Source organism: Silene latifolia, chromosome 4 (assembly GCF_048544455.1).
Source record: "Silene latifolia isolate original U9 population chromosome 4, ASM4854445v1, whole genome shotgun sequence".
In the NCBI taxonomy this organism is placed as follows: domain Eukaryota; kingdom Viridiplantae; phylum Streptophyta; class Magnoliopsida; order Caryophyllales; family Caryophyllaceae; genus Silene; species Silene latifolia.
In genome coordinates, this window is record NC_133529.1 from 35,068,794 (window position 1) to 35,140,882 (window position 72,089).

The 72,089-nt window shown below is 39.5% G+C and overlaps 2 protein-coding genes and 1 non-coding gene across 6 annotated transcripts; all 3 read left to right on the forward strand.

Annotated features, from left to right (window-relative positions):
* Positions 1-29,235: 29,235 nt before the first annotated feature.
* On the forward strand, positions 29,236-41,669 carry LOC141653417 (SPX domain-containing membrane protein At4g22990-like). 4 transcript variants are annotated; one of them, XM_074461176.1, is made up of 12 exons: positions 29,249-29,572; positions 30,243-30,291; positions 30,394-30,456; positions 31,531-31,651; positions 31,734-32,045; positions 32,179-32,283; positions 32,437-32,894; positions 33,054-33,349; positions 33,722-33,924; positions 39,337-39,527; positions 40,162-40,295; positions 41,216-41,669. In XM_074461176.1, exons 3-12 carry the CDS (start codon positions 30,404-30,406, stop codon positions 41,452-41,454), a joined length of 2,112 nt encoding a protein of 703 aa, XP_074317277.1. In that variant the 5' UTR covers positions 29,249-29,572; positions 30,243-30,291; positions 30,394-30,403; the 3' UTR covers positions 41,455-41,669. The 4 variants fall into 4 exon arrangements, with proteins under 4 accessions (XP_074317276.1, XP_074317277.1, XP_074317280.1 ...); XM_074461178.1 differs by having other exon boundaries at positions 29,365-29,572; positions 30,398-30,456; XM_074461175.1 differs by lacking the exon at positions 30,243-30,291 and having other exon boundaries at positions 29,236-29,572.
* A 676-nt stretch (positions 41,670-42,345) lies between these two features.
* TRNAL-AAG (transfer RNA leucine (anticodon AAG)) lies at positions 42,346-42,426 on the forward strand. Its single transcript has one exon. It is a non-coding gene; the product is annotated as a tRNA-Leu (tRNA).
* A 19,496-nt stretch (positions 42,427-61,922) lies between these two features.
* LOC141653418 (molybdenum cofactor sulfurase-like) lies at positions 61,923-64,109 on the forward strand. Its single transcript, XM_074461180.1, has one exon. It carries the CDS (start codon positions 62,243-62,245, stop codon positions 64,040-64,042), a length of 1,800 nt encoding a protein of 599 aa, XP_074317281.1. The 5' UTR covers positions 61,923-62,242; the 3' UTR covers positions 64,043-64,109.
* Positions 64,110-72,089: the final 7,980 nt, after the last annotated feature.

Sequence of the window (72,089 nt, forward strand, 5' to 3'; positions counted from 1 at the left end):
CTACTCCTCTTAAGACAAATGTTACGTCCTCGTAACTCACTAATACTAAACCCTTAGCTATATTATCTCATTATCCTCATCACCACCATATGTCAAAGATAACTGCCTATAACCTCATTTCCATAATCACTCCTATTTCTCAAGGCTCTCTTACTTCAACAGTTCTCATACTTCAAATCAATCTGCACACCCCTAACCTATACCATAAGGCTCGTAGCAAAATCACCATACTAACTCTCCATTATCACTGCAAACCAACATACCTTGCTATGTAAAGCACTTATCTTCCAGAAGCATAACTCCCGATCCACACTCGTTACTTATACTCACACTAGATCCTCAAGTTCTTTCCTTCATTACCGCAAAACTCATACATAGCTTAATATGACACTAATTCCCCCAACACCCTACACTCACTGTCCCAACAAAAGATTATGAACTACCGCCGCTTTAGGATCATTACAACACATGTTCCACGAATCATGTTCCATTACCATGTCTACTAAAGCCTTATCTAGAACAAGATCAAAATTATCAGAATAACCTCTCACAACCGTGTCCCATCAATAGAACATCACTATACCATGACAACAACGAAAACATATTCAACTCTATTTCATATCATACTCTACCTCATTCTTAACTCAACCTGGTAAAGAAAACATCAATAAGCAAGACAACTGTCTACATGTTCAACCAAAACTCACAAAGAACAACAAAGAAACAAAACAACAATCTATGTATAATCTGGTATGCACTTTCGAAAACTCGTATCATGATCATCCCGCCTACTCCACCACAACCGGTGACGGCATCACAACACCGCCACCAACAGCCCACACCACAATGCGAAAATACCCGCATCACAATACTAAATACCGTGCCCGGATCACCACCGGAGGCACCACAACCACATCGATAGACATCACAACTACATACAATTCCATAAATACCGACTGGAAATAACCTTTCGGACAAGAAAACTTACTCAAATCCACTTTACTCAATCACAACGCAACATATTATATGAATTAAACAGATAAGCATCTCATGAACATCATGTCTACCATTTCACGGAATACACATGTGTTATTAATACACATAAAATTATAACTAGCCATGTCAAATTAATCAAATTATTACCTTTTTGGATATCATTCAATTAAACTACCGTGTCCAACATATATATTACAGAACATTCATAAAACAGCTTTATAATTATCACACCATACCACTTCTTGTGAGGTCAGAACCTCACACAAACATTTACACATATCATAGACCCGTAATCACAACCAACTAGTCAATCCTGACCACGTAAGTTACCACTCAGCAAAGGTTACCTGTTGTCCGAGCTTAACTCGCATGCCCCTCATCACATTCTTCCATTCGCATCACCTGCACCTTCTGCCATACATAACCATACAGCTAACACTCATTATGAGAAACCACCTCCTAAGACTATGTCTTATACTTCCTGACAACCCTACTTTTATCAATTCAGTCTTTACAAAATCAGCCTCTTTAGAATTGCCACTTTTCTAATATACCCTTACCCTTAACCACTAGTCAAAGACCATAACACTACCACTTTGTCCAGGACATCAAACCTCTTCACTCATCTCTAAACATCATGATTTCTTTTCTATCTTTGGTTAACATCCCAAACAACGAACATCGAATCCATGAACAAAATTACCTCAACATTCTTCCCAATATTTTCCTTAATTGAATCATCATCCATTTCTCCACCAAAATCTCATATCATGTAGATATTCTACTAACTTCTTACTTTCCTTAATTTCTCGAAACTCATTATTAAACATGTTGTCCTGAAGCTCCCATATAACCATTAACTAACATCCTCATGATAATATCACACATTTCGATGATTCCTTACCTTTATATCACATAACTCCGGTGAATATTTTCCTCAGCTTACTTTTATCCTTCTTTTCTCTTTACACTCAATAATACCAATTAATAGTTCAACTCCTTATTCCTTCTAGCTAACTCTTTAGAAATCCAGTTACCCCTTCGTTGCTCCAAAACTCAAATTCCATTACTTTCTACCGACATCATCCCACTCTTTCTTACCATGGATCTTCTCTTATTATGCTATCACTCACACTTGCCACTAATCTATCCATAGAATCAACGTTTAATGTTCAAACAATTGCATCTCCTTTTTTACATCTCTAGAAATCATAATTCATTTAATACCGTTAATTACCCAAGGAAATCACGCAGTAGTTTCGTCTCTCGATAACACAAATTTCCAAACTCAGTCACTACCTGCAAATCCACGTCGCGACATGTCCCATTAAGTTCGCTATATACCACTATTTCCAAACGACCTTTCATTACATATGTTCTTACTCAACACTATTTCTAGCCATCTCCCTCCATAATTTATTATACATCTCAGGTTGCTACTATCCACATCCTTTCTTTCAATCTTTTCATTCTCACGTTCCTTAAACATACATCATGCCTTGCCCACATTCACTTACATTTTCATTACTCAACATACAATCATGTCACTCATCTCGTCTCACACAACATGCTCTATGCCTCAATTAAGTCTTACTAATCCCAACACATATAAATCATGTCCTCCCCACCGAACTCATACTCATCATAGGTGCCACTCTTTACACCACAAAATTGGGTAACTTACGTGTCAAGACCAACATACATGTAAAACAATGCATAAAGAAGCAAAATAACGCCTTTGAATTAAACATAATATGCAACGAAGTCAAAAGATAAACATATGACCCAAAATAGGGTCACTAGATCGAATCTGAGGCCACTCGATCGAGTAAGGGACTTACTCGATCGAGTAGGTGAAGATCAAAAGCACGTAAAACAAATTACCAGGGCTACTCGATCGAGTATCTAAGGTACTCGATCGAGTGCCCCCTTACTCGATCGAGTACCAAGGATACTCGATCGAGTACCCCAATTCTCAGCCTTTGTCCAGTTTTCGTAAAACAGTCATAACTCACTCATTTCTTGGTCGTTTTGGACGTGTGACCTATCGTTAGAATCGTAAAAGAACAAGCTATCACCTCCAATTGGAATCACATTAAAATCATTTACGCATCTCAAGTTATAACAGTTTAAAGACAACTTTCTTTTGTAATCGGACGACATAATTATTTTATTTTTACTTCCAAACAACTTAAACAACAACCAAGTTAAACGAAAACAACCCAAAACTCATAAAACCAGTATTCATAATCATATGTTACTATTTTCAAAAGCCAAACAACAACATTCATCATGCACTTAGCTTATCTAACTTGCCAATTATGACTTACCCACATGTTTTTATTCTATCACTTTTCGTAAACAAAATCACAAATACATGACATCAAGTCCCCTATTCAAATGTTACTACCACGATGATTCATCTTTTCCACTAATTCATCCATCATACCACATATTTATCCACCATATACGTTCAACATATTCACCAAAGACATGTTCAATTCATACTCCTAACCTTTCGTACTTTTACTCAACACGACAACAACAACATGTATACTTACACATCGCTTTATATATATATATATATATATAGACAAAACACTTTTCCTTGCGTAATTATAACATGTCAAATTACATGTATCAATAATTATACTTTCATGCTTTACAATCAACCAACATACAATTCACGTCATTATCATCTTTCATTCATCCATTCATACAATATACTACTACATAAATACACACAGCACACAATAAGCACATAACGATCCCGACACATATCCCATGGTGACCGGTTCAAAATTGTAGGGCGAGTTCGCGACTTTAGGACGTCTCCCAAGTCTTTGCATTAGCTCCTACAACCTTTACCCAGGGTTCATTTTAATTGACTCCCTAGATTCATTAGATTCATTGGTTACAGGTTTCAGGATCGTCGCTCTGATACCATTTGTAACACCCCATACTCCAAGTGCCTTACCAGGACCACTCGGGTATGAGGATGTCACCATCTCGATTTCCGAGGCATGATAATCATAAGACAATGAAGAAACATACTTTATTAAATAAGTTTAAGTGATTACATTACAAAGCCAACTGTAAGCAAAATACAACTGTCCTCAAACTATAAACCAACTGAAAGGAACTGTTCTAATAAACACAGCGGAAGGCTAAAGACTCTGATATGTGATGACTCCATCCCCAGCTAGACCTCACGCGTATCCAAGATATACCAAAGCAATCGCTCACCACCCCGAATGGATCACCACAGTTTTTAAAACATTTAAACGGGTCAAGATTAATAACACAACTTATATATATATATATATATCAATAATAAGACAAACAGATACCGAATCACACACACACACACACACCACCAACCAATCCCCATCATCTCAATGCCGATCGTCCTTTGGACGACCTACCGCGATGGGGGACCGCAGCCGTTCCCACCTAAGCCCCGCTCATTATACCGAGCGATAACCATGTCCCATTAATGTGCACATCCCCTTCCGTGGCGGGTTCCACGAAGGGCGAAACTAGGGCGTGAGATCACTCCCGCAAGTGACCCCACTCAGCCGAGAACGCATCTCGAGAACCATCAACAAACACAACCACAATCACAATCACAATCACAATCACAATCACAATCATCGTATCAAACAACTAACTACAGCACATCACCAATATCCCATTATGGGACTAATACTGAGTAGGAAATCCTACCTGGAAAGCACAACACGCAGACGGTATCTACAGCTGTATCAAAACGGCTCCTCTACGAATTCTCCTCCTACCATACAACACATAGATGCTACCATTCAAATACTACTCATAAAAACCCCCAATTCCTAAATTAGGGTTTCATCAATCTTAACAAAACATTATAGAAATTATATTAAAAACTTACCCTCGACGCAAGGAATCCAACGACACGAACTACGATACGAACTGACCGTCTGAACTCCGGGAATTGTCAAGAACGCGATTGGGAAGAAGACTAGTTGCTTTCTCTCTTAAACAGGTTTTAGGTTTTGTAAAAAGTGATTTAGAACAATGACGATTATGTTTAAATACCTTAATCGCATAATTAACAAAACCCGAGAAAACTCCCCGTAAAACCGGACACTCGATCGAGTACCCAAGGTACTCGATCGAGTACCCCCTTACTCGATCGAGTGCCTAAGGCTACTTGATAGAGTACCCCCTTACTCTATCGAGTACCTAAGGCTACTTGATAGAGTACCCCCTTACTCTATCGAGTACCTAAGGCTACTTGATAGTACCCCTACTCTATCGAGTACCTAAGGCTACTTGATAGAGTACCCCCTTACTCTATCGAGTACCTAAGGCTACTTGATAGAGTACCCTACAGGTCAGAAACTTTTCTAAAACGCAACTTACCCTTACTCGATAGAGTACCCCAAGACTTTATAAATACGGAGTATTACAGAGAATCCACTTCTTCTTCTTGACCCATATTGGCCAAATCAGGATACTGAGCGTCCAATGCTGTCTCATCCCGGTCCGGATCCCAATTAGCCCGGTCAGATTCCGGATCCCTCATAGCATCAACCCGGCCTTTCCCGAAGAAGTCTTGAGCAAAGATCACCACCGCGCCTCCACAATTCCTTTTCAGCAGCAAGCTCCTCATTTTTTCTCAACTGATCTTGCATTGCCTGCTTCTCAGCCTCCAATTCTTGCCTGACAACCTTCTCAGCATTTTTTGCGGCCACCTCACAAACTATAGCAGCCCTAGTTGCCTCTCTAGCTGTCCCCAGTTGGGATTGAAGTACTACCTCATTACTCCTGGATGTATGCAGGTCACGGTTAAGGTTATCCAGTTTTTCCTCCAAACTAGTAACCCTGGCCGGGCATCCCCGAGTGACAAGCAAGAGCCAACCCGCATCCAATCCCTACATATATATAAAATCAATCAGCCAAGTACAAGGCAAAACAAAAAGCACATGAACAATTAAAAACATCCCTTTACAACTAACCTCCTTAGCCTGGGAAGCAAGTTCAGCAGCCTTTGTTACAAGAGAAGTCAGAATAGAAACCACTCTGGTAGACGACTCAAGAGTACTAGCAGACAAGAGCTGGCCGCTCATTTTTGCAGAAAACTCATTTATCTGTGCCCGAGCATCATCCATGTCATCAATCCTAGCAGGCACTTGCCTTATGCTCCTGATTGGCTGAGCCTGGATAGGCTCTTTCTCTCCCTCCTCCTCTTCAAGGATAACATCTTCCCTCTTCCTTTTTGGAGCCTGGACGACCTCTGGTGACACTAGCCTGGGTGGATCTTGAGAAGGTGGACATCGAAACAGAATATCAAGCGTTTTGTCACTCCCACTAGCCTCCTGGCTCTTGGACTGTTCAGCAATCCTAGCCACCCCAGCCTTCAAATCCTTTGCAGAAAAGCTGGCCAACCTAGCAGAAGACCTAAATACTGAATACATAAAGAATATACGTAAGTATCAGATGAGAAATGACAAGAAGATAACAGTTAACATAAAGACATACAGAAGACGTACAGGAAAGAGCAGTAGAGCTAGGCTTGCCTTTGGGTACTTTGACCCCAGTCAGCTTGGTCTTCATATACCGGGGCAACAATTCCCTGCCCAAACTAGCTGGCCAGGTCCTCTCTTCCTCAGGAATAGCAAGGAAAGCCTCTATCCTCGGGAAAACTTGACTTCCTCATCAAGAGGATCAAAGCTCCAATCGGGAGAGCGCAAAACCGTCAAAATTACACAGGTGAAAATCAAAATCTATTAATTTCATGTAATATATATTGCAAAATAAGAGTACAAGGAACTTACCACTCTCCAAGGGAGGATATCTCAGATAATCAAAGCCTGATCCCAAAGTCTCAGTCCGAATAAACAGGAAAGTCTTTGCCCAACTTTTATCATCTCCAGAGTCCAGGTTAGTAATTAATGGAGACATTTTCGATTTAATTCTCAAATTAAAACGACCATTAACTGGATTTTTCATATGATAAATTGCCTTGATATCGTTAAGGGTAATTGTGAGATTGTGTTTAGCACACAAATTTTCAACAGAATGGATAAGTTTCCAAACCATTGGCATAATCTGAAAAGGTGATACTTCCATTGCACGAATGGTATCAATCATTAAAGGAGTAAAAGGTAACTTACAGCCTGCTTTGAACGCCCATTCAAAAATACAAAACCAACCAGGTGACACCCGATTAGCTCGATGGACAAGATTCGAGGATCCATACCTTATCGACTCAGAATTATTTTCTTCTCCCTTAATATCTTGTCATAATTTATTTTCAACAAGTTCTCTTCAGGAAAGTAAGGATCCAAAGATTGAAGGGCGGTGAACACGTAATCCTGGTACTTAAAAGCCACAAAGACGAGCAGGAGGATCAACTTCCATTACCTCTTCCTCCTGGACATCTGTGGGTTCGGGCTCAGCAGCAGCAATCTGATATGCAGCAGTTTTCTGGGATGAAGAACGTTTTTTGGCTCCCATATCTTTTATTGTTTGATTTATTGTGATGAAGTTAAATTATCAAAAAATTATAAATTAGCGAACAAGATTCTTTGGGAAATAGGGGAGAATTTCAGGAAGAAAATTTAGCAAAGAAAGTGGAGGAAATTTGGTGAAGAATAATCTCGCCCCAAATACCGTATTTATAGAAGATGTATAACGGTATGGAAACCCTAGAAATTGCAAAATCACAAAGATGACATCACTTAGCCGTTGCAGTGTTCAACGGTAACTAGGAGTCTAAGAGTCACTGAATAAATATGATTCTTCTTATTGTTTAACCCGGTAAAGTTGACATCTCACCCCTGGCCGATCCAAGCATGGGTAAAATGTCAAGGGGCAAGCTGTTAGGCCCAGATTTAGCTGGTCCGACTCCAACCTGGCCCGACTTTATTAGTCGATTGAAGTAACCCGAGACCGGACAAGTCTAACTACTGTTCGAGATATTAAAAGAATATTATAGTAAGAAGGCTACCAAATCCTGGAAGAGAAGCCCGATAGTAAGTGGAGAATAACCTGGCGGATCATTAAAACAGCTGGATTGAGAAAGATAAACAAGAAATGCAATTGTTGGATATGAATAAATCGTGTCCTATACTTAAGGAAGACCAAGTCCAACCAAAAGATCCTATCATCTATGAATCAAGACGGAAAGAACAGAAAGGGCTAAAGATTCGTTAAAAGAAGAAGAAGTGAAGCGGATTAATAGAGAATATGCCCTATTAATCCGGTAACAACTCCTACATTTGGGGAAGTGGTTGATCATTGTAACGTTGATCATTGTAACGTTGAGAATAGCAATGAGAACTATATATAGCTTTTGTAAATAGACAAGGAGGATCATTGGAAGACTCTTTAATTGATCTACACTTTTTCTATCTCTTATTACTCTAAAAATATCCGATCATATATACTAATCTGTATTCAGTTCTTCCATATAATATAAACAATATTCTCTATACTTAAGTCTTTTTCTTATCCCTTAATCTCTACCAAATATATAGAACTAGATACCCTAATTACTTCCTAATCATGCCGGATCCGTTCAGGAAAATCCTGCTAAAACAATACTAATTAAAGGTCATAATGTAAAACAGGAAATTACACCACAATCTACTGTTTCAATATGTCGATGATCAACACTCAAAATAGCACATTTGTTATTTAAATAGTGTAAAAACTCTAAAAATGCTAAAAAAAAATGTTCAATATGTCGTTATCAAAGAAAACCTAAGTTTCTGCATTTTTTTTTTGTCATGTTCAACTTGATCTTTACAGGATGTAAAAATGATGAAGTTCAGAAAGTAGCGGTTAGTTTTCTGTTAGTTAGATGGACTTTTCAAGAGAGAGATGAAAGCTTTGCATTTTAGACCGTTTTATGTGTGAACCGAAGGGATTAAATAGTGGGCTAAAGGTTGTTTCGAGTGGGAATAAGGTTATTGCGATGAGTTGGTTGACTAAAGTTTTTCCTTACTAGATCTTTTGGAATAGGCGCAGCAGACGCTGCGTCTGTTCCTTCGCTCAGTTCTGGCTGTGAAGCCGTGATTGCAAGCCGTTAATGTCGATTGGTGATTTAAAGGATTAATTTAATTATTTACTCGGATGAAAGTGATTAATAGGTTATTACATATGAATGATGGTCATGAAAACAGTAAAACATGAATGAGACGGATGCAAGCGGATTAACTACATGATGGAATAATGATAGAAGTGAAAAATATTAATGAGTCCTCTATTGAAATCAATTAACTAACATTAGATACGATGGATTAATGACGAATATGTGACTTAATATGACAAAAGCGGATTAAACTATATCAAGGACGAATTCGAAACCCAATATGAACGAATTGAATCTCTACAACCCGGAATTGAGTTATAATGACGAAAACCCGCAAATATGAATTATAAGGGATTTAAGTCGGATTGGATGAACTAAACATGAGAATGATGATGAACAATATACACATGTGATTTATTATGATACGATGAAGAATTAACGAACAAACAAACAAAGGAAAGAATTTTGGACACGAATTACAGAGGACAATCGAAGAAGAAAGGAAGCGAGAATCGCGGCCTCACGAAGAGGCGCAGCAGGAATCGCGCTCCTTCAAGAGGCGCAGCGATTCTTTGCGTCCTTTTCTCGACGGTTATTTATCGGAAATCCGCAAAAAACAGTTTTAACGAAGGGTTTTAGAAATCGGTTTTAAATGGTACTTTCGACGTAAACCTTACAATTGGTGATGATACAATAATTAAAATACAATAAATAAATAAGGATTATACACCCTCAGACTTACATGTTGACGAAACGAGAAGGACTAAGATATCGATTAGTGATGCTCGACGCGAATGCAAAGAGAGTGCCCTCGTAAGAGGAAAACGATTAATTAATTAAGTTGATTGAGTGTAGTTGGTCAAATTGGTCGGTCATGCAACGGAGAGGCTGGTACCCGGAAAGATCCGAGCTTACGTGGTCGAAAGTTCAAGCACGTAGGCGCCAATAAGTAAGAACAAAGTCTAGAATGCAAAGGGAGAAGAGAAGGGCGGACACTCGCGTGAGAAATATGAGGAGCGAAGGCTCCTATTTATACTAATCACGTGAAGGAATTAGGGTTTCGGAGACTCTTTGGAAGTGAATCTCGGAAAGATATGAAAAAGATACGAGAAACATGCAAAAAGGGCTGGGAAGAGGCGCAGCAGCCCACTGCGTCTCTTGGAAGAGGCGCAGCGCCCTTTGCGTCTATTCCCGTGGGAGGTTTCCTCTGAAGAAAGATTTCCGCGTTTGAGTTATGGTAGGACGGAAATAATTCGATTATCTTATGAATATTACGGGATATTATTTGCCAAAAGATAAAATTTGTGAAATATGGAATAGAAATATCCGGAACATTCCAAAACATTCTGACTCGGGATTTTGATTATCGAAAATGGAGACGGTTTTTGACCCGGACTCGAATGTACTCTAATTTTTGCCAAAACGACCGTATCGGGACGTAGATGACAACCATGAGGTAGACATTAATATTTGAGCAATCACTTAATGATAATCTTACGAATTGTCACAAATCGTTCCGCGTATCAAACATGCGGCCCAATCATCACCGGGTGGTTTGCGGGAGGTGCAGAAATGAGGTATCTACAGAGCCCCCACTTTGACTGAGGCTTGGACAAGGAGAAAGTCAAAGTATAGCCATCAGGTCAATCGAAGATTACAACCTGACGACTATGGCGACGCGAGGCGGTTCAAGGGGTCTGAACCAAGGACCTGTCGTCGGGAACATTTTAGAGTATGTCGACTATCGGGGAGGGTCGTTTAAAGTCCATTAGACTACGTAAGGGGGCTCGCTAGCCATAAGAAGAGACCATACCTGAGACTTCTTCCTCGAGATGCTTCCGGAGTTGCGTAGGAGCTAAGGTTGAGCATGGGAGCTAAGGGTAAGACCTAAAGGGTATATAAGGATTGTGCTAGGGTGTGGGACCCTAAAGGAAAGCATTGACGGGAAGGAGGTCTAAAGTAAGTTCAACTTAAAGGGTAAACCGGAGGTTGGGTATAGGAACTCTATCGGTTTGGGGAACTTGAAGGCTTATGAACCTAAAAGGATTGGGATCCTATAGTTAAAAGTCCTAATTTCGGGTTTATGAACCTAAGAAAGAAGGCTTTGGGTTTGGGAACTTCTGGAGAACGACACCCTCGTCGTACTCCGCGGGGAAACACGAAATATTGAAAGTAGCAGGACACGGCTGGGAACTGCTGGAGGGAAAGATCTGCTTGGGTAGATGTCAATCCTCACGTCTTGAGAGAGACAGTGCGTCCGCTTACTCTCGCTGGAGACATAGTTGGGATTATTCTTCTTGTCATGAGAGGGAAAGTATATCCGCTTACTCTCGCTTGAGACATAATGAACGTGTGTCGAATTTTTGTAAATAATTAAATGCTCGTTGCGACAAGCAAAATGAGTCTTGGAAGGAATAAATAGCCTGCTGCTGGCTTGGAAATGCGAGCCGAAACGAAAGAAAATCGTCGAACGGGCCGAAAGAGTAAAATAGCATCTGGGAAGAGGCGCACCAAAGATGGGCCCACAAATAACGAACTTATAACGAATTTTTGAAAATTCGTATGGAGGGAACAAGAGGAAGAGGCGCAGCAAGAGCTGCGTCTCTTGGGAGAGGCGCAGCGCCTGCTGCGTCTATTCCCCAATTTGGCTTTCATGCGTAAAAACGCGAAAATCAGAGGGATTGTTTCATTTGCATTCGAAACACAAATCACTCATTTCTCTCTCAAATCTTCACCATTTCCGCCAAGTTTTGATTCAAAAGCTTGCTTTAAACATGACTAATCGAGGTATGTATCTTAATCTTGCATTAATCCTCTACATTTGTTGAATTTTGAGCCGCGAACTTTAGGGTTTTCGACCCTTTTGATCGAAAATTTGGGGCTTTTCCCCAAATGGATTTGCCTTGCCAAATTGATGTTAGAAATGGATAGTAGGTGATGTTAGGAACATAACCATGTATTTGTTTCGAATTTTCATCAAGTTTTGAGCCTTTGAGTGAAATTTTGAGACGGTTTTACAGCTAAATCGTAAATTGCTTCGAAAATAGCCTTAGGATTGTCCATTTGTGACGAAATTTGATATTTGGGATCCTTGGGTGATGGGTAAAATTTCTACCGTCTCGGAATTTTGGTTTGTGACAACTTTTTCAGGACACCTTTCTAGGGCATAATCGCCGTTATAGCGAAATGCTGCCGAATTTTCGACTTGAACCCGGAACTAGGCTTCGAATTAGACTTGACTTGACCCAATTTATCACATAAGTGATCGGGTTGGTGGGAATATGGCCAAAGATGGCAAGGAAAGAGCGATTTCAGGGCTTTGAAAGCTCGAAAACTCCTTAACAAAGGCTCGTCGTCATGTGACGCGGCCTGAATTTGCTTTAACGTTGCAGGTGATGAGGCTTCTACTTCTGGGAGAGCTCCCATGGAGATAGACGCCGCTACCGTTGAGGGGGCTTTGGAGCAGGCCTTCACCGCTGCGGTGATGGCTGCTGAGTTTCACGAGGAGGAGGCCGTCGAGGAGGAGGAGGTCCCGAGACGAGCCAACGTCGGGCGAGGAGGTCGTCACCGAGGAGCCTGCGTGGCCGAGACCGGGAGAGTAGGCACCTCGTGTGGGCTGCAGAGGGTCACCTGTCCTACAGGACGGTGAAGAGCTTGGTAAATAGGAATTCACTACCCACTGCTCCCCCTCTTTCATTCTTTTGTCCAAATTTCTTTCAAATTTTAGTCAAAACTAAAGATAGCTTTGTTTCAAATCATGATAGGAGGCCGGGAACATCAGGTCGTTCTCGGGGTATATGACGGCGATGGAGCACTACGAGCGGCTGTCGGCGGAGGAGAGGGCCATGATCGAGCGTGGAGCGTTCGGTCCTCTGGTTCAGGTCTGGAGAGATATCGTGAAGAGGAAGCTGCGGGCTAACCTTAGCCTGGTCCGCGCTTTCTTGGACCGATTCTGGGATACGACTTCCACCTTTCACATGCCTTTTGGTGAGGTGGGAGTCACTTTGGAGGATTACGGCATGATTTCTCCGGTGCCGTGTGGGGACCGAGGAGATGGTGTGGCCGGAGAGCGCCATGAGGGCGGACTCGGCCGAGGCGAGGAGGTTGATTGGCTGGAACTTGTCGCCGAAGGCTATTCGATCTTAGGGTTTGGTACCGATTCTTACGTTCGAGACTACTTTGCGGGGGAAGACCGTGACGGTGACGATTGACGGGAGGGAGACGGCTCCTCCTCCTGTAGACACCGAGAGGAGGGCTCGTCCGTGGCTTTGGTGGTTCTGTCTTCGATTTACCTCGGAGACAAGGGCGAGAGGCTGTCGACGAAGCTTCTTCCCTTCCTTTCGACTCCGAGTTCCCTAGGGCTTTGGGGGGGTCCTTTCTTGGTTTCGCGGTCCTCATCCGCTTCATGAGGGCCATGGTTCGTCCGGAGTTGATGGAGAAGGGGGACTTCTCCGGTCTTTGTCGGACGGAATACTTGTTGGAGGTATGAACCTTCCTTTAGACCAAAGTAAATTCCTTTCTTTATCAAATCACGAACGATCGTCATTGATTAATCTGCTTTACAGGCGTGGGTATACTCTTACTTCCCGAGTCTCGCGCCCAAGAGGACGGAGCCGCTGGAGAGGGCCTATCCGTGGTGAGGATTGGGTGATGTCTTGGGACGAAGAGCAAGCGTTCTTCTCACAACGTCTCCGGGCGGGATGTGAACGCTCTTCACCGTGAAAGCGTGAGTATCCCATTCGTATTCATTTATACTTCTTATACTTTGCTTTTAATTGATCATAGGACTGATCTTTGCCTTACCTTGTCACAGTGGGTGCCCAGACCTTGGGCGGAGTACGTTGGAGCGCCTCCTTTCGTGGCTGAAGTCCTTCGACCTAGGAGCCCGAGTCGACTGTTGTTGAGGACGTCGATGGGTCCTGTGTGGTACTTGGGCGAGCGTTTGGCTCGTCAGTGCTCTCGGGACGCGTTGACGGTTCCCGTCGATCCTCCCAGGACGATGTTTAGGGAGCCTTCTGAGGCTGAGAGGGAGGCGGACTTGGCGGTGCCGATGGCGACGACCTTCTTCTCCTCGGGCGAGGACTACTCGGCGTTCCTTTACGGGAGGTGGCGTGACCGGCCGGTAGTGGTGAGTATCTTTTACTTTTCCTTGACTTGATTTTGAGAATTACGATGAAAGATCATCGGTTAATGAGAGCTATTTGTCCTTGCAGGAGGTCGAGGCGGCGGGCATCGAGCCCCCAGAGTACCCTGAGACCCTCGAGTACACTGACGCGACCGGGAGGACGACGATCTCCGAGCCGCGTGACTTTGACGTAGGCCGTGACGGATCTTTGGCCTAGACGACGGGCAAAGATTCGATTCGGAGGGTGAGTTTCTAACTTGTATAACTTTCGTGTAGGAACACATTTGATTGAGCTTGTTCAATTTTCGAGAGTTTCTTTTGAAAATGCAGTCGCGTCGTCCGGTTCGTGGCACTATGGAGGGTGGCCAACCGGCTGCGAGCACCGCCATCGAGGCACTCGTCGGTGGTCGAGGTCGTCGGTATGAACCTTGCACCCATTTCTCTTTTTTGATTTTTGATTTCCAATTTTGCTTGAACCGATTGACATGAGCCAATTTATTGTTTTTCTGGGGTGACCGCGAATTTGGAGCGAGAGTGACCCGATCTCGGGAGGAGACAGCTCGCGTGTTGAGGGAGCTCGAGGTTCGGGATGCCGAGATCGCCGCTCTTGTGGCGAGAGTTGCCGAGTTGGAGGGCGCCAGCGAGTAGTTTTGTGTAGTTCGTAGACTTGTACATTTGGACGCCCGATTTTGAACATTTTTGGACTTTGTTTGGGGCGCAAGCCCGGCTTGCTTGGACTTTTGGACTTTGTCGGGCGCAAGCCCCCAGTTTGCTTGTACATTTGCTCTGTTTGGTGTATATACGACGGCCTGAGTGCCTTTGCTGCTGGGTTGTGTTGCTTGTATCTGCAGGTTAGTTCTTGAACAGGTTTGGTAGATAACGGTTTACGCCGTCATGCTGCCAAAATTTACATAGAAATCACGCCAAGCATACATTTTTATATACACATGGCCTTAATTAGCGCAAAATGAGACTCAAAAGAACACAAGAATGCAAAAATTTTTAGGAGATGACCGGACGGTAGGGAGGGTTACCCCAAAAAAAAAAAAAAAAAAAAAAAAAAGAAAAAAGAGAAATCTATAAGTTAGAAAATGTAGAAATGAAATGCTGAAATTCGTTAAAAATTATTTCCTGAAAAATGAAGGAAAATTATTTCCTAAAAAAAAGACAATGAAAATTATATCCTAAAGAAATGAATTAAGTGTGATGAAATGGCGAAGGTGTCGATGTCACCTTGAAATGCGTGCCCGCGAATTTAGGAAACCTGAAACATGGTGATCTTCCCGTATTTACCAAAATCAAACCCCGTAGGAATAGGAAATCATTCGTTATAGAATTAGGAAAGTTCCCACGCGGAAATCACAGAAGTGAGACTGGGGAAGAGGCGCAGCATCAGCTGCGTCCCTTTGAAGAGGCGCGCAGCGCCGCGCTGTTCAAGTCGGTCCGTTCGGCGGATTTTTGAAACAAGAATTAGTATAAATAGAAGCGTCGACGGAGCTTTATTTCACATAAATCTTTTGTCTCTTCTTCGTCTATTCACATAAAAACTCCCAAAATAAATCTTCAAGAGAAAAAAAAATTGTCATCATGAATACTTTGGAGATCCGCTTGAAGGAATGGACCAATGAATTTTCAAATATGGAGAAGCATGACATGGGTGCTTATAATCTTGGGTCTTTATTGAGTTTGAAACTCATTAAGGTTGTAAAACCATTCTTGGATGCTTGCCTTGACTATTGGGACCCGAATTATCATGTTTTCGCGTTCCCAGGAGGTGAAATTTGCCCATTTCTTGAAGCAATTGCTGCTATTGGTGGGTGGGACCCCGAACATTTACCTGCCATTCCTTCCACTTCACAAGGGTATAAGAGCAAATTCAGAGACTTGCTTGGATTGACCAGACTTGAGGTGGATCGTCTAGTTACCCCGAAAGGTGTGAGAATGTTGGACTTTGTGGACCGATTCATCAACAGGGCCGATCCTACTGTTTCTCATGTTGCTAGGAGGAGGGCATTTGGCTTTTGTTTGTTGCACGTGTATGTCTTCCAAGGGTATGTTGATGAAGACTTGAGAGGTTATCCCCGTCTTTTGGGCCTTATTGAGCAAATGGAGCTGCGCAGGAGCCCAGCTTGCTTATGCTTAGGAGAGATTATTTTGGGCTTGGATAATAGGAAATCCAACCGCGATCTGCCGTTCTTGGGGAGTCCCGTCATTTTGCAGGTAAAAGACACCTTTTTTTTTCGTTTTTTTTTTTTTTTCGATGTCTAATGCCTGCTTTTTGGTAGGTTTGGCTTATGGAACGGCTCCGATTGATCGAGCCCCCAGTTCATGCACTTTCCTATCATTCCCGTTCGATTGCGATGAGGACGCGGTTGTACATGGTGGACTTCACTCGGGTCTGTGATTATTGGAAGAATAAGTCAAGAGTGATGATGGTCCGTTGATTAGGTGGGTTGTACCGTGGTGGCACCTCAAGTCTCATCCTTTGGAGTGTCTTCTTTGGATCCCACTAGGTCCGTGCGCATTCCCGGATTGGAGTTTATGGTATGCATCTTTCCGGAAAGACTGATGAGGCAAGTTGGGCTGGCGCACGATCCCTAGGCTTGATACCGTTCATGATCGCTATGGCACTTACTACAGAAAGCCGAAGAGAGTGGGCTATTAAATGGGCCCAGAGAAACATGTGGTTCTTGAGCTTCTCCGCCAATGCTTTGTGGGTGTCGGATTCTTATCTGAGGTGGCGAAAGGCTACAACTCCGGAAGAGCGAGAGATCGAGAAAATGCGAGCCGTGACTACAAGGTGCGCGAGGAGAGAAAGAGAAGGAGAAGCATCTGACAGAGGGAGAAGAAGAAGCCGGGTTTCAAGTCATTCATCCTTCAAAGAAATCAAAGACTACTCCATTCGCAGAGATGGTGGTTGGCAAGAATGGAAGAGTCAGGCCTCGAGAAAGACCGTTGGTGATTAGGTCTGAAGTGGTGCAAGAGCGCCCAGCTCGAGGTCGTGACAAGAAATATGACAAGAATGACAAGGGCAAGGGGAAGATGGAGGAATAGCCCGAGTCTTTATTTATTATTTGATTATTATTATTATTGTTGTTGTAATAAAAAGGAGGGATTTTTAGAATCCTAGCCTATTCTATTTTTATTATGTAACGTACTATTATTATTTAGGAAGTGAATGAAATAAAGAGGTTAAATGGTTATGAAACCGTTGGGATTTTCTACTTATTATTCTTGTCGAATTTCAAATGCAATGCAAATGTCCTTCTATTTACATTTTAGATATAATGGGTTGAATCCCGTGAAGGATTGCCTACGTATTCACTTAAAGCGAAATCAAACCCTTGCGCGTAGTTCGAGTAAATGTAAAAGAATAATTGTTCGAAGCAAGAGCTTGTAATGAACATAGAAAATAAGCATGAGCTTCTGCTTACTCTGGAGGTGCGAATTTAGTTTATTTGATGATACGAGGATAACAATTTTGTCAAAATGCAAGAGCGTAGTGACATTTAGCTTATTTCAGCTTGGCGAGGGGCCGTTTATTTAGTGCCACAAGAGCGACACATGGGTTTACGCGAGGCGCGTTTTTGTTCCTATTCTAGGCATAGTACCGTTTCAGTTGGTCAAGGTTTGTGGGGTTTGAAAACTCATTCCCATCTAGGTCTGTGATTCTAACCGCACCCCCTGGGAGTATGGATTTGACTAGAAATGGTCCGGCCCAATTAGGTTTGAATTTTCCCCTTGGGTCGACAGGTAAAAGAGCTCTAACCGATTTGAGTACTAAGTCTCCTTCTTTGATGTTTCTTGGCCTAACCCTTTTGTTGAAAGCTCGTTTGATACGTGCTTGATATGTTTGGACATTATGTAAGGCGCGCGAGCCTCACGTTCATCCAGGAGGATGAGTTCTTCATATCTATCCCTCTTCCAATCGGCCTCCGGATTTGACTTTCTAGTAGAATACGCAGGGATGGTATTTCTAGCTCGACTGGTTGTACAGCTTCCATGCCGTAGGTCAAATAGAAAGGAGTAGCCCCAGTGGGCGTCCTGACAGATGTACGGTATCCCCATAAAGCAAAGGGTATTTTGCTTGGCCAATCTCTGTAGTTGTCAATCATTTTCTTGAGAATTGTGACAACATTCTTGTTCGCCGCCTCTACCGCGCCGTTAGTCTGTGGTCTATAGGGCGAAGAGTGGTGATGCTTAATCTTGTATTTGGCTAGCAATTGCTCGGTTTCAGCTTGGAAGTGTGACCCGTTATCGCTAATGATCTCATGTGGGCAACCATATCGACAGATGATGTTGTTTTGTATGAACTTTGCCACATTTTTGGCCGTAAGACCAGTGTAGGAAGCCGCTTCTACCCATTTGGTAAAATAGTCAATTGCCACTAGAATGAAACAGTGACCTCCTGTTCTGGCTGGGGTTATCTTTCCGATTATGTCAATTCCCCATGCGGAAAATGGCCAAGGAGATGTCATCGTGTAGAGCAACGAAGGAGGGACATGCTGTACATTCCCGAAGATTTGACAGTTGTGGCAATGTCTTACGTATTTGATGCAATCGGATTCCATTGTGGTCCAATAATATCCCAAACGTGTGATTTTCTTTGCCATCATGGGCCCACTCATGTGAGGACCGCATTCTCCGTCGTGGACTTCTTCCATCACCTTTCGTGCCTGTGAATGATCAAGGCAACGTAGGACTACACCAAGAGGTGTTCTTTTGTATAATTCTCCTTGCATCAGAATGTATTGGGAAGCTAATAGGCGTATAGCACGTTGTCCCCTCTTGTCCATATCCGGCGGATAGGTACCATTAAGCTTAAAATTCAGAATTGCTTGGAACCAGGGTTCCGTGCGATTTCTCTTCGTCGGTGATTTGGTGAACATAAGTTTCGGCTCGACCGTCGTTCGATGCACAAAGGCATTTCCATCATGTGATCTGGCATATTTATCAAAGATACAAGTTTCGCAAGAGCGTCTGCAAATTGATTTTCCTCCCGAGGTAGGTGTAGGTAGGTTACGTGATCAAAGAATTGAGCGACTTGGTCTATCATAGCCTGATAGGGTGCGAGGCTTTCGCTTCGGATTTTCTAAGATCCTGTAACTTGGTTGATGATCAGTGATGAATCCCCATGTACTCGGAGGTTTTTAATGCCTAAGCTTACTGCCGCTTGTAGTCCAATGAGACAAGCTTCATATTCTGCAGCGTTGTTTGTCACCTCGAAGTCGAGTTTGACAGCAATTGGTGTATGCTCACCTTCAGGAGAAATGAGCAACACTCATATTCCGAATCCTCTTAAGTTGGATGCTCCATCAAAGTACAGATCCCAGGAATCTACATCTGTTTGAAGTATATCCTCGTCGGGAAATGACCAAGTATCTATGGTTTGTGCGTCGTTGATAGGATTTTCTGCGAAGAATTCGGCGACGGCGCGACCTTTTATAACTTTCAGTGGCACATATTTAAGGTCGAATTCTGAGAGCATCGTAGTCCATCTTGCGACGTCCGTTGAGGACGGGTTTCTCAAGAGGTATTTGACTGGATCCATTTTGGAGTATATCTTGACGGAGTAGCTAAGCATGTAGTGACGTAGCTTCTTTGTTGCCCACACAAGAGCGAGGCATGTCTTTTCGAGTTGTGAGTATTTGCACTCATATTCCAAGAACTTCTTACTTAGATAGTAAATGGCTCTTTCTTCACTTCCTCTGATTTGAGCCAAAGATAGCACCCATGGCGGTTTCGATTCTTGTGAGATATAAACCAAGAGGTTGATCTTGTGTGGCGGCATGAGCACTTCTTTGGTTTAGCCAATATTTCTTTGATTCGGTCAAACGCTTTTGACAATCATCATCCCACATGGTGTGGTCTGTTTTCTTGAGTTTCTTGAAGATAGGCTCACAAATCATCGTAAGTTTCGATATGAATCGACTTATGTATTGTACTTTTCCCAGAATCCTCTGACTTCTTTTTCTGTTTGGGGTTGTGGCATTTCGATCAGAGCCTTGATCTTGGACGGATCTATTTCTATACCACGTTGGCTAACCACGTATCCTAGGAGTTTGCCAGATGTTACCCCAAATGTGCATTTCTGAGGATTGAGCCTCATGTTGTACTTTCGTAGTCTTGCGAAGAACTTGCGAAGGTTCGTAATATGTCCCTCTCTTTCCTTAGATTTGACGATCATGTCATCTACGTATACCTCAACTTCTTTGTGCATCATGTCATGTAGAAGTGTAGTTGCGGTGCGTTGGTATGTAGCTCTGGCGTTGATCAATCCGAACGACATTACCGTATAGCAATAGGTTCCCCATTGGGTGACAAATGCGGTCTTATGCATATCTTCCATGGCCATCTTGATTTGGTTATAACCCGCATATCCATCCATGAAGGATAGTAACGCGTGGTCGGCAAAGATTGTCCACTAATATGTCAATGTGCGGTAGAGGGAAGTCATCTTTCGGACTCGCTTTATTCAAGTCCCTAAAGTCAACACAAACACGGATTCTCCCATCCTTTTTGGGTACGGGTACTATGTTAGCTACCCAGTCAGAATATTCGGAAACTTTGATGAACCCGGCTTTGAATTGCTTGTCGACTTCTTCCTTAATCTTTAGAGCCCATTTTGTTCTCATTCGTCGAAGCTTCTGTTTCACAGGTTTGAAACCTAGCTTAATCGGAATCCTATGTTCGGCAATATCCCTATCGATCCCTGGCATGTCTTTGTAGGACCAAGCGAAAACGTCTTTGAATTCATTTAGGAGGTCTATGAAATCGGCCCTTTCGGTAGAGCTCAAGGTAGTCCTTATCCTAAGTTCTTTGGGTTCTAGTTCAGTTCCTACATTGATGGGTTCGGTGTCCTCTATTACTGGTCCCCCTTCCCCTTCCTGTAATATTTCTTTGGCTACGTAAGGAGGTATTTCGATTGAGTCTGGGTCTTGGTCATCCTCAGTATCATCGTAAACAGAATTGCACTCAAGATAACACAAAGAGTAAGCAGAACCTGATTTATTCATATTAAGATTTGAGTAAAGTTGAAACAAAGAGGCCAACTGATCCATGGTCAGTGGCGGCAAAGGGACAGTAATTGGGGCATTTCCCGAACTACTGTGACTACTCGAGACTAAGCTAAGAGAAACGAAGGGAGTGGGGATGACGACAGGAGTGGACTCTCTAATGACTTCTCTAGACTCCGACTCTGACTCCGACTCCGACTCGAACTCATCGTCTTCTGGTTCTCCTTTGAACATCTCTCCTTCTCCAGTGGTGAGCTTGAAGAGTCTTCCTTGATTGTTGGTCCATTTGATCGATTTTCTCCATCCTTTTCGTTTGTTTTGTGTCGGTTTCGTAATCAACGCGGTGGGGTTGAAGCGATCGTCTTGCAAAGATATCATAGTAATGATCTCATCCTGCGCGGCCCTAACGAATCGATCTTCTCCAAACAATAGGCTAACAGCTTGTTCGTCTAAGCAAGGTGCTTGACGGGTTTTGACGGTAGGAACCGTTTCCGGAGGAATGAAGTAGCAATCGTGAAAGATCTCGATTCCGACTAACTTCCTCTCAAGATAATGCCAAGGTTCGGGAAATCCATGAAAGAGCTCCGAACTTCCTTCTTGAACAAAGTACCCATTTAAAGTGGGGAGATATGGCCTCATTTGGATTCCCACGTGCTTGCGGTTTTGGACTTGGGCAAGCATTTCGAGAACTTCTTCTTTTGTGGGTTTGTACCCAGTCCAAGTGGTATCCTTGTTGAGTTGCCTTCTTTGTATGGTGTGAAGGTATTCTTCCGAATTGGGTTCAAAGGCATTCCAGGGAAGTATCCCTGGGATTTGAGTATGTGGTTGACCACCAAGTTGGAGTAGGGATTATAGTATAAGGGTGCCAATTCGCTTTCTATGACGCTTACACTTTGGAAGCCCCCAAGTTCGTATACGGGATCCGCAAGGACTTGATTGTTTGATTGCTTCTCGATTATTGCCTTGATGGGTGACGAAGTGATCGTCACTACTTTGCCATTTAGTGGGATCTTGATCTTTTGATGAAGGGTGGATGTTACCGCTTTGGAAGCGTGAATCCAAGGCCTTCCCAGAAGTATATTGAATGAAGCTTCGATGTCCACTATTTGGAAGTTAACCTTTCGTTCGATTGGTCCCGTGGCTATGGTTAGGTTAGCAAGTCCTACCACTTTTCGTCGTGTACCATCATATGCACGTACACCTTGATTGGTGGGAGTCCAATCCGACTCTTTCATGCCTAGCTTGTATGCCGTTTTGAGGGGTATGACGTTGACCGCGGAGCCATCATCTACCAAGGTCATTGGCACATTCTTCTTTAGACAAATGACAGTGATGTATAGAGCAAGGTTGTGACTAGCGCCAAAAGGTGGCAAGTCTTCGTCCGAGAAAGTAATAGGATTACTTAGCTTAGGTGATTCTTGGAAGACCAAGTTGACTACATCTTCAGGAGTGGAGTTATGTGCTACATTTAGCTTGGCCAAAGCTTGCAGTAAAGCTTGGCGATGTGGGAATGAGCTTGCTACTAGTTGCCAGACTGAAAGATCAGCCTTTGTTTTTTGTAATTGCTTGAGCAAATGATCAGTGGGGTCATCTTCGTTGTCATTTGGTGTGATGACGTTGGTTGGACCGTTTTGAGTAGTGTTTTGATATGGGCGACCCGAACGAGTTAGGTGATCCACATCTTGGTCTTCACCATTTTGGACTATTTCTTTGACTAGGGAGTTTTCAATGAGATACTCGTCCTCATCATCATCGGCCCAAACCCCATTGACTGCAGCTAGTTCTCTCATTCTCATGATATCACCTTCTAGTCGTATGATTTGGTCAACTAGGTTATCAACCACGGTGACTACTTCTTGCATAGTGGCATTTTGAGAGAAGATCAATGGTACACGTTCTTTGGGTATTGCGTTGGGATTGCGTAAGGTTGTTATCATGTTTTCTAGTTCCCAAACTTGTCTATCTACACTTCTTGCCCATGTGATGAAGTCGGAAATGGTAGGGGAGATGGTAGAGTAGAGCCTTTCTTTCTCAATTGCATGAATTTCATTTTCCGTGGGAGAAATGAGGTGTGAGCAATCTAAGGTAGATTCATCACTTGTAATCACTAGAACTCCAAGAGGATTCTGAGTGTTGTTGGGTTTACCTCCTGGTGGTATTGGGAGTCGACCATCTTCAATCATATCTTGAAGCACGTGTTTCAACTTGAAGCATTTTTCTGTGTCGTGCCCTTTGCCCCTATGGTATTCACAGTATGAATTTTCATCCCAAAACTTGGACTTCCTTTCGGGTTCGGGAGTAGGTCCAATGGGTTGGAGTTTACCTTACTTCATTAACCTTTTTAGAGCATTGGAGTAAGTATCCCCGAGGTATGTGAATTTCCTTGGTGAGGTAGTTTTCTTGGATGGCTCGAGAAGGTTAACTTCGTCGGTCTTGCTAGTAGAGCCGTATGAACGACTCGTGGACCCTTGATATCCTCGACCTACCGTTTTGGACAAGAGTCCTTTACGGATGTCATCTTCAATCCTCGTCCCCAATACGGTAAGTCTTTGAAAGTCTTGATGTTTTGATATCTCAAATGATTGGCATAGATGGGTTTGAGATTATCCACAAACTTTTCCACAAGAGTAGCCTCATCCGGGCGTTCAACTAGTTGGGTGCTAGTCTTTCTCCACCTACTTAGGAAGTCGGTGAATCCTTCTTTGTCATTTTGGGTAAGAACCTCTAGAGTACGCATGTTGACTTGGATCTCGGCATTATCCGCATATTGTTTAGAGAACTCGATTGCGGCGTCTTCCCAAGTAGCGACCTTCTTGTGATCTAAAGTGTAGAACCATTGCTTCGGGATGGTGTCAAGAGATGAAGGAAAGATCCTTAAGAACATCTCGGGTTTGATGCCTTTGATAGACATGTAATCCTTGAAGGCACGGATGTGGTTCAAAGGGTTCTCGTGTCCCTTGAACTTAGGGATATCCGTCATGTTAAAGTTAGTTGGCAATTTGGAATTGACGGCTTCATATTTGCGATTGTTCTCCCTATAAATGTCATCACCCTTAAGGTACATCAATTGATCCTCTAGGTATTGGAGTCTTTTCTCAGCTGTAGTTATTCCCATGAGAGGATTCTCATCCCTAGATTCATCATCGGAATTACGTAGTACTTCACTTTCATGAGGAGGCAACCTTCCCTCAACGGAAAAGATACGGCCTTCGATAAGCTCAAGGCGGTCATATGTTTGTTCTTGGGTAATTTGCATTTAGGCTAGCGCGGCGAGGATTCGATCATTACCGTCTTGAAGGTGGTGGAGATTCGTTTCATCACTTGATCCGGGCATCTTGGAAACTGGATAAGAGATCGGCGACGAATCAAAACACGATCGACCATTCTATCACACTTGCTAAAAGAGGAAAAGTTTTGACTCGTGAAGTGGGTGTGTGCCACTTGTGTTGAGTGAGTTTTGAAGAAAGACAAGGTCTTTGAAAATATGTGTCCTAGTCAACTGTAGTGTAGTTGTAGGAGTGTACTCGAGGTGAGGCTTTGAAATGGGCTTGTGGCCCGAATTTTGACACGACAAACGGACAGAGTTTTGACCGGATTTTGCGCTAATTGGAAGCCCTATTTCGAAATTCTTGTTTGAAAAGGGTTTTGATTTTTGAAAATTCGTCATGGTTTTGTTTAGAAATGGTGATCACATAAGGTTTACACATTTATACAAGCATTATAACGGGATGTTGAGTGCATTTAAAAGGGATTTGGTTTAAAGGGTAGGTTGCCATACCGAACCATCAAACCCGAAGTCTGTGGAGAGGCTCGTGCCAAACAAGAGTAAGGCCGATTCCTAGTCCATTTCCTCAAGTAGTGAAGGCCCTTGATACAAACAAGAGTAAGCATCATGGTATGGATGACGTCAATCGCTATCCATCCTTAGGCCCAAATAAGAATTAGGACCGTTTAGACGGGACGATTGGTCGAATGGGTTGGGTTGGGCCTAGGAAGGCCGAATTAACGATCTAGGAAGACCGAGTTATGAGAACCGACAATTGTCTTGTACAAACTATTCCCTAACCTTGTTCAAGTTTCACCCTTGGCTACACGTAAGTGTATTATCCCATGAGTCGCCAAACCGTGGACGGGGCCGCCCCGGGGCGCTTGGTGAGAACGAAACAAGCGTTTGCATTTTTGTATGGAGTCGCCACCAATTTTTATGGGAAATTGGAACCGTTCGAGTACCTCGTGTCATGTCAAGACACAAAGTAGTGACATGAACACTAAGCAATCGTTACCCTTAGCATTCTATGTCTAGAATGACTCTCGTGGATGCCAATGAACACGGGTGCTCACGGAGATCTGGAGTAAGGGGTGAGGGTACGTATTAGGAAGCTCTTTTGATCGAACACCTAATCCCGCTCGCCTCGATAGCGGCCTCTACTAATGATTAGGGAAGTTATTCGTACTTGATATATCGTCGGCTATATGCATGCAATGCAACATCCAAGTTTTAATCCTAACATGTGAGAATTAACTAAGTCGGTTGACACGTAATTAGCAAACAATTGGGTCGAAGTGGGATTTAATGCTCATTACATGTGAAAACATACAAATGATAAAAGAAATACAATAATTATGAATTACAATAATGAAAATTACATTAATTACATTGGGATAGGTGATTTATGTCGAAAATACCTTTAAAACGGATGATTTGAGAAAAAGAATAAAAGAACTAAATACGAACAGAACAGAAGTGATATTACGGTTAATAGTGAATTAATACGTAAACTAAATAAACTATGTCAAGGCAGAAACGGAGTTCAGGGACAGAACTCAGCCAGGAACAGGCGCAGCAGAGCTGCGTCTTTTGGAATAGGCAGCAGACAGACGCGTCCTGTTCCTTGGCTCGGCCTGGCTGTGAAGCCGTGATTGCAAGCCGTTAATGTCGATTGGTGATTTAAAGGATTAATTTAATTATTTACTCGGATGAAAGTGATTAATAGGTTATTACATATGAATGATGGTCATGAAAACAGTAAAACATGAATGAGACGGATGCAAGCGGATTAACTACATGATGGAATAATGATAGAAGTGAAAAATATTAATGAGTCCTCTATTGAAATCAATTAACTAACATTAGATACGATGGAGTAATGACGAATATGCGACGAATATGACAAAAGACGGATTAAACTATATCAAGGACGAATTCCAGAAACCCAATATGAACGAATTGAATCTCTACAACCTTAATTGAGTTATAATGACGAAAACCCGCAAATATGAATTATAAGGGATTTAAGTCGGATTGGATGAACTAAACATGAGAATGATGATGAACAATATACACATGTGATTTATTATGATACGATGAAGAATTAACGAACAAACAAACAAAGGAAAGAATTTTGGACATGAATTACAGAGGACAATCGAAGAAGAAAGGAAGCGAGGCTGCGGCGGCCTCACGAAGAGGCGCAGCAGGAACTGCGCTCCTTCGAAGAGGCGCAGCAGTTGCTGCGTCCTTTCTCGACGGTTATTTACTGGAAATCCGCAAAAACAGGTTTTAACGAAGGGTTTTAGAAATCGGTTTTAAATGGTACTTTCAACGTAAACCTTACAATTGGTGATGATACAATAATTAAAATACAATAAATAAATAAGGATTATACACCCTCAGACTTACATGTTGACGAAACGAGAAGGACTAAGACATCGATTAGTGATGCTCGACGCAAATGCAAAGAGAGTGCCCTCGTAAGAGGAAAACGATTAATTAATTAAGTTGATTGAGTGTAGTTGGTCAAATTGGTCGGTCATGCAACGGAGAGGCTGGTACCCGGAAAGATCCGAGCTTACGTGGTCGAAAGTTCAAGCACGTAGGCGCCAATAAGTAAGAACAAAGTCTAGAATGCAAAGGGAGAAGAGAAGGGCGGACACTCGCGTGAGAAATATGAGGAGCGAAGGCTCCTATTTATACTAATCACGTGAAGGAATTAGGGTTTCGGAGACTCTTTGGAAGTGAATCTCGGAAAGATATGAAAAAGATACGAGAAACATGCAGAAAAGGGCTGGGAAGAGGCGCAGCAGCCCATCTGCGTCTCTTGGAAGAGCGCGGCACTCTTGCGTCTATTCCCGTGAGGTTTTCTCTCTTTCAAGAAAGATTTCAGCGTTTGAGTTATGGTAGGACGGAAATAATTCGATTATCTTATGAATATTACGGGATATTATTTGCCAAAAGATAAAATTTGTGAAATATGGAATAAAAATATCCGGAACATTCCAGAACATTCTGACTCGGGATTTAACAGTTATCAGAAAATGGAGACGGTTTTTGACCCGGACTCCGAATGTACTCTAATTACTGCCAAAACGACCGTATCGGGACGTAGATGACAACCATGAGGTAGACATTAATATTTGAGCAATCACTTAATGATAATCTTACGAATTGTCACAAATCGTTCCGCGTATCAAACATGCGGCCCAATCATCACCGGGTGGTTTGCGGGAGGTGCAGAAATGAGGTATCTACATTGTTATTCTAAAAAAGGAGATTTGTTGCATCATTGAGTTGATTATGCAAAGTAGATATTATTGTTTTCCTTGACCAATTGAAAAACAAACAGGTATTAATGAACAAAATCTAAATACTCTCAGTCCAAGGTATCATATATATAAACTTTATATTGGTTTTATTTTCCTAAAAAAATACATTGTCGAGAGCAAGGGTTAGTTTCCATTGGATGGTGGATTTTTCTAGAAGTAGGGGTTTGGTTTTTCACTTGGTTGGATAAATTTGAGATAAATTTCGGAGACAGGGATCGATCTTTCAAGGGATGAGATTGTTTTAGATCATTTGTGTGAATAGGGAATAAAAATAGAGGTCTGCGTGAAAGATTTTGTTTCAAATGAGAAGATGAGGGCCAACCGGCCAAGACTATTGATATAGAGAGAGAGAGAGAGAGAGAGAGAGAGAGGTCATATTGGTTTTATTTTCCTAAAAAAAATACATTGTTGAGAGCAAGGGTTAGTTTCCATTGGATGGTGGATTTTTCTAGAAGTAGGGGTTTAGTTTTTCACTTGGTTGGATAAATTTGAGATAAGTTTCGGAGACAAAGATCGATCTTTCAATGGATGAGATTGTTTTAGATAATGTGTGTGAATAGGGAATAAAAATAGAGGTCTGCGTGAAAGATTTTGTTTGAAATGAGAAGATGGAAGCCAATAAGCCAAGACTATTCTAGAGAGAGAGAGAGAGAGGCATAAGCGGCCTAGCCATGTAGTATTGTGTCGAATTTGGTTCACATTCAAACGTCTTCTATAGTTTGAAGCGGAGATATAACATTATAACATTCTAACTACCTCTAAATGATTTTACATAATTACAATTTGATCCAGGACTGATTAAATTATGGTTGTTATTCGAAAGAAGGAGATTTGTTGCATCATTGAGTTGATTATGTAGAGTAGATATTATTTTTTTTCCTGACCAATTGAAAAACAAATGTATTAATGAACAAATTCTAAAAACTATTAGTCCAAGTATCATATATATAAACTTCATATTGGTTTTATTTTCCTAAAAAAAGTATTTTATTAATTAAACACTCTTTTATTCTTATGTCAATATTATGTTAACTTAATTATTTGTGGTAAATACGCAAGATACATAAAATCTTAAACATGAACGATGTACTATATCTCTATATTCCATTTTATTGTGAAATTTATCCGTGCAACGCACGGACAAAAAAACTAGTACAGTATATAGTAAACAATAGAATCATAAAGGATATGTTTATCTCGTTAAGTCTTCGACTTTCATGTGCTCATTGAACTTTTCTCCTATATAATACAAATAAAAAAAGGATTGTCTTTTAACTTGTAATTGAATATAATTTATGTTCGATTTTGGACTAAACTTCTCCTTACGAAGATGACCTCTAGACAACACCAACTAGTTGTCATATTAGGGTATGATAATTTTACCTTGATACGTGTGTTTGAAATCGTAGTCTCGTGCACAACTAGACTAACTTCCATCATTTAAAGTCTTCATTTATTTAATTCGAAATCAAAACCAACGAAAACTCAGTTTCCACATTTTCCATATATATTTACCAGTCAATTTAAAATTCTTGTAACAAAATATCTTGAAAATCGCCAACCATAAACACCTACATCCCCGATAATCCGCTATACTATTATATACTCCGTATTATTATAATTCTCCGCTATTTTTGTTTCGTTTCTTCATGTTCATCTAAACCCATCATCATCATCATTACTTCGTTGTTAATCATTACTTTCGTTAATTTGCACATTAATTATTTCCAGGTTAATCAACTTTAACTTCAGGTACTTCATTAATTCACTTCATTATTTAACTCATTGATTATTTCCAGGTTGATCTTCTTAATCAATTCATGATTTACTTTATTTTAATATTTCCTTCATTTTTACATTAATTGATGAATTTATTATCTCATGATTCGAGTATTAAAAGTTCAATTCATTTTTTTTAGTGTATTTATTAGAGTAAATTATTGTACTGAATTGCTATTATTCTAGTACGAAGTAATAATTAAGTAGAATTGCAGAAACGTTGATTTAATCTTGCTGAATTCGTTTTAATGCTTAATTATGATGAAGATTCGCATATATTCATCGCATATTCCTGGTGATCGGTCAAATTTTAATTTAATTTAATTTATTTTGTTTGAGTATGTTAGATACAGTATACTACTATATCATATGGATATGAATTGGCGAAATTTTGTGAATTTTTACTCGAGTATGGAATAGTTTATAGTTAAATAATGAATTTCCGTAATAATTTAAGTTTTGATTGATGATTGTCAACTATTTGAAAATGAGGTGTAATCTTGTGAGAATTGTTCTACTCATTGTAGTGCAACTATGCTTTTGACAGCTTCAATGTAAAACATGTTATAATTAGCCGTGAGACGAGGATCTGGTGTATAGTTTACTTATTTACTCTTCTATTTTATTTTATGAGACGGTGTAGGTTCTATTTGCTAGTTTATTCGACATTTCTGGAGGGTTTCTAGACTCTGGTAATTTGTTCAGTTATCTAGTACTTTCTGCGCTTTCAGTCGTTTTTGTGTCAATGTTCGGATTTTTGTTTCATTTCTTAATTTCATTTGTTCCCTGGCCAGATAGTTCAAGATGGTTGCCTTTGGGAAAAAGTTGAAAGAAAGGCAAATTCAAGAATGGCAAGGGTATGTTGTGTGCATTTCATTTGTTTTTTTTATGTTCATGGGGTGTTTGAAATGTTCCTTTCATGTGTATGGAAGTTGCTGGTTATATTTCAGGTTAAATTACAAAGTGTTCTCAATACTTTCTTAAATTAGAATTGCACGCAAGGTGTTGCCCTAATGGCGAATTTGTCATCATGCGATGATCAGGAACTCTCCTTTGCATGAAAATATGATCGGTTGTATGACTACTTGTGTCTGCATGTGTATCAAGCAATTAGTCTGGGAAAATCCGAGATTGTAGCCTTAGGGATATTAAAATGAATTGTTGCCAAGTGTCTCATAATAACATTCAATGATTTTATCTCATGAGAAGACAAGAGAAGAATAAGGCTTCTCTTAAATCATAGAAAGTATGTAGTCTCTCTACTCTCTCATGTCATGTCTGGTGTGTTTGGCCAGATCCGTACGCGAGTAATACAACATTATCCCTATGTCCTAAAGGCTCTCGGCCTATCGTCTTGTTGAAGTAGGAGTGTAGACTAAGGAGAGGTTGTTCCAGTTGACATTGAAAATTGTATTCAGCGACGTCTACTTCGTAAATGAGAAATAAAGAAAATAACTTGAGGATGCTTTTGATTAGTAGTTTTGGCTGGGATGTTAGGGGTTTCAATCCTGCTTCTTAATCTTTTTTTTTTGGTGACGAGGGAACACGCAGCCGCTACCTTCGGTGCGCACTGGGTAAACCCTCGGGTGTACGTGATAGCCTGCAAACCACGTATACGGGTAAGCCACCCGAGGGTGACAGCTCGAAGTCTATTAGGCATGGACTCAGGCCAAGAATGCTCCACAAGATTTTGCTCTTGGGGAGGCTTGAATCTAGGTCTCCTGGGAATTTCACCCAAGTTTTAACCACTAGACTCCACCCTTGCGGGTTGCTTCTTAATCTTCAAATACCAATTAGCATGATTTATGATGATAAACTATGTGATATCTTCCATGTTTCCATTCACTTGGCACCGTATGGTGCGCATTCTGCACAGATAATGATCACATGAGGCTTGATGCTTACTATGTGTAATCACATTGTCGGTTCAGGTATTATATCAACTATAAACTAATGAAGAAACGAGTCAAACAGTATGCTCAACAGATAGAGAGTAGATCATTAGATCGCCGACAAGTTTTGAAAGACTTCTCAAGGATGCTGGACAATGAGGTAAAAAACAATGTTCTTCATTTCCATACATCGTATTCCTTTCTGCACCTTTATATTAATGTTTCCGCTTGTTCTTGTTTAGATCGAAAAAACTGTTTTGTTCCTTTTGGAACAACAAGGGCTACTTGCTGGAAGGTTAGCCAAACTTGGAGAGGAGCACAATTCTCCCGAAAGTCAGCCAGACATAGGCAGAATATCTCAATTACGGGATGAATACAGAGCAGCTGGACAAGATCTTTTAAAGCTTTTGTACTTTGTTGAGATCAATGCTATTGGTCTTCGTAAAATTCTCAAAAAGTTTGATAAACGGTTTGGTTATCGGTTCACTGATTATTATGTTAAAACTCGTGCCAACCACCCTTATTCCCAGCTGCAGCAAGTGTTCAAGCACGTGGTAGGTTACCCCATCTAAGATGTACGGTTGTCTCTTTTTTTTTTGTCTAACAAGTAGACTAGCTTCACCGTGGTAGATGGACTGTGTATGTCTTCCAATCATTTTCTTCATTCACTGTAGTGTTTTACTGCAGGGAATAGGGGCAGTTGTGGGAGCCATAACTCGTAATCTTGGAGAGTTACAGGAGCGCCAAGGAAGCTACTTATCAATTTATGATCAGCCTTCTCTCGCCCTTCAGGTTCTTGTTTCAATCTATGTCAATTTTCATGCTGTTTTTTTACTGGATTAAGTATGTTTACATGATTATTAATTCACTTCGAATCTTTCTTCTCTGGAGTAATTACATGATTGCTTTTACTGCATTGCTAATTACTTTTGATAATAACTGCAGGACCCCATCGTCGATTCGATGAAATCTGCTGTAGACAGGCTGACCTACTCAACAAATTTCCTATCATTTCTGGCGCAACATGCGCTCATCATGCATGAGGATGTATTGCCTAGTCCAATTGAAGAGCAAATTGACGATAAAAGATATAACTTCATGTCTCTCATTTTGAACTTGGCAAACACTTTTTTGTATATGGTCAATACATACATTATTGTACCAACTGCTGATGATTACTCCATGAGTCTTGGTGCTGCTGCAACTGTTTGTGGTATTGTTATTGGAGCAATGGCTGTTGCGCAAGTGTTTTCTTCAGTTTACTTCAGTGCCTGGTCAAACAGATCATACTTCAGACCTCTCGTATTCAGCAGCATTGTTCTTTTCTTGGGTAACATGTTGTATGCACTTGCATATGATTTCAACTCAATATGGATTCTTTTGATTGGTCGGCTATTTTGTGGGTAAGTTGAGATCTCTTCGGTTACTTTGGTTGGTCAAAAGTCAAAACACATTTGGTTCAATTTATGGGATACATAATTCTTGTTTTTGTCGCGTTTGTATGTAGAGTAATTTGTGAATACTCAATTACTTAGCATCCGAGATATTTTCCTATTGTGCAGATTAGGGTCTGCCAGAGCCGTTAACCGGAGGTATATTAGTGATTGTGTACCTTTAAAGATTCGTATGCAAGCTTCAGCTGGTTTTGTCAGTGCTAGTGCGCTTGGAATGGCGTGTGGTCCTGCTCTTGCTGGTTTACTCCAAGTAAAGTTTAGGCTTTTCAACCTAACTTTCAACCAGGATACTTTGCCTGGCTGGGTTATGGCTATTGCGTGGCTGTTTTATTTAGTTTGGCTATGGATTTCGTTCAGAGAACCAGCGTTTGAGGAAGATATTGTGGAAAAAGAAGTTAAAGCAGGTATGTGTTGTGTTATTGATCGCGAAGTGGTGTAGAATCAAACACTCTGTGGACAACTGTGATTTTCATTGTTTGGAGTTTTGGACTTTTTTGTGTTGTATGATAAGTGATGATCTCTTTTGTTTGCGAACAGTGAAATTTGGCATAGTGATTGGAGCCTTAGATCTTGTGTCACTTTCATCGTGAGATAATCTAAGTTGTTCCCAATGTTGTTACCTATCTAACCGTACTTGTGGATGTTGAAGAGTTTTATATGTGAAAATGTTTCCGTGCTTTCTGTATTACTATTGGTTTCTCCATTGTATTTGTCTGTCTGCGTTATATACTAAGTTTGAACAGCTAGCAACGATTTTGTTTTGTCTTTTGTCGCAGAAACAACACAAAATGATACGATGGAGAAAGGTCTTAAGCAACCATTGCTCTTAACATCAGGAGGAGACGAGATAAGTGTAGTAGCAAAGGAAGAAGATGATGATGATGTAGACTGTGATGAGAGTGAAGAAGCCGTAGAAGATTCCCGCAAACCTGCCAACTCAATAGGGGCAGCTTACAGATTACTCACTCCTTCTGTCAAGGTAAGTAATCCAATGGGCAATGGGTACATTTTCTACGTAGCATAACTTACCGAATTATATATTCTAGAAAACGCTTGAGCGCAAGCGTCACCCCTGCCCCCTGACTGCATTAGTGCATGACTATTGTTATGCGACCTAAAGTACGTAAGATAACCATATGCTGTTGTAAAATCTGCGAGACATTTAGCTGTCTCTAGCGCTCAGCTGCTCCTTAACTGCTACTATTTAATAATTGTGTATGTGAGTTGTTTCTATGGAATGCGGAAGTCAGTATATTATTGTATTTCTGTTATAGAACTGAACCTATGACGTTGAGACTTAAGATTGGTCTGTCTGATCATGAATTTCCCTAGGTATATGTGATGAAGGATTTCAATTGTTGGCTGGCAGTCTTTCATTCTGATACGTTTTGGTCTTTGATTATCTTCTACTCTGTGCATCCACATATTGTTGGTGATTTAAGAGTAATTACCGGTTCATTTGGCGTAATTAAGATTGGTTCATAGATGGGTAATTTCTAAATAATGTAATGCGAGTTCGGGAAGTACGGAGTGTACACTCGCTTAATTATTTACGGGATTACGGTATAGTTTTCGGTTCGAATAACTATGAAGGGGGTCTCACTACTCGGATTTTAATTAATTGTATCCGGAATTTCTGAAGAGTTGTAACTCTTCAGAAATACATCTCCCTATACCCTGTTTTGTCATTATAAATAGACAAAGGGATGAGAAGAAAAAGTGACAGAAAAATAATTATCTTTTTCTGCATCATAGAACGACATAACATTCTACAACAAAATACTTCTATATTATGTCTCTGTTTTTTGTGCCAAAAATTCAGAGGGCACCGTCTTATCTCAGTAGAAAGTTCGATTATACCCAGGCACTGTTAAGGGTCGAATTATTCTATTAGGAAAGCAAGAGTCGATTCGGTGCGGTTTTATTGTCAATTCCTGTTCGTTCATACTCAATATTTAACAATCTAATAGAATAATTTTGAAATCTGTCGAGATGAGGAATGTTAAGGAATGACAATGATGGAAACATTCTTAGAGTATTTAGCGTTCGTTGATAATGATGGAATTGATGATATGCAAAAGACATAATAATGGAGAGGATATTTCAGGATTACTGAGATGAATTGGTACGCATAGTTCGGTACAGATTTTAGATAAATTGGGAGGTGCTTGCGGGTTTCATAAATTTGGCATATTAATTCAAGTCTAATGTGTAATTTTCAATCTTTGAGTGATGATGGGATTGGGGATGTATATTGGCGAAACAAACCCTGGAAATCCTTTGGGAATTGACGATAAGCATGTATTTGTTTGGCACCATCACCAAGGATTGTTTTGATTTATTAATCCTTCAAACAGATAAGTTCACTGTTATTTATATACATGATGTGTGATGATAATCTTATGATGGTATTTAATCATGTGAATATTGTTGCATCTTGTCTTTGATGCTTGTGTATACTACAGTAACCATGTGAGATTTTCATCAAGTTTAATATGATGATAAGAATAAATGGTGTTTGTTTATTTTGATGAAGTGATGAGTTTGAATCTTTATTTATCCATGTCACAATCTTCCTGCAATTTTCTCAACAAATATGAGAGATTATGGTGTTTGCATTTGGGTGCTTAATATTGTTAATATCATCTAATTATGGCACTGTTTTATAAGACTTGGTGACTAATGGCATTTTATCATCATGGCTTATTTGCATATGAATACATGTATGATGGTTATGGAGAAATCCAATACATCTATATATTTTAATGGTGGGTAAAGTCAATTTTGGATGTCCGCTTGATTTTTTGCATTGAAAATTGCTTGTTATTTTTTGTATCGACACTAGTGCCATGACGGATTAAATATATATATTTGAAGTGGTTGTTTATTTGTGTCTATTGATATGTAACATAATTAAGAGGTAATTCTCTTATTTAATTTGCATTTGATATTATGTTACAATAGTATTATACTATTGATAGTATGAAATGTGTGTACTATAATATATAATAGTGGGTTTACTATTAGAATGTACAAGATGGGTGTGAATATCTCTAATAAATCATCCTTGGTATGATACATGAGACTGCGGGTCGAGCGGTATCATATGATTTCTTGTATGGTTGATTAGCATAGTGTATCGGTTTAGGGTGGTGTCAAGTTTCGATTCATGGTGACTTGAGACACCCTAGGTTAATCACAGGAGAAGTTGGAGAATCACCCATGCAAAGGGACATATTTTATGTCGTTTTCATCTCATTTTTGTTAGTCCTTGTAACTTATTTAAGGAATGTTCAATGAGATGGGTATTAGTTTCAAACTTTGATAAAAGTTTATTATTGAATATGAATGGTGTATATCATGTTGAATATGTTTGTTAACATATACTCCGTATGTTTGTTTGATCATTTGGTTTAATTTTGCTCATGTTTCTCGTTGTGATTAATAATGTGCAATAACTTTATGTTCACATGAATATTAGAGTGATTAATGGTTTATTAATGATGTTGATCATCTTATATTTTAAATAATCATGTTAAAATTGATTATGAGTTATCGATCATGTGTGTTGACTATGGTTTAGTTGAGTAACATTTTGTATTTGATGATCTGTATTTATTCACATGGATGTTTGTAGTGTTTTCATTATTATGCTTGTTTTCTAGTAATTATACTAGTTTTGTTTTCATAAATTTTTATTACATGGCATTATATAATGTGTGAAAATGAGCTATTGAGTGAGAATGACTATATTTTGTCTCCTGAATGTAATACACGGAAATATGGATATTGAGCGGTGACATATAGGTACATATATGTAGCTTGATATAAATCAAATATTGGTGTATTGATTGTTTTAGAGCAGTACTGAGGCCTATATTTGGTTCCTCAGGTAGCTTGGTTTGTTGAGAGAGAAGTTAAAAACTCACTCTTGTAGTGTCATAAATGTTTAAGTTGTTAAATCTCACATTGGATACTAATGTGGGATGAACTTGTAATAGAATATTTGTGGACAATGTTGTTTTGATCAAAGGTGTTTTGATTGTTTATTTAATATTGTATAATTATGATGTTCTTGATCAATGATATTTGGTCAGCTATTTAGTGATGTTGTTAGCTTGCTAGCTGTTTCGAAATGATTGTTTAACATAATATCTTGTGTAATGTATTTTAAAGTTTGATTATATAATTGATTTTCTTATATAATCTCGAGAAAGATGGTTTGTGATAACCATGGTGAGATTATGTAGTCATGGTGGCAAAGATTGAAAGTACAACTTTTGACAATCCGATTGTGGATTTGTCATTTGTTTTAGGATTAATGACAAGTCGATCTTTGACATAGACTAAAGATGATTTACCTTGTAAAAGGTGGTTCTGTCATCATGTGCTTCTATTAAGGACATGGGGGAGGTAATATGAACCTTGGCATTAGGATCAAGGGTGAGAATATGATTATTATTATTATTCCGCGGTTAATACTCCCAAGAGTCAAGTATATCTCTTTTATTCTATAGTGATAGTGGAGTCATTACTCTAGTCTTCACAATGGTTTAATTATTGCGGTTTGACAAGTTGAGTAAGTGTACTAGTATAACTAGAACTCATCCTTGGCAAGCTATTAAGCAAGTGTGACAATGTATAAAGTAAACCATTAATTATGGTTTGTCCTATGTCATTTTCCTTCGGTTTTAGAGGGATAGTATTTTGCAAATTGAAGTACAAATGTATAAGGTGATTTTCTACTAGTGGTAGTGTATTTTACTTGGGAAAGTACCATGAATATATGGATTTCCAAGATCGAATTTGCATTATGAGTTTGACATTGGAGTTGGTATGCGTAGTGTTAGCATAGCCGGTTAAAAGGCTAAGTAGCTGAAAAAAAAAAAAAAAATCTACGATTTTCCTTAAAGTATTTGACCAATTTCGTTCATATAATTTTTGATAGTGAATAACGGTGCGCACCGGGGTGTTTGTTATAACACGGTTTATAGATTATCATAAATGGGAATTGATATTGGTTGTCTTGTGAGATCTCATTTTTAGTTGATCACTTTGCATAAAGGGTCAATTAGGGACTTGGTTATAAAGTCGGTTGACGGGATGAGACTAAAACTCGTATAAGATCCTTGGCGATAGGATACCCAATTCCCCTCTAATACAACGTTAGAGGCTGAATTCAATGTGGAAGGCCTATTGTTAAGAGATTGAAGCACACAATAATTTATATCCCGAGGTGTGTGCTTAGACTTGCATGTTGTAAGGTTGATCTTTTGAAAAAGTGTGTTTGCAAGGACACGATGAAAAGAATCAACCTATATGAACATGAATCTGACCGCTTCAAAGGAGTATGGGTTTGACTCCTGAAATGTTCATGAATAGATATGGGACACTAGGCTTGTAAATAAGTGTCGGTTTATGTAATTTTTAGAAGTAAATTAGTTTATGTGTGAGTTATCTTCATGTATTCAAAATGGGTAGAAAGGGTTCAATGCTTCGTCACACCCCGATACTCGAATATTTGGAATGTGTAATTTCACTAAGTGGAAATTCAATCTTCGTGACATTTCCATTTATGCATAAATTGGTATGTTTGTTAGCTGTTTAATCTTGTATTACGCTTAAATGGGGGAGGAATGTTGGTGATTTAAGAGTAATTACCGGTTCATTTGGCGTAATTAAGATTGGTTCATAGATGGGTAATTTCTAAATAATGTAATGCGAGTTCGGGAAGTACGGAGTGTACACTCGCTTAATTATTTACGGGATTACGGTATAGTTTTCGGTTCGAATAACTATGAAGGGGGTCTCACTACTCGGATTTTAATTAATTGTATCCGGAATTTCTGAAGAGTTGTAACTCTTCAGAAATACATCTCCCTATACCCTGTTTTGTCATTATAAATAGACAAAGGGATGAGAAGAAAAAGTGACAGAAAAATAATTATCTTCTTCTGCATCATAGAACGACATAACATTCTACAACAAAATACTTCTATATTATGTCTCTGTTTTTTGTGCCAAAAATTCAGAGGGCACCGTCTTATCTCAGTAGAAAGTTCGATTATACCCAGGCACTGTTAAGGGTCGAATTATTCTATTAGGAAAGCAAGAGTCGATTCGGTGCGGTTTTATTGTCAATTCCTGTTCGTTCATACTCAATATTTAACACATATTAGGTGTAGTTTATGTAGGAAGAAACCCTTGATGATTTATTCTTGCTATGAAGTACTCGACAACTCGTAGCTGCGAGTGTTGTATGTTAATGCCAACCTTCTGACTTGAGTGGACTTGTTTCATCAATTGACTTTTAAAGGTCTGATTGAGCTTAAGAAACTATCTCATACAGGGTACTACTGTTGCTTACATTGAACACTTGTGATATTCCCAGGTGCAATTGCTGATATATTTCATGCTCAAATATGCCATGGAAATCCTATTGTCAGAATCTAGTGTGGTTACAACGTACTACTTTGGCTGGTCTACTAGCTCAGTGGCCATTTTTCTTGCCTGCCTTGGTCTGACTGTACTTCCAGTGAATATTGTTGTTGGGAGCTACATCAGTAATATGTTTCAGGAGAGGTAATCACTATTCCTTCTGTCTGATTCTTGTGTTATTGTTATTGTACTGGTAGATATATATTATACTCCATATTGCTGTAATTTCTTCTTATCGACCCTGCCTAACTGTCGGTTTGCTGCCTTCTCGTAACTCAATTTTTCCATATTTTTGTGAATAATTTTTTGTTTTTTAACTGGATACTCTTATCACTCCCTGTATAATGGACAGTGAAAATAAATAAATTACTACATTAATTACATCGGATAAAAAAACATGAAATTTACCCTCATAGTTCCCCATCAGTTGAGTAAATCTTGAACTCGTATTTGATACTCCGTAGATCTGGAAAATGGTTATAAGGCTTTCCCACCTAAAACAAGCGAAAAAGAGATTCCCACCTAAAACAAACGGTGATAGGGAGAGCCATTTTTTAGGCTTTTAAACTATCATCTCTCTCCTCTTTTCCAAAGTGGGAGACATACATAACATGGGTCTCAGCAAAACTGGGTTGCAAAGAGTTCTTATTGTAATCAACTGGTACCGTGTGCTGAGAATATTGAATTTATCGCCTACGTTCCGAGTGTTCTACTCTCTGTTTTCAGTTACTAATTGTTAAATTGCTGCTAAATTTGGATGGTTCAATATTGATTGCAGACAAATTCTATTGGCATCAGAGATCGTAGTGTTAGTAGGAATTGTCCTGAGCTTCAATCTCTTCATTCCATATTCTGTTCCACAGTACGTCTTTTCAGGACTCATAATGTTCGTCTCTGCTGAAGTTCTTGAAGGTAAGATTTTTCAACTCTAAAAAACTCTTCTGCATTGTTTACAGTAACTGCATAGAGCATTACAATGTAGTCTGTGCTGGTGACTTTTCGTGCATGGCGAACAATTTATTCTTTGTGGGACTAAGCTTAACCTGAATCCCAGGAATAAAACTGTTGCCACAATCGTGTTCATATGTGGTCCTAGCGCCTTCTTTCTCCATCTTGTGACTTGACTTGAAAAGATCAATAGCATAGTGTATCTAAGGGGCTTGAGGCGTCCACTAGGGATGCGGATTACATTGAGCCAGCTTTTACTCCGAAAATAACACAGGCTTACTGAAGTAATAGGACTAGCTGATCAGTTAGCATCTAACCAACATATGTCTTAACTGGTAAGGGTTGATCCAACTCTAACCAGAAATCTCGAGCTTGGATCGAGTAAGAGAGCTTTGCATGTGATCCTGGCTGGTTCGAATCCAAACTAAAATCGGATGGTACAAATAAAAATAGAAAAAAATGATTGAAGCAATCATTCTTTTAGATTGTAGACTTTAGCATGGTACTATATACTCCCTCCACCAAATCCAAATACCCTGAATCCCTGATCCCACCTTTCTTGTGAATGGAATTTTGAATTCATAGGGTGTTTGGATTTGAAGGGAGGATGTAACTAATAACCCCATGATGGTAAGTGACTAAGGGATGTCCGCTTTTTAGCCTACGTTTCTGGTGGGTTGCTTTCTGTCCACAACAGTTTCATAAATTGGCTTATTCTACATTTCGGACTATAAAGGAATGGGTCTTAACACTTTTATTACAAGTATTGAAGATTGGTTGCTGGGTGATTGGTGACATATTTCTGATCACATAAATGACATAATGTTCCTTGTTCCTAGTTTCAAGATTTTTGATATTATGTGATGTTTGATTTTTCTTTGTAGGGGTAAACTTGTCCCTCCTATCGCGAGTAATGTCATCCAGGCTCTCACGAGGAACATACAATGGTGGATTGCTCTCAACCGAAGCCGGAACCCTAGCAAGAGTGGTTGCAGATGCCACCATCACCTTGATAGGGCTTATGGGCGAGCGCAACCTACTCAATTTGACACTTATCCCTTCGCTTCTCATCTGTGTAGGTTCAATAATTGCGACTTGTTGCACCTACAACACTCTGTATTGATCAAAATTCTGAATTTTGGGACTCGTACATTTCAGCAGTTCATTTGTTTCGCAAATTTTGTCTTAGTTTAGTTTTCATTTCCCAATTCTTGTTGTATATCTTCATAAATAGCATATTTGTTATTTTTGTCATCAGACTCAAACCTTTGATCAGCAGGAAGTCTCGAATGTTGATAAGGTTAATGAAATTTGTAATCCAAAGCATATCATGCAGCATCCTTTGTCTTTCCTTTTCACAAAATTACAGGAGAAGTTGAGACATGAGACTGTTATGCGCTTAGCATTGCAGGAAGTATAGTGATGTAGCAATGCAGCATCTTGTGTTTTTCCTTCCCTTTTCTCGTGTAGAGCATGAATTTGATGAGATTTATCAGTAATTACTAGGAGTAATAATTATAACTAATTAGGCATAGGAAAACTCTCCTTTGGCATCTAGATTAATAAACTAAAACAGTTGGGCAAATGCAAAGTCTCATTCATGCATTAATACTAACCTTGCGCTAAAGGAAAGTTGTCCTACCACACTAGGAGCAACATCTTCATACTTCTATTGGGACTACAGTGGCCGATCTACAAAATTTTCTTCCCATTGTCTCGAGATAATATTATAGCTATTTTTACATAAAAATTATACTATCGTACATTTTATTTTAATTTCCCTGCAAACCTGGACACAATACACAAACACACACAAAAAATTCTTTGTCCGATGATGTTCCGTATCATAACACAGATCCGCCAATGATTGGGAAAGTAATGTTGTTTTCAACTTTCAAGATGTCATGTACTCATATCAGCAAGAGTTACATTACTAGAGTATATATATATATATATACTAATAATATAGCAAAATACAGCAATTATTAATTTGCCTACGTTTATGAAACAACAAGTTGAGATGGCCGAGTTGGTCTAAGGCGCCAGATTAAGGTTCTGGTCCGAAAGGGCGTGGGTTCAAATCCCACTCTCAACAAAAAATCCCTTTTTTTTTTCAAACTTTTCTGTTGTGTTTTTTTTTATCCCTCCTTGGCAGTAATATAAATGACTTCGTACGAATCTGGCAGTAACGCTGTAGGAGTCAACTCCCAAAATAAATGTCAATGAAATAATAAAGGCGGAACAATAAAGTAAGAATATTAGGGAGGACATGTATGATTGTATACCCTTCAAATTTCAATTGTTCAAGTTAACGAAAGGTGTCTATTAGTCTATATCATAAACGTGAAACCATTAGTTGATACTTGTAACTTCAAGACAAATCCACAAAATGATAGAGAGTTTAGATGGTGACCTTCGTATTTTGGCACTTCAGCTCTCATGTCCCACGCGTTCATACCTTGACTTGTTTCTTACTCCCTTTTTTTGTGTATTTTCCACTTTAAAAATGACACATTACTTAATGAAAATGATGAATAATAGTATAGGAATATGTATACAAGTAGAGACGAGAAAAATAGATGAGTTACTTGCATCCTTGTTTGTGGAAGAGTAGAAGATATGGTACACCAAATGTAAAAAGTATCCAGTAATTAAAGAAAAAAAAAGGAGCATATAGTTTTACCGCGGAATTGATGGAGTATTACATTTTACAATGATATGATCATATGATACATCAAATGTACTTAAGATTTGTTTAGTAAACAGTTGAGCACTATGTCATTATATATTCGCAAATAAGCTAGCTGTACCTAAGAATTTTTCATAATATCTCGATTTTTTATTTACCTTTTTTTCTATGCGAGATATAGTAACTAAAAATAAATAAATGAGATATTTATAGATCAAGAATAATTGAATGAGCTATTTTATTTGTCGACAAGAAAATATTATTAGGTCAAGGACATTCTTATTAGAGTAAAGGAAGATAATGGATGATCTTTATTGATTCATGAGTTACGTATAAATATACAAATTAGTATCCTCTAATTTAGGAACTAAATAACTAGAAGGCTATAATTATGCTAATAAGATAAATACAAGTATAGCAACTAATCACACTAATATTACGTAAATAATTTACATTAATTTACTAATATTCTATCACACCCCCGCAGTCGAAACGGGAGGAGCACGAACATTTAGACTGTCTCGAAAATCATCAAAAAGGACCAAAGGAAGACCCTTGGTAAAGATGTCGGCAATTTGATAGCGAGACGATATTTGATGCACTCGGACTTCACCTTTTTCCACCTTTTCGCGCACAAAGTGAATGTCCATCTCAATATGTTTTGTTCGTTGATGTTGGACCGGGTTTCCGGAGAGATAAATAGCACTCACGTTGTCACAATAAACGAGAGTGGCTTTGATCATTGGAACATGGAGCTCGACCAAAAGATTACGGAGCCAACACGACTCGGCAACAACATTCGCAACCCCACGATACTCGGATTCGGCGCTTGAACGAGATAGAGTTGGTCGCCTTTTCGATGCCCATGAGATCAAATTGTCTCCGAGATACACACAATACCCGGATGTGGACCTTCTCGTATCCGGACATCCTCCCCAATCCGCGTCCGTGTAGGCCGTTAGTCGCTTAGGAGGTGACGGACGAATCCATAAACCACGAGCAAGACTGCCTTGTAGATAGCGAATAATCCGTTTCAAGGCTGCCATATGACACTCCATGGGATTGTGCATGAACAAGCATACCTGTTGAACGGCATAAGAGATATCCGGTCTCGTAAAAGTGAGATATTGAAGGGCTCCGGCAAGACTCCTATATTGGGTTGGGTCTGAGAACGGAGTGGTAGAGGACGAGGCACCTAGCTTGGGCTTCGTATCAACCGGGGTGGCAGCAGGTTTGCAAGTCGACATGCCAGCTCGATTAATAATCGATTCAAAGATACTTGGCTTGCGAAAGGTGCATACCTGTTTTGTCACGTGTAACAGCAATGCCAAGGAAAAAACTCAACGGACCAAGGTCCTTCATGGCAAATTCCGACGCAAGCTTACTCATAATGGTAGCACGGAGAGACTCGGTGGAACAAGTAAGAATTATGTCGTCGACATATAATAATAAGTAGGCCAAATCCGTACCTTGTCGAAGAATAAAGAGTGAATGGTCCACTTTGCTATGTATGAAACCGAATTGAGCAATATAGTCGGCAAAACGCTTGTACCAAGCCCGCGGGGCTTGCTTCAAACCGTATAGTGACTTGCGAAGTAAACAAACATGATCAGGCCGTTGCTTATCACGATAGCCCAATGGTTGATACATAAACACCGTTTCATTCAAAGTACCATGTAGAAATGCATTCTTCACGTCGAGTTGGTTAATAGGCCAGCAATTTGATAAAGCAAGACTTAGCACGGTCCTAATAGTAGCGGGTTTTACCACTGGACTAAAAGTCTCACCACAGTCGATTCCAATTTGCTGCGTTTTTCCATCACCTACAAGTCGTGCTTTATACCTTTCAAAAGAACCGTCAGAATGAAATTTATGTCTAAAAATCCACATGGAGCGGATAATATTAACATTGGGAGGGCGCGGAACCAAGTCCCACGTCTTATTGTCAATGAGAGCATTATACTCGTCGTCCATAGCCAACTTCCAATTAGGGTCATGAATAGCGGACACGGGATTTCGGGGAATTGGGGAAACCGTGCTGTGTGAAGGTTATAAACCTCATCAGGCCTATTGAAGTTTGGGTTGGGCTTGACAATGCCTCGGTCACCACGGGTAGTGGGTTTAGAGGCTGGGGGAGGCTGCGTTGGTACAGGGACATTGATAACAGGAGAAGGGACGGGCTGGTTGGGTGACACAGGCGAGGCAGGTGACACGGGGGAGGCAGGGCCGTCATGGGTGGCTGTATCAATGGGGCCAGTAGCTGCAGTCGTGGGGAGGGTTGGTTGATTTGGCGAGTGGGTAGAGGTCAAATGGCGTAGGACATACGGAGAGACCTCATCACATAAAAAATCATAGTCGGTCACAATGGGGCGAGACGATTTAGAGAACGGGAAAATTGACTCGTCAAAGATAACATGTCGACTAATAAAAATTTTATTAGAAGATGGATCAAAACATTTATAACCTCTATGATTTTTAGGGTAGCCTAGGAAGACACAAGGAGTGGAGCGAGGTTGCAATTTATGTATCGTAGTAGATGGAACTAGGGGATAGCATAAGCAACCGAAGACACGGAGGTGACTATAAAGGGGGACTCGATTAAAGAGGATCGTGACAGGGGTTTCGAAAGAGATTGGTTTGCTTGGTAAAATGTTCATAAGGTAGGTTGCCATTTCTAATGCGTGATGCCAATATGAGACGGTGCGATCGTGAAATAAAAGAGTACGAACCATGTTATTAATAGAACGAATTTTACGCTTGGCTTTACCGTTTTGTGACGATGTATGTGGACAGGATAGACGAAAACATAGACCCTGATTTGCACAAAAGTCACTAAATAAGCCATTAATAAATTCCGTACCATTATCGCATTGTAAGGTTTTTATTTTACGCTCAAATTGTGTTTGAATATAGGAGTGAAATTGTAATAATATGGAACGAACTTGGCTCTTTTTGGCTATTGGAAAAGACCATAAATAATTACTAAAATCATCCAGAATTAACAAGTAATATTTATGACCCGATGAACTAAGAACGGGAGACGTCCAAAGATCGCAATGAATAATATCAAATGGCATAAAAGTACGAGTAGTAGAATTAGCAAAAGGCAAACGAACATGTTTTCCAAGAGAACAAGATTGACAAATATAGTTGCTAGAATTCAACTTACAATCAATCAACTTATTTTTCTTAAGAAACGACATAACAGGATCCCCGGGATGACCGAGTCGGGCATGCCACGAGGAGGATTGGAAAGCAGCAAAAACAGATTGTGGTGCGGCTGAAATGTGGTATAAATCGCCCCGACTATCACATCTCATGAGATGACTCCCCGTCCGTAGGTCCTTCACACAAAATCCAAACGGGTCAAATTCGACAGTGACTTTGTTATCAGTTGTAAACTTTCTAACGAACACTAAGTTTTTGACTATATTTGGTGCATACAGAACATTTTTAAGGATTAAGGGTGGATGTGTTTTGGGTAGGGTAGCATGTCCATAACCTTTAATCGGAATAGAATGACCATTGCCAACGATTATACCATTAGGAAAGCTCGAATTAACAAAAGACGTGAGATTACCTTGGTTTGAAGTCATGTGCGAGGTGGCACCCGTGTCCATAACCCAGGGCTCAGGAGGAGCAAGACCCAAAGTATACATTGCGGACTCGATTTCAGTCTGAGTTGGAGCTGCACCCGTTGCCGTGTATGCTTGAGCACCCGGCCTGGATCCCAAAATTCCTGCTTGAGGACGATACTGCGGCTGCCTTCCCCACTTTGTCCCGTGGGATATGGACAGGAGGATACCCCACGGTGCAGCAGGCCACGCAACCGCCATAAAACGGAGCAGACGGCGCAACGGGAGAAGCGACATGTGATGAAACAGGGGAAGTCGACTGATTTTTCGACCCCTTGCCTCCTTTGTTACCACCGTGTTTCTTCTTCCCGCCACCATGTCGGCCACCCTTTCCATTCCCGGAAGCAGCACCCTTTCCCGACGAATTACCACCATCACTGTCATTCGACACCGTCGCATAGAGAGCGGAGGTAGAAGATTGTTTCGCAAGCCCTGCTTCCTCTAGCGTGAGCATTGAGCGAGCTTGAAAAAATCGGAAGAGGATCTCGTTGGCGAATAATTGACCCAACGTTACTATAGGCCTCAGTTAAACCCGAAACCAATTGAAGTACGAGACTTGTTTGTCACCGGAGCACCGCGTTCTTGATTGATCGCCAAAGATTTTAACTTTTGGCAATAGGCGAGGCATTCGGAAAATCGCTCATATTGATGTGCGAAAATTCCTGTTCCAATGTCACAGCTCGAGAATTACGATTGTCTTGAAAAAGAGCGGCAAGGCGATCCCACGTTTTCATTGCGGTGGTGTCAGCCTCGACGATCATTTCCAAGATCTCGGTTGTGACGGTGGAATAAATCCTTTGTAGAGAACCGTAGCGTCTAGGGTTTCCCACAATTCCTTCTCATCATCAGTGACAGGCGGTTTTGGAAGGCCGGTCTTAGACGGGATGATGTGATGGAGAACGCGATTAGACTTCGCGTGATTTGTGAAGAGAGCAACCCACAACGGGTATTGATCGTTGTCCATACCCAAGATGACGGTAATGTGGTTCCGGATGGAGTTTGACAAAGAAGAGCGGGGTGGAAGGCCGGCTTTGCTCTTTGTGTCATTCACCATCGTGATGTTTTGACGAGAGGTCGGAGAAGAGAAGATGAAGAAGACGATTAGGTTTAGGAAGCGGAAGCGATTTAAGAATCGTAACCTAGTCTTGATACCATAAAGGAAGATAATGGATGATCTTTATTGATTCATGAGTTACGTATAAATATACAAATTAGTATCCTCCAATTTAGGAACTAAATAACTAGAAGGCTATAATTATGCTAATAAGATAAATACAAGTATAGCAACTAATCACACTAATATTACGTAAATAATTTACATTAATTTACTAATATTCTATCATAGAGGTATATAGCTACAAATATATTTGAGTGTACATGACAAACTGTTGTTAGAGAAAGCTAATACAAAATTTGAGTGAAAATTTTGTTATAATTATGACTACGTATGATTAATTATTGTTAAACATCAGATTTGGGTGATTGATTGTGTCGGCCACTAAGAGTCAAAATATCTTCAATCTTCAATTTTTTGAGCTTGTTTTTTTATCATTTGTAATGGAATCCCCTAAATATGTGATATGTGACAAACTTCAATCCAAATTCGACCATTTTATACCATTCGTTCAATACAAGTTCGTCCAACTACTAGTACGTGATATAACACCTCCAAACCAAGCATAATTAAGGAATAAACTTGTTTAGAAGAAGCTCTAATATATACTCTTTCTGTCTCGATTATTTATTTGCCTTCGGTTTAGCACAAAAACGAAGGAATGAGTAGATGATCAATTATTAGATGACAAGTGAACCAAAATTGAGTGTGGAGAATTCAATTACGCATCATAGACATTCCTAAAATAAAAAGGCAAATAACTGACTTAAACACCTAAAGTGAATATGCAAACAAATTATCAGGACGGAGGGAGTAGTACGATATATCTACATATTTACTTAATAAAGTTAATCGAATGTATTGGGTTTGTGCATTGAATCTGTTAGTGATAGAATATGTAACTAATAGTAATTATTTGTATATTATTTACCTCCCTAATTATAGCTTGTAGATATTAATTAGTATCAATTAGTTCCTTTATATTAGGCTAGAATATTTGAACAATATTTGTTCATAGCTTGTATATAATGTCAGTTGACTGATCAATGCAAATCACCATTTATCTTTCTTTATGGTATCATTGTCTTCTAGGGAAAGATCCGTCTAAAATCGCTTCCGCAAAGCAACCCTAGCTGCCGTCACGGCATCTCCTCTCTCTTCTTCCCCTCCCCGACCTCTTGTCATCTCAAATGGCCCCTGACGCAAAATCCGCCTTTCATCCGGCGCTTGCTGTCAATAACGTTAAGAACCACATCACTGTCACCCTTGGTCTGTGTTGGGGTTGGTGTCCTTAACAGTTAGTGCAAGGACTTATAAACCTCTAAAAGGATCAAAGGGCATACTTTTGGTATTATTATCAGTTGATCCACGTTTATCAATAACGGTTGGCTTGCTAGATAAGTTTGACGTTATTGTCATACAGATGGCGGTGATCAACTGGTCCCTAAAAGTCACACCTATAGGATACGTTTGAGAGACGTGACGGTATGAAAATACAGTCATGTAGATGCCAAATCTGACTAACCAGTTAGTCCGAGTTATTTGACTAGTAATTAGTCAAAATGTGATGTTGAGATATTATATTTAATACGGATTAGATATCATGGGCTAAGGCGAATTAACCAGTTAATTCGTAAAATTAAATATAAGCGTTTTATATTTAATTAATGTATATTGAATTAATTATACAATATCGTCTTTGTCGGACATGTATTAATACTTCAACTAACCCGTGTTATTAGTTGATGTTTTAATAGCCGATAACCGATGACGATTTATAATAAACCGCGTCATATACATTTAGCAATTTGTGAGCCGGTCCACGAGGTAAAATTAAGAGGAAGTGGAAGCCCACTTCCCCATGCAAACCCACGGCTGGCCGAGGTTAACAAAAGGAGAGACTCCCTCTCCTTTTGACCTAGACAATTTCATTTTACAAAAACTAGGGTTTTGGAGACATTTTCTCTCTGAAACCTAGATCTCACATCTCGAAAACCTCACAACAAGTTCTCTCAATATTGCAAGGCAATCAGAGAACAACTTCTAGCACAAGGGCATATCTCGGACAAATCTTGGGTGCAACAATTAGGAGGAAATCTCTGTTGATTTCTGTTCTTTACGCCGCACTATAAAGGACCCGAGGTTAATTCTTGTTCCTTATCGTTTCTCTATTGTATTTATGTTTTATGACGATAATCGCATGTTAAATTTGCGTTATAGTCCTTATTTTAAAGGGTCTTATACGGATATTACCCCACAAGTGGTATCAGAGCGAGGCCACGTAAATTTTTCTATGTGTTTTTCATAAAACGTTTTTGAAACGGTTGTGTTTGTCTCGAAATCCGTGCCTTGTATACACGGATGTTGCGTTTTTGTTAAAACCGTGCGGCTGTTTTACACGGCTGTCTAGGGTTGTTTTTCGATTTGTTCTTTTACATGTTGTTATTTTATACGGAGATTATAGCAACATGTCAAGTTTTGTAAATTGTTAAATTGTTTTGATGCGTTTTTGATCAAAATTGCAATTGTTTTTGTCTCGACAAACTGTTTTCACGAGGGTTTTGAATTTTCAGCCATGCTTGCATTCGATCGAGCGTATTTCTACTCGATCGAGTGCTATTTCTGTCTTGTTTTTGCTCGATCGAGTCCCTGCTGTACTCGATCGACCCTTTTCAAAACCCCTCTGCTCGATCGAGATGTCCTCGTACTCGATCGAGCAGATTTGCTGATAAAGGTACTCGATCGACCACCAGTTTAGTCGATCGAGCACTTCAAGTTTGGCAACCCTCTCGATCGACTTGCAGTTCAGTCGATCGAGCCCTTTTGTTCCTCGATCGAGCACTTATGTCCCTGGATCGAGGGATTTTTGTTCTGGCAGCTTTGAAAATTTATTCTTTTTGCTTTAAATTTTCTTTTGGCCTTAATATGTACTTTATACGGATATTGTACACTCGCTATGATTGTGAAACGGTTCACACGCGTACCATTAAGTTATTTTAAAGCGTATTTAAAGTAACGGACTGTATTAGATTAAAATTAAATGATAGAAGCGGTTTTATCACATGAATTTTAATCATTAAAAGGTGGTTTGGATAAATTTAACATAATTACGGAATTATGTCACGAATGAATTTGTTTTTAGTTGATGCATTTATTTATCGTTTTGTTGAATGCCTTGAATGCCTTTTATTACGTATTTATTTATTTTTGCAAATGGTTGTAACTTAGTGTGGCCTTAGTAGAACGTGTTACCGTAATGATGGAACACGGTCTTGGTTGTATTTTGAGATCTCGTATCTCCGTTTTGGATTTTTCACTTGTAATTACAGTTTTTATTAGAATGTAATTAGGTTTATATTTTGTAATTTTAATTGTAATTTTTGAGAAGACCAAAGACGGAGACCAGATGCTCACTCCCGCTACCTGGATCAAGATGGAACAACAAGACAAGCTTCTTGGGTCCAACGGTGGATTCCAAAGTTGTATTTTGTTCTTTTTATTAGGATAGGCCACACTAGGAAATTTTATTTACGTATTGCATTCATTTATTTATTTTTTTTCGTAACGATAGTATGCATCATATTCCGCCTAAAAACCAAACCACCTAATAAATGCATGAAAACTGACACATTTAGAGGTCACGAGTTAGTTTTCTTTGACATTCGTATGTCACACGATTTTTATAAGCCATCACCCAAATTAATTCATTCACGCAGACGCTAGTTATTCGTTCACTTAATATGAATTATAATTTAGTTGATGGGATCTTCCTCGTATAAACAAAAATTGAGAACGGTCTTTATAGGTCAAACTCCAATGAGTCCCTTCTTCGTCGGTAGGCATAATATGACCCCTTCTACGTCGGGTAAGTTGGAACCGATTGACCTATTTTATCTCAACACTATGGTCACTCGTACGATCCTGTGACTGTGGTGGACTATAGATAGGATTTACGGAAATCTATTGACCAAGAGTTCTTCCGGAAGAATTAGCTAAACAGTTGGCTTATCAATTTACAGAAATTGAGTCTTGGGATCACTTGTATCATTCTTGAGGGAGATCAATTATGCAAGTGCGAGAGTCTACATGTTTAAAATGAATTTTAAATAGACTTAAATCACCTCGATGAGTTGCTTATTTCGTTTTGTTTTTCTTCCTTTTTCAAAGTGTAGAACACAAACATTTAAACCGCTAATAACATAATGGCTGGCCGTGAGGACGACCCAATGCCAAGTGTCACATTGGACCGTGAGTCCTGGCTTCGGATCTTCATGGATCGGATGAATCGGTCTACTCGATCGAAGAATGATGGATCAAACTTCACGGATCGGGAGGCGGCATTACGGAATCCGCCATTGCGATGGGAAGCTCAAATATCCGATTGAGCCCATCCCACCAAACCCAGGCCCCACGGTGAAATTAACGAAATCGACAAGTATAACGATTTCGCCATGGAAGCGGGTGCGGTAAAGAACGTACTTGTTTTTGCAATGGAATCCAATTTGCAGAAACGCTTCATAGCTCAAAGTGCAAACAAGATTTTCACTACACTCACTAGGGAATTCTCAAAAACACCGAGAATCGTGACCTATGAGCTTACCACTCGCTTCTTTGATGCGAGACTCCGAAAGGGCCAACAGTTAGCCCACACATTCTCAGCATGATTGAGAATGTCGAGAAGTTGGAGACCTTTGATTGTAAGATCAGCGAGAACATTGTTATTGACCGCATACTTCACTCACTCCACGATGGTTATTCGCAATTTAGAGCGAATTACTATATGAATGATTTGAAGAAAACTCCCCATGAATTGCACTCCCTCCTCGTACATGCACCGAGAAGGACATGAAGTTCGGTGGGAGCATGAAACAGGATGTTCTCGTTGTGTCAAACAAGGGCAAGGGTAAGGGCAAAGTTCAGCCAGGCCTAGCAGGAGGCAAACCGAAGTTTAAGAAGTCGGGATCGGGTAAGAGTGGGCCTGGTGAGGCAAGTAACTCATCGGGCGCGACAAAGAGCAAGACCGAAAACATGGAATGCCATCATTGCCACAAGATCTGGGCATTGAGGCGTACATGTCCTGTTTATCATGAGGACATAAAAGCGGGTCGCGTTAAACCTGTTGGTATGTCTTCTCCTTCTACTTTTATTCATATGATTGAGATTAACCACGCAAGTTACGGAACTTGGGTACTTGATACTGGTTGTGGTTCTCATCTGTGTAATCATGTGCAGGGCCTCCGAAATCTCAAGCCTCTCGTAAAGGGTGAGGTTGACATGCGTGTCGGGAATGGAGCAAGAGTGGCTGCCGTCTCGAGGGGAACATATGTGATCCAACTTCCTAGCGGATTTGAGTTATCATTATATGATTGCTATTATGTACCCAGTCTTTCGAAAAACATTATTTCGGTTTCGCACTTGACAAACTTGGTTTTTCATTTGTAATTGAGAATAATACTTGCATTTTCTCTTTACACAATATGATTTATGGCAAGGCAGTCTCCATGAATGGAATTTATGTTTTAGATCAGACCACCGAAATATTACACGTAATGAATAAAAAGTTAAAGGTTGGTGACAAAGATCAAACGTATCTATGGCACTTCCGTATGGGACACATAAATGAGAACGCGTAAAACAGCTCATTAAACATGGAGCTATCTCGGCCTTTGATTTTCAATCATTTGGCACGTGTGAATCATGTCTCATCGGTAAGATGACTCGGATTTCCTTCAAAGGTGTTGGAATGCGCGCTGCTGACCTATTAGGACTCATACACACGGATGTATGTGGTCCTATGTCAATCACCGCACGAGAAGGCTATAGGTATTTCATCACTTTCACGGACGATTTAAGTAGATATGGCTATGTCTACTTAATGAAGCACAAAAGTGAATCCTTTGAGAAATTCAAGGAATACCGAAATAGGGTACAGAACCTATTAGGTAGGAAGATTAAAACACTGCGTTCGGATCGTGGTGGCGAGTATCTTTCTCACGAGTTTGATCAGCACCTAAAGGATCGTGGGATTGCCCTACGATTAACTCCACCTGGAACACCTCGGTTGAATGGTGTGTCCGAACGAAGAAATCGAACACTACTTGATATGGTTCGATCCATGATGAGTCACACCGTGTTGCCTGACTCGTTATGGGGTTATGCTCTTATGTCATTTGCTCTAATACTTAACCGAAGTCCGTCTAAAGTCTGTTGACAAGACTCCATATGAACTATGGAAGGGAACGGTCCCTAACTTGTCCTTTATACGGGTTTGGGGCTGCGAGGCTTATGTCAAGTGGAGACACGAGGATAAGCTCGGCCCGCGATCGGTCAAGACATACTTTATAGGTTATCCTAAAGGAACACTTGGTCATTACTTCTATTCGCCAACCGAACAACGTGTTTTTGTTGCGGCTAGTGCGACATTCTTAGAGAAGGAATTTCTTGAGAATGCAAAGAGTGATAGAACCTTCGACCTGTCGGAGATTCCAAAACCAAACACCGAGCAACCATTGGAGGAACCTGTTCCTTCAATCCCGGCTGCGGTGAATATTCCGGAGGAACCTAGGAGGTCGGGAAGAGTCTCTATTCCTCCGGACAGATACATTGGTATGGTCGAGGAACATGACATAGATGACGTTCTACTCTTAACGAGTAGTGAACCCGCAACCTATAAAGGTGCCATGACTAGTTCTGACTCAAAGCTATGGCTTGAGGCCATGCAATCCGAGATGGACTCCATGTATGAGAACAACGTGTGGGATCTTGTTGACTTACCTGCTAAGGTTCGTCCCCTTCAATGCAAATGGCTTTACAAGATAAAGCATTCTGTGGAAGGTCAACAAGATATCTATAAAGCACGACTAGTTGCTAAAGGTTTCACCCAAGTGCCAGGTTTGCACTACGATGAAATTTTCGCACCCGTAGTCATCTTTGCGTTCCATTCGGATTATCTTAGCGATCGCCGCTTTTCATGACTATGAAATTTGGCAAATGGACGTGAAAACCGCCTTCTTAAACGGCTTTTTGGAGGAAGAGTTGTACATGGTACAACCCGAAGGTTTCATCGATCCACAACATCCTAAGAAAGTATGCAAACTTAAGCGTTCCATTTATGGACTTAAGCAAGCATCTCGGAGTTGGAATCATCGCTTCGACCAAGTGATTAAAGAAAATGGATTTACTCGATCTGTCGAGGAACCATGTCTATATATCAAGTCGAGTGGGAGCAAGATTGTCTTCCTAATATTGTATGTTGACGACATACTCCTGATTGGGAATGACATACATCTCTTAACTTCGGTGAAAGTATGGTTGAAAAACCATTTCCAGATGAAAGATCTGGGAGAGGCACAAAGAATTCTAGGCATTCGTATCTATCGAGATAGATCACGACGGATGTTATCTCTCAGTCAGGAGTCTTACATAGACAAGGTCCTAGAGAGATTCAGCATGACTAACTCCAAGAAGGGGTTCCTTCCTATGGATCCAGGGGTGCATTTGAGCAAGTCTCAGGCACCAGAGACACCGGAAGAGAAAGAGCGCATGACACGGATTCCATATGCTTCGGCAATAGGATCAATCATGTATGCCATGATATGCACACGTCCGGACGTGGCATATGCATTGAGTATGACAAGTCGATTCCAACAGCATCCAGGTGAACCACATTGGATGGCTGTCAAGAACATTCTTAAGTACCTACGGAGGACTAAAGATTGGGCATTGACTTATGGAGGCGATCAAAAGCTATGCGCAACCGGTTACGCAGATGCTAGCTTCCAAACGGATCGAGATGACTCGAAATCTCAGTCTGGATTCGTTTTTACTCTTAATGGCGCTGCGATCCGGTGGAAGAGTTCGAAACAAACTGTTCAAGAGATTCTACGACTGAGTCCGAGTACTATGCCGCGTCTGAAGCTACAAAGGAAGCGATATGGATGCGTCAATTCTTACATGGGCTCTCTGTAGTGCCCCGGTTCGAATGACCCGATCACCATCTATTGCGACAATAGTGGTGCCATCTTCCAAGCTAAGGAGCCAAAGTCTAGCAACAAGTCTAGACATGTACAACGGAAAGCTCATCTAATCCGGGATTACGTGGAGCAAAAGGAAGTAGTGATAGAAAAGATTGCTACAGATGATAACATAGCAAATCCTCTCACTAAAGCATTACGACAAGATAAGCATGAAGGGAATGTCAATTCCATGGGAATTAAACGTGTTCCTAAGTTGTAGTACTCTTTTATGGATCAGATTCATTCTCTCTTGTACTCTATACGACATCATTGTTTTGATATTTTATATATATATATTTTGTTTGTCATGTGGATTTGTACGACAAATTTTGAACACCACAAAGTGAACTGAACGAACATTATATCTTTTCAGTCCTTAATTGCCCACATGAGCTGATAACTCTGGCAATTATTTTGTGACGTTGGTTGATGGTGGGTTCAACGAGCCATAAGTCAACCGGTTGACTGACCAATCACAGAGGCGATTTATACGGATATTTCGTAGGACACAATTGTGACATCGACGTGGAGTCCTAAATGTTTTATAACATTCGGTGCCCGGTCGTGGATAGGACCTCCATGGTGATCCTAAGAGTCGATTCTTTTGACTATCGACTGTCTCTTGAGACTAAGGCAGATTTTGGGTGACTTTGGTTTCTTTCTCACGGTCATCCGTAACAGGGGGCCAAGTAGATTTTTTCTGGGTCATTTCATGTTGTGCTTAGATCGGAAGGAGTCGAGTTGAAGGAAATATTCAGCCTTTATCAGGTACTCGATATTTCTCAGGGCCACTCGAGGAGTCAGAATCGAAATGCATGGCCATGCTCGGATACGGATTCGTTTTATCAGTTGAGTTACTCTCTAGTCGGGGAAACCACTCTAGATACAGATCGATTGTAAAATACGACCTTTGTGGATCCAGATCTGCAAATTGTTTTACATTGAGTGGGAGAAATTTTAAATGAATATGAGAATCGGTTATCGCACATACACTTGTACGGACAAGTGGGAGTTTGTTGGAGCTTGTGTCCTCCCGTTAGTGCGGATAACGTCATTGCACATACACTTGTACGGACAAGTGGGAGCTTGTTGGGGTTGGTGTCCTTAACAATTAGTGCAAGGACTTATAAACCTCTAAAAGGATCAAAGGGCATAATTTTGGTATTATTATCAGTTGATCCACGTTTATCAATAACGGTTGGCTTGCTAGATAAGTTTGACGTTATTGTCATACAGATGGCGGTGATCAACTGGTCCCTAAAAGTCACACCTATAGGATACGTTTGAGAGACGTGACGGTATGAAAATACAGTCATGTAGATGCCAAATCTGACTAACCAGTTAGTCCGAGTTATTTGACTAGTAATTAGTCAAAATGTGATGTTGAGATATTATATTTAATACGGATTAGATATCATGGGCTAAAGGCGAATTAACGATTAATTCGTAAAATTAAATATAAGCGTTTTATATTTAATTAATGTACATTGAATTAATTATACAATATCGTCTTTGTCGGACATGTATTAATACTTCAACTAACCCGTGTTATTAGTTGATGTTTTAATAGCCGATAACCGATGACGATTTATAATAAACCGCGTCATATACATTTAGCAATTTATGAGCCGGTCCACGAGGTAAAATTAAGAGGAAGTGGAAGCCCACTTCCCCATGCAAACCCACGGCTGGCCGAGGTTAACAAAAGGAGAGACTCCCTCTCCTTTTGACCTAGACAATTTCATTTTACAAAAACTAGGGTTTTGGAGACATTTTCTCTCTGAAACCTAGATCTCACATCTCGAAAACCTCACAACAAGTTCTCTCAATATTGCAAGGCAATCAGAGAACAACTTCTAGCACAAGGGCATATCTCGGACAAATCTTGGGTGCAACAATTAGGAGGAAATCTCTGTTGATTTCTGTTCTTTACGCCGCACTATAAAGGACCCGAGGTTAATTCTTGTTCCTTATCGTTTCTCTATTGTATTTATGTTTTATGACGATAATCGCATGTTAAATTTGCGTTATAGTCCTTATTTTAAAGGGTCTTATACGGATATTACCCCACAGTCTGGACAACGATCAATACCCGTTGGGGGTTGTGCTTTTCACAAACCACGCCAAATCTAATCGGGTTCTTCATCATATTGTCAAACCAAAGGACGGGACCAAAGCTATCGCGACGGCGGAAGAGCAAGAACTTTGGGACACCCTTGACGCTACTGTGCTTCAGTGGATTTATTCCACCATCACCACTGACCTATTGGAAACAATTGTCGAGGATAACTCCACGGCCATGGAAACCTGGACTCGAATTCAGGAAATCTTCCAAGACAACGCAAATTCCAGGGCAGTAACTCTAGAGCAAGACTTCTCTCATGTTTCGATGGCAGATTTTTCGTCTGTTTCAGCATACTGTCAACGTCTAAAAACACTGGCAGACCAACTTAAAAATGTTGGGTCACCCGTGACTGCGACGCGCTTGGTTCTTCAACTGGTGTCCGGCCTTACTGAGGCCTATCAACATGTTGGCACCATCATTCTCCAAGCCGTCCCTCTGCCTCCGTTTTATCGCGCACGATCTATGCTCACGCTTGAGGAAGCAAGTATTGCTAAACAAGCGGCAACAAATCCTTCCTCTGCTATGTATGTTGATGGTAAGAATGCCTCTCGTTCTGTTTCTCCTACCACGGGAAAGGGTGGTCGTAATCAGGGTAATAAGAAGAAGAAAGGAGGCAACAAGGGTGGCAAACAGAGTTCTCCCTCGGCTCCTGCTGTTTCGGCTCCTGCTGCGGCTGCTCTACAATGGCCTGGTGGATATGGGCAGTGGTCATGGCCCCCAACTCCATGGGCTATCCTCCCTGTCCTTATCCATCTAGTCCGTGGATGCGTCCACCTGTGTCTCGCTCTCAGATGGGTGTTCTTGGTACACGGCCTGCTCAGGCATATGTCTCGGCTGACGGTACTACGCCATCTCAGACTGACATAGAAGCAGCCATGTATACTTTGGGCCTCACCCCTCCTAATCCTGCTTTCTACATGGATACTGGTGCTACATCACACATGACATCGACTCCAGGTATTCTCTCGTCTTTTGCCAATTCAAGCAATACTCGTGGTATAATTGTCGGAAATGGCGAATCACTTCCAATTACCGGTTTTGGGCAAGCTACTTTACCCAAACCTCTCCCTCCCCTGGTTCTGAAAAACGCCCTCCATGCACCCAAATTAGTCAAAAACTTAATTTCAGTTAGAAAATTTACTACCGATAACTCGGTCACCGTTGAATTTGACCCATTTGGCTTTTGTGTGAAGGATCTACGGACGGGGACGAGACTCATGCGGTGTAACAGTCGGGGCGCCCTCTATCCTATTTTTGGAGCCTCAAAATCAGCCTCGTGTCAGTCGTCTTTTGCAGCTTTAGCACCCTCCCTTTGGCATGATCATTTAGGACATCCCGGGGATCCTGTTATTTCATCTCTTAAGCAAAATAAAATGATAGATTGTACTTTGAATCATTGCAAAACAATTTGTCAGACTTGTCCTCTTGGAAAACATATTCGTTTACCGTTTGCTAAATCTATTACACGTACTTTTATGCCATTTGATATTTTATATTGTAATCTTTGGTCGTCTCCCGTCCCAAGTTCATCGGGTCATCGTTATTATTTACTCATTTTGGATGACTATAGTAATTATTTGTGGACATATCCCATAGCAAAAAAATCTGCTGTCAGTGCTATATTATTAAAACTCCACAATTTTATTAAAACCCAATTTGAACGAAATATTAAGACCATACAATGTGACAATGGCACGGAATTTGTTAACGGTTTCTTCAAGACTTATTGCGCACAACACGGGCTGGATTTCCGCCTATCTTGTCCGCATACTTCTTCGCAAAACGGAAAAGCCGAACGCAAACTTCGCTCTATAAATAACATTGTACGGACCTTGCTCTTTCACGCAGCTATACCCGTCTCATTCTGGCATCACGCCTTGGAAATGGCCACATATCTTTCGAATATTTTACCAAGTAAAGTCTTAGCTTATCAATCCCCTCTTTCCAGGCTTTATTTACGTGACCCGTCTTACAGTCACCTTAAGGTTTTTGGTTGTTTATGTTTTCCTCTTGTTCCAGCCACGACAATTAATAAACTGCAACCACGGTCTCGACCATGTGTCTTTCTTGGCTATCCATCCAATCATCGTCGCTTCGAACGACTATGCGGGGCACCCCGAAACCTAAACGATATATGTCATCCGTATTGGGCTAGGATCTGTCTTGGGCCTTATTAGGTCATTTTATATTAGGTCTTAGAGAGTATTATATAAACTCTCTAAGCCTCTCCCTAGCAGTCATGCTTATCATACCGTCTGAATCTGTAATCTGAAAACTCCTCACACATTAATAAAACTCTCTCCCTTATGCCCTTTGGACGTAGCTAACACACGTTAGTAAACCACGTAAATCCGTGCATTACTTTCTTTATTATTTTTATCTGTCTTTCTTGCTTCTGTTATAACAAAATGGTTTTCAAAAATAGCCAATAAAAAATGTTACTCCATGTGTTTTTCAATTTAACCACTATCATATTTCAATATGTTCAGTTTTTACTTTAAATGTCTTTAATATCTCTCAAAATATATGAATAAATATACTTAATTATATAAAAAGCTTTTTAACACAGGAAATTAAAGAACATATTCCGTAACTTTTATAATCTTTAGATTACAAGTTCTATTATAAGATCGTCGTATGTATGACGAGAATAACGTGACCACTTTTTGTTAAATAGAGTGGTCCTTTTTAAGTTAATAGTGACACTTTTTATGACTAAAAAATGATCGTTTTTTTTCTAAGTGGTGTTAGAGGATAAATCGATTTTGGGACTTCAACCATCATATTAAGGTTTTGGTTGAGATGGTTCATCTAAGTATCTAGCATGGTTCATCCAAGTATCTAACATGGTATCAGAGCCATGTGACTAAAAGGTCATAGATTCAAATCTCACCGTCCACCATTTCTAAAGTAGAATATTAAGTACAAGGTATGGGGAGGCTGCAGTTGCATCCACGCTTTAAGCCCAACATGCATTCGTGAGAAAGGCTTATTAGAGTGTAAAATCGATCTTGGACTTCAACTATCAGTTTAAGTTTTTGGTTTGGATGGTTTCTTGAAAAGTAGTCACTATTTATCAAAAAATGGTTACTTTTTACAAAAAGACACGAAAAATACCGTCGTAAAAAATTGATGTCTTTAAATTAATGTATTTATAAAAACAGAAATTAAAGATGTGCAGATAGTCCACGTAACACCGTTTTAATCCTGAAGGCTGAATGACAATGAGGTCTATGTTGGAACATAAATTCTCATTATAGACGGGAGATATTCGTCTATAATTATAGACGGGTCATATATTCATCCACTTTAAGTATAAGATATTAACAAGTTGTATGCTGAGCTCAAAAATATTACTACTTTAAGCATATTTGATCCGTTTTTTATTTTAGACGGATATATAGTGAGACTAATTGATGTTGAAAAAGGTTGCTAATTATGAGGCTTAAAGGTCAAAGTTTATTACATTGACTTCGTCAACTTCATAAATAAATCACTTGTCAATCATACATTCATAGATCATAGTAGCAGTCAGTTTCCTAGTTTCCCTTTTTGTCGAGTAATAATAATTGTAATTAGAGACTACTACCCTATTCCTTTGTGAGATATGACATGAATAGTGAGGGAGCCACGATTTTTTGTTAGGGGACGGAAAATTTTATTAAAGGTGAACTGATAATGGTCTAAAATAAACCTCGAAAAAAACAAAAAATTTTAACTAACAAATTTGAAAATTTCAATAACAAACGAGGTCGAACGCCCCTATTAGCCCTCCCTAAATCCGCCATTGGACATGAGAGACCAACTTGTTAACTTACACTTATGTGATATTTATAAATGATTGTAACATTCAGAAAATATAATATCATAAAAGTCAAATAAAAACAATAAGCATATACTAATAAAAACGATTACTAATTTGAAATATGATAGTTTTCGTAGTGTTGTTTTTTTCCAATTCTTTCGTGTAATATTCTTATATTTTACATTAGAATCAAAGAAGTAGCAACCTATTTTGAAAACAATTCTCCTTGTTGTAAGGTAGGAAAGTAGAATTCTTTCGGTTCATTTTCTCCATTTTTTGTTCATTTTCTCTAACAACTTTAATTTAATACTACTTCGTAAATTATTTCTCTCACACCATCATTCATTACGTAAAATTGTAATCTTTAAATCGTTCTAGAATAAAATCATAACTGCCGCTAGAAAATTAAGAGGATTTAAGTTGGTATAACATACCCAATAAAAGAGGGAATACACCTAGGATGAATGCTTATTAGATTTTACATATAAGTATATAAGTCATGAATAGAGCAAAGAAGCAACCAAAAACATGACAACTCCAAATGTAAAAGAAGTCATAAAATCATCTTGCAAATGCCATTATTGTTGTTTTACTCCTCTCTTAAGCTATCCAAATTCCTTAGATCATCAAACTTCAACAAATATTACAACAAATTCATCAACATTTCAATATGATTTTGCAACTGCCACAATTACCTCACTTTACCCTCATACTCAATTCACAAACCCTGAATCTCTCCCTACTTTACAACAATCCTTTAGAAGATTCACTTCTTCCTTTCCTCAATACCTTAATACTGTTGAAGTTGATCAAATTCGCGCTATCGACTATCCACATCTTTCAAAATCTTCCAATATTACCCTTGATTACTTTGGACATGCCCTCTTCTCCTATACTCAACAACAAGGTGATGATGACCAAGAGTTTGTAGCATCATCTTCATCTATGACAACTCGACCGCGACCAAAACTAGGTCGTTTTGAGGTTTCACACAAGGCAAAGGAACCCTCTTGTGGTGAAATTGAGACAAGTTTTGAGTCTAAGCTTAAGAGAAGAATTATGAAGTACTTAAACATATTAGAAGATGATTACTCCATGTACTATACAGCTACCCAAACGACTGCGTTTCGGGTTGTTGGTGAGTCTTACCCTTTTAAGTCTAACAAAAAACTTGTAACTGTTTATGATCATGAAAATGAAGCGGTTGAAGCCATGATTGAGAGCTCCAAGAACAGGGGAGCTCGAGTTTCGAAGGCCGAATTCAAGTGGCCTAAGTTGAAGATTCATTGTAAGAAATTAGAGGAAATGGTGTTAGGAAATGGTAATAATAATAATGGCATTAATAATAATAAAAAGAAGAAATTAAATAAAGGGTTGTTTGTTTTTCCAATTCAATCAAGAATTAGTGGAGCAAGATACTCTTATCAATGGATGAGTATGGCAAGGGAAAATGGTTGGCATGTGTTGCTTGATGCTACTTCACTTGGTCCTAAAGATATGGACACCTTAGGTTTATCCTTATTTCAACCCGATTTTCTAATTTGTACATTTTATAAGGTTTTTGGTGATGATCCATCCGGGTTCGCTTGCCTACTAGTCAAGAAATCGAATCCCTCGGTATTAAACCAATCCAATTTTTGGTCTACTCGAGGGATTGTTACCCTGATTGACAATAGTCATCATGAGGGTACAAGTACAACCCTCGATGACCAGGAAAACTCAGGTCACCAAAGTGAAATTTCTAATACTGGTCAATGTGATATTATCGAGTGTAAGGCATTGGACCATGCCGATTCACTAGGACTAGCTCTAATTAGTACTAGGACTAGGTGTCTAGTGAATTGGATAGCAAATGCATTGTTAGCTCTTAATCACCCTCATGCGGATAAAAATGTTCAACTAATCCAAGTTTACGGTCCTAGGGTGAGATTCGATAGAGGACCGGCCTTTGCATTCAATGTTTACGATTGGAAAGGCGAAAAAGTTGATCCATTGCTAGTACAAAAACTTGCTGATAGAAATGGGATTTCACTTGGATATGGTTGCTTAAAGCATTTATGGTTCTCGGATCGATATGAAGATGAAAGAAATAAAGTTATGGATAAGAAGAAGAAGAAAGAAAGGGAAGTGAAAAGCTTTAAAGGGAAGAGAAGTGAAAAGGTAAAAAATGAAATTACAGTTGTTACGGTAACTCTTGGTTTCTTAACAAATTTTGAAGATGTGTATAGAGTTTGGGAATTTGTTGCAAAGTTCTTAGATGCTGATTTTGTTGAGAAGGAGAGATGGAGATATACTGCCCTTAATCAGAAAACTATTCATATACTATGAATTAATTGTAAGATTATGTCACAACATTCAACTATTTTTTTTTGGCTCTTGATTGACCCATTAGAAAGCTTTGTTTTTTTTTTTTTGGGTGACGAGGGGTTGAATCCCCAACATACACGCAATACCCCCGCAAACCACGTGTGTCATGTAAAGACATCCTTTAGGATGACAGTGAATCGCAAAGACTCACGTGAGTGAGTCGAACAGGAACCTCTCGATTCGCCATTTGCAACGCTTTTGAAAGATTTCAAACTCCACTACACCCAAGCCACTTTGGTTAGAAAGCTTTGTTGTTGTTTACGTAAATATTTACATTTGCTTAGGTATGTATAGACTTATAGCAATAATAGTCGAAGGGTGACCCGTGGCCATAACCCTGCTTAATATAGTGTCAATTTTTTTTTATGTTTAATTCAGATGAACCGAATAAATTTTGTACTTTCACAGAACAAATAGCAGAGGCGTTTTAACTTTTGATGTTATTCTTTTTCTAATTGGACCTACATTAAACTAAATTTTTTTTTTTTTGTGTAACCATTCGGTACAGTTCATAGTCGAGCCGGTTATGGCCATTAGGGTGGCAAGACTCTCCCCGTAAGATTTAACATTATTGTTGCATTTAAAGGCGCTCAAACCCAAAAATTCTAATTAAGTTAAAACAAGTATTTAACGGTTGATCTAAGCGCTTATAATATCAAACTAATTAATTAAAGTGTAGTACCACATCATCTTTTGACATCCACATGTTAGAATGTTAGATGAGCAATGCTATATACCTTCTCTCTCTGACCAAATATATTATAAAATCACGATGATCTTTAGAGATTTTATTTTCAATACTCTTAGCAATTTTGGTTGATACATTTAAAATCCGATTTTTAAAGTAGGTTTTATTTGACTCAAAATTTCGTTTGGCATGCATTTTATTTTTTTTGTAAGCGTTTGACAAATAAATTATTTAACCAAATAAGCTACATAAAATGAAATGTTACCTAGAATAGCATTTGAGATTTCAGATACCTGATTTGATTTGTTTTTCCATTTTTACTCCTTAAATTTATACTATTAAATAATTATCATATCCTTTTACGTCATTTCATCAAAATCAGTTATCTTTTCAGTTCGTTTGCCAAACACTTTTTTATATAATCAGCTACCTTATCGTTCTAGTTTTTAGTTTTCAATTACCTTATCAATTAGATTAAATTTTTTTTACTACCTTTTCGTGTTTAACTAGAGTTGGCATAAAAGGCGCGCGGTGGTAGCGGCGGCAAGGGCGGCCACGACCACGACACGGCCCGAGCCGGTGAGAAAATCGAGGAAGCACGGGCACGGCACGACTGGGCTTGAGACGGACTCCGACGCGATTTTCTTCAGAAATCCGTGCCCATGCACGGCACGGCCCAAGCACGGTGGAGCCCGGCACGCACCAGGCCCGCCCGGCCCAAAAAAATAGCCCGGTGATCATCATTTATTAAACAAAAAGTACACTAATATTTAATAAAATATATATTTAAACCATTAATCATCATTTATTAAACAAAAACTACATTAATATTTAATAAAATATATATTTAAACTATTAATCATCATTTTTTTTGGTCAATCGAAGCGCGCACTTAGTCGCATTACAATAGAGGGCAAGGGGGATTCGAACCTGGGACCTATTGTCCACAATACCTCTGTCTTAACCACTAGACTAAGACATCATTTATTAAACAAAAAGTACTAAAAATATATCAATTATATAACATTTTTTTTAAAATAAAAAAAATATTAAAGCACATGGGCCGGCCCACGGACAAGGCACGAAAAGGCCATGGGCCAGGCACGGCCCGAGCACGAAAATGATCGTGCCTTCAGCGGGCCGCGATTTAGGTTTGGATTAGTGGGCCTGGCACGGCACGACCTGAGGAGCCCAATATTCGTGCCTGAGCTGGGCCAATTTGGGAGGAAGGCATTGCCTACTCTGGTACTTTCAGCTACCTTTTCTTAGTTTTACCAAACAGAGCCTTAGACCCTGTTTGGTAATCAGCAGATTAATATTAGCAGAAGCAGATTGGTCAAGTAGATTATAAATGACAGATTGGATTAACAGGTTTGACTAGTATATTTTAATTAACAGATGTACTAGAAGTGTTTGGTAATTAGCAGATTTTGGTTAATAGGTTGTTGTATCCTTGTGTAAATTGTTGACGAATTCATATTTCACAATCTACTAATGTGAATATGCTGGGTGGAGCAGCATATTGGAAAACAGTAGATTGAGCTCCAATCTACTCTTTCAATATGCCATTTACCAAACACTCAAAATATTGTTGAGTTTATGGATTCAAGTACCTAAGAGGGGGAGGGGTGAATTAGGTACTATTTTAAAATTTTTAACCAAACTTAACTGATTTAAGTTAGTCAAATGAAATGTCTCAAGTATCTAACAAACACCCCTTTTAAATGAAAGTTAAAAGGCGTATTGTTGAACTGACTAGAGCAACAGTGAGACAGACTGTTACTGATGGCTTTGCAAATGTTATATTAAAAATGATGAATGAGTTTAGCTTAAGATCTCAACTTAAATCTCTATTGTTTAAAGATAAGTTGATGAACAATGTTAAGAGAAAATGGATACATCAATTAAATAAAATGATTAAGTGTGTATCACGGAAGCTCGAAGAAAACGAGTATTGAAATATGAGTATTTGCTGAAGTCTGAAGATAACAATGGTTCTGACTGTTGCTATTCGTCTTAGCATATGAAGTACAAGCTACAGAACGAATGTGACAATATATAGAACTGTTACTCAAGAGTAAAGCAAATAACAAAACTTAACAAAACAAGTAAATAAGTTGCAGCGGAATAAAAAGCGAAGAGATAAACAACACAACGATTTTGAATTGGTTCGGCCGACACTCTAAAGGCCTACGTCCAATCTTCTTTTATTGATAAGTGATGTAATCTACTCCGACTACTTTGAAACACTAACAACAAAAGGACCAACAACCTACTCCGGTTGCGACACAAGTTCTAAGACTACTCCGTCTATGAACTACCAACAATCTACTCCGGTTGCCACACGAGTTAGAGGACTACTCCGTCCTAGAACTCAACAACTCACAACCTACTCCGGTTGCCAAAAGAGTTAAAGGACTACTCCGTCCTAGAACTCAACACTCTAACTTAGAACGTTTACAAGGATCAAGTTTCCACGGACGGATTCTTTAACAAGAATTGATATGGACAACTTACAAGATCAAACGGTTCATAAGTGAAAGAGTTTAATACTTAAAGCAACAGTTACTGTGATTGTAACACTTGAAGGCTTTGAAAGCTTTGCAAAATATCAAAACGATTTGAAAACTTGAAAACTATTTTGCAAACTCTACACTCTAACTAGAATGTTTACAAACCAAGTTTCGTTAGACTGATTCTTAAAAAGAATTGAGAAGGACAACTTATTGGTTCAAACGATTTCTAGATGAGAGGATACAACACTGTGAAGTAACAGTGATTTCGACTGACACAACTAAAGACTTAAAAGATTTTTACAAAGAAAATTTCGAGTTCTTAAAAACTGATTTTGCAAAAAATACTTTTGATTTATCTGAAAAGTCTTGCTTTCAAGGTGAGGAGAAGGGTTCCTTTTATAGAGGAGGCACACAAGAGGAGGCAAGCTAGGATTTGTGAGTCAAAGGTCTTCACATGTGATGAAGACCAACACTTCCCCAAACTTGCACAAAAGAAGGTACTTTTATTGAGAGGCAAAAGAAGAAAATAAGGTTTGTAATTATCCAAAAGAAGCCTTTGATTTTTCAGAAAACAAAGAGTGGAAAACAAGTCACACGATGACAAGCTTTCACAAAAATGGCAAAAAGCAAACTTTGTTTTATAAAAGACCAAGGAGACAAATTGGCACAAAGAGGAAACAATTTGAATTGATAATTAGCTAAACCTTTTCCTTTTTCTAGAAACCCAAATCTTTAGAGAAGAAATCTGAAAGTTGTTAATTAAATCCAAGCCATTTAAAAAGATAAAAAGGATTTTCGAAAGATGAACTCGAGTTTCAAGTGTTGCAGACCATGGTAACAGTCCAGGCTATTGTTAATTGCAAGAGTAACATTAGTCTTGACTGTTGTTGTGTTTAAATACAGTACTCCCTAACTTGTACATTAGATGACACAATTGACTCTAAATCTTGGGTAGCAAATTATCAACCATTCTTGACTTTGACATTGATTAATTCTTGCTTGAGGAGGTGCATTATTCCTGAAATGGTACACTTAGAAACAAGATTAAATTGGGCATGTCATCATCAACAAATATGTCCTAACAAATTCCCCCTTTGATGATGACAAGCCCCATAAAATTAATGTTCCCATTGAGTTCCCCTTAAGTGGTCAGTCCAAGATAAATCATGAGAGTAGAAATAAGAGCAATGTAGACTTAAGAAACACACAAAGCCTAGAACACGATTACGAACATATATAGTCCACCACATAGCAAGAGTTTAATCAATAAGCAAGTAGAAAGAACATGAATTTTCCCTTTTCCCCCTCTTGACATCATCAAAAGGTAAGAGGCTACCCCCGGATACAGAATAATCATGCATGAGACGTCACATGAAAGACAACCATGGTTGCATCATAATAACAAGGTCAACACAAAGCAAATGTTTAAACATGAGTTCAAACACAAAGTTCAACAAGGCTAAACCATAGTTTAATGAGTACACCACCGAATGATAATGAGAGAGGGACAAGAGGTGTAAGGCAAAAGACAAGTTTGATTATGGGCAAATTTAGGGTGCGGAAGTTTGGTCATCGTTTTTGTGGATAATAAAGAGGATTTCAAAATGGTTGAGGCTTTGACAATGAAAGTCTGAGTCACAGTCATCTCTACTGTTGCATTGGACTTTGTACATATTTGAAACCACCAAGGTATGCACCAAATAAGGTTCTCAACATATGATGAAGGAACATCAACTTCTTGTATTTTTCTTTCATATCATGAAATTTTTGACAAATTTGATCTTGACCTCTGAGCGTAGCAACAATTGCATACACTGTTGCTTTCCTTTCTACTTTGACCTTTGAGCATAGCAAAAGTCGCATACACTGTTGCTTTCCTTTATACTTCCCCCAATTTTCGCCTTACTACTTTCTTCAAGAAATTCATCCTCAATGCTTCTATATGTTTTCCAATAATTACAATCACTTTGACATTTCGCATATTGCCTTCCCATTTCTTTCCACCATTTTTTTTGGGTTATTCTATGAGAATAATCCAAACTATGACTACCCTTCTCATATTAATCCATGCTTAAGTTTAACTGAGAAAAATCCGAACTTCTGCATCATTTATCTTTCATTGAACTTAGCCTAATTTTAACCTGTTACAACGGGTAAACTATCAGGTCATAAGGCAAGGCAGTGGTCCCATTTTTTGTTCTTAATCTTCCTGAATAACTTTCCCAGTATTCTTCTTCTCCCTCCATTCTTCCTTCATTTTCATTGTACTTCCTTCAAATATTTTTCTACATTTTCAATTCTCACTTCTATTTTTTAATTATTTCCTTACACTATTGTTTGAAGTTGTTAATTAAAATGAAGACTCCTAGTTTTTCATTAAACTCAAAAAGACGAAGATTAGATTAGACTATTGGATGGTATCCCTTCCCATTCAACTGATTGCTTTGACCTGTGTCATCTTCGTTTTCATGTTCCTCAAAATCGTCATCTTCAAAATCAATGTCAGGATCATCATAAACGAAGATTAGATTGGACGAATGATGAAAACACAATGTCCCTTTTTTCTTCTTCCTCTTCCCAGGCCTATTTCCTAATAAAGAAGTCTCTCCCCTCCAAAAACATAAACCCTAAATCAATTTCCCCCAAATCAATTTCCAGTTTCCCCCAAATCAACCACGCAACAATGTCGATCAGTATCCGGAAGGCAAACACGCGACTACCACCAGAAATAAATCGCGTATTATACGTAAGGAATCTTCCATTCGATATAACAAGTTTAAGAAATGTACAATATTTTTTGAAATACCGTGTCAATCATTTGTCGGGTTTGTTGTATTATCAGCCTACCAAGATGAATAAGAAGCTGATAAAAGGAAGAGGAGATTACTAAAAATGCAGGAGAAATACAACGAATGATGATGATAATTGATTGGTTAATTGAGATCTTTTATGTAACTTGGTAATTTGGGGTTTAATTGGCCTTTGGTCTGAGCAATGTAATGTTATACTTTATAGATGAATTGGATGGTTTTGAATTTAGTGGTTAATTAAAGGAGTTTTGAAATTGATTAAAGGAGTACCTGTTTACTTGAAAAAAAAAAAAAAAAACCGGTTATACAGGTACCCCTTCTAATGGTGCAATGCAAGATAAATGATGCGGAAGCTCGGATTTTTCTCGGTTAAACTTAAGCATGGATTAATATGAGAAGGGCAGCCATAGTTTGGATTATTCCCATAAAATAACCCTTTTTTTTCTCTTTTTCTCCATTTTTCCAACCAACTTCAATTTTCAATTTCATCTATCTCCGTTTTTCTAACCAACTTCCCAATCATCTCTTGATGCATATGTAGAGCATGTAGTTGTTTGGTTTTTTGTTTCACATAGACCTTTGCAACATAAGTGAATTGAATGTGAAGGAGTGAGGTCTTTGGGTATTGAAAATGAAAGATTGTGAGCAATTTGAAGAGTATAAGAGACATCCATTTGAAGGTGGTTGAAAGGGTTGGTATTCGGATTGATTTGAGAGGGGATGTGTCCTCATTTAATAGGGTATGTACCACTAAACACAAGACTAGACATGCGGTTGAGTGATTATTAAGTACAAACACGGTTTATCAATTATGGACATAACATGGAATGAATAAACTAGAATAAAAGATAGCAAACCCGTTCTAGTCAATCATATGAGGGATTAGTTAAATTCACACAAAGACTACATGCAATTAATTAAACCAATTTGTAACCTAAGTTTTTCAAATTGTTCTCTTGCAAGTGGTTTAGTAAATATGCCGGCAATGTGATCTTCGGTTTTGCAAGAAATAAGTTTAATATGCCCTTTTTCTACGTGATCACGAATAAAATGGTGACGAATCGCAATATGCTTAGTCTTAGAATGTTGAATCGGATTTTTAAAAATATTTATTGCACTCGTATTATCACACATTATGGGAACGGAGTCAAAAATAATTCCAAAGTCAAGAAGTTGTTGTCTTACCCAAAGAAGTTGAGAACAACAATGTGCGGCGCTAACGTACTCACTTTCGGCCGTTGAAAGAGCAACCGTATTTTGTTTCTTTGAGCCCCATGAAATGAGACAAGGACCCAAGAATGTTGCAATCTCGGATGTACTCTTTCGATCTACCGTGCAACCCGCATAATCCGCATCGGAAAAATCTATAAGATCAAATGGACAATATAAGGGGTACCACAAGTAGAGATCTTGTGTTCCAATCAAATACCGAAGAATTCGTTTAATGGTTTTAAAATTGGATTCTTTCGGATTTGCTTGGAACCTAGCACATAAACAAACACTAAAGAGAATGTCGGGACGACTTGCGGTCAAGTAAAGAAGTGAGCCTATCATACCTCTATACACCTTTTCACTAACATTCTTACCGAGTTCATCTTTGTCCAATTTGGACCCGACTACCATAGGTGTATCATGAGACTTACCATTAGTCATCCCAAATTTCTTAAGCATTTTCTCAATGTACTTTTGTTGATGGATCATGATTCCATCCTTTTATTGCTTGATTTAGAGCCCAATGAAAAATTCTAGCTCACCAATCATTGTCCTTAAAGCCCGGTGGTTGCTCCACAAAGACATCCTCTTCCAAATATCCATTTAAGAAAGCGGTTTTAACATCCATTTGGAAAAGTTTAATGCCTTTGTGAGCCGCAAAAGCTATAAGTAATCGTATGGCCTCAAGTCTAGCTACCGGTGCATAGGTTTCATCGTAATCAATACCCTCTTGTTGATTATAACCTTGCATCACTAGTCTAGCCTTGTTCCTTACGATTTCT

Bases quoted from the DNA above. Each gene is read 5' to 3' on its own strand.
- LOC141653418 (XM_074461180.1), top strand. From the start codon at position 62,243: ATGACAACTCCAAATGTAAAAGAAGTCATAAAATCATCTTGCAAATGC.
- LOC141653417 (XM_074461175.1), top strand. From the start codon at position 30,404: ATGGTTGCCTTTGGGAAAAAGTTGAAAGAAAGGCAAATTCAAGAATGG. The intron at 33,350-33,721 runs GTATGTGTTGTG...CTTTTGTCGCAG, and splicing joins GGAAAAAGAAGTTAAAGCAG to AAACAACACAAAATGATACG. The intron at 40,296-41,215 runs GTAAGATTTTTC...TTTTCTTTGTAG, and splicing joins CTCTGCTGAAGTTCTTGAAG to GGGTAAACTTGTCCCTCCTA.